This window comes from Cyrtonyx montezumae, unplaced genomic scaffold (genome assembly GCF_038088225.1).
Source record: "Cyrtonyx montezumae isolate F1298 unplaced genomic scaffold, pur_monq_1.0 scaffold_3, whole genome shotgun sequence".
Lineage (NCBI taxonomy): Eukaryota > Metazoa > Chordata > Aves > Galliformes > Odontophoridae > Cyrtonyx > Cyrtonyx montezumae.
The window spans coordinates 126,782,309-126,852,677 of record NW_027072034.1 but is presented as its reverse complement, the minus strand read 5'-3'; the positions used below and the strand labels follow the sequence as shown (position 1 = coordinate 126,852,677).

Here is a 70,369-nt window from a genome sequence, read left to right as displayed (position 1 = left end):
CAACATATTTGAAAAGTTGTGTCTGTCGGGAAATGACTCCAGTGACTGAAAAAGGAAAGTAATCATTCTCATTTTAAGAGAGAAAGGAAGATCTGGGGAACTACGAGCTGATGAGCCCCATCTCTGTGGCTGGCAAGATCATGGAGCAGATCCTCCTGTAAGCTATGTTAAGAGACATGCAAGATGAGGTGATCTTAGACAGCACGGCTTCACCAAGGACAGATGGTGCCTGCCCTATCTGGTGGCCTTCTAGATAGCACTGGTGCACAAAAGGAAGGGCAACTGACATCAACCACCTGGACTTGTGCAAGGTCTTTTACATGGTCCTGCACCACACCCTTATTTCTAAATGTGAAGGTGGACTATCTGAGGGTGATTTGAAGGCTGGACTATTTGATGGATTAAGAATTGGTTGGATGGTTGCAGCCAGAGGGTTGTGGTAAATAGATCTATGTCCAGGTGCAGGCCAGTCACAAGTGGTGTCCCCCAGGGGTCAGTCTTGAGACCAGCGCTCTTCAACAACTTCATCAACAACATAGTGGGATTGAATGCATCCTCAGCAAGTTTGTGGACAACACCAAGCTGAGCGGTGCAGTTGACACAACAGAAGGAAGGGATGCCATCCAAATGGACATGGGCATGCTTGAAAAGCGTACCCACATGAATCTAATGAGGTTCAACAAGATCAAGTGCAGGGTGTTGCACTTGTGTCAGTGCAATCCCAGATATGTGGAGAATGGGAGAAGAATCCATTGAGAAGCAGCCCTGTACAGAAGGACTTGGAAACTCTGGTGGATGAAAACCTGGACATGAGCCAACAGTATGTACCTGCAGCCCAGAAGGCTAAAAGTGTCCTGTAAATGTAATAACAAAACCCAAATTATCTAATAAGCATCCACACAACAGAGCAGTTCATGACTCTGTGACTAATATTAGGTACCTTAATACAGAACATTTAAATATTACATCTCCAGAGTAACTTGGACAAGCACATGCACAGCCTTTCCACAGCGGTGTCATGAATGTGGGTGTGCAAGAAAGATTCAAGAGCAGTTGTTGGAGAGAGACTGCAACCTGACTGGGTGAGCAGAAATCCCCAGCACAGAAAATGCTGGGAATTGCTGGTCCAGTGAGTCGGCAACACTCAGTGTTCTCTGTACATTAAATAATGTGAGCAGCTCTCTCACTTTCCCAAGCACATGTGCCCTTACGCTGCAGTCCCCACACATGCTGAAGCCATGGACAGAACGTTCCTGGAGCAGCAGGATGATGCTGTGCCTGCAGTAGGGCAGACAGTGCAACCAGGATGTGTGCAAACCTGGGAGAGTCTGAGGTGCCTCAGGACTTATTCTAAAAAAGGAAGGATTCCATCCTGAGGGCTTTTCTTCCATTACTGGATGCCCATAGACACACGTATAAATCAGTAAAACATTAAAAAGCTATTCCCAAGAACTGGGTATAAAACAACTCTTATCTCCAAGGCACTGCTCTTTTTCTGAACCCACTGTTATGTACCAAAATTGCTAAATAACATGGTATTAATCTCAGGCTGTTTTCAGGAAAAAAAAAAAAACCTCTAGTTCTGTATTTGTGTGTCATTGAAGGAGTGTAGAAAAATAATATCACAGCAAACGCTCATCCCTGAGCATAAGTTTCAGTGTTGTAGTGGCAGAAAGGAAATGTAAAGGCTATCTTGAAGTTGATTGTATCACACAGCCCCTCCCCAAAACTAACTTGAAATCTTTAAACTGCTGCGTTCAAGCAAAAAGGCAGATGAGATGAAAGATACAGAGAAGAAAAGGGGGATGGGGAAACTGCTGTCCTACAGAGCAATGGAATTTTATATACAATGAAGCTTAGACTAAATTATATGAGTTAGAAAGACAGCATGAAATCCATCACTGCAATTCATTGGGGCCTCACTGGAGTCTGAAGCTCCCATAGTTTTCCCATTTTTTAAAGAAAAGGAAGATCAGAAAGAAAAGGGAGAATGTAGAAAACAAGAGGCTGGGAGTGCAGGGAGCACAATTAACAATGCAGGTGGTGATACCATTTTAAAATCTGGAAGTTTTATTTTATTTTGCATCATTAAAATCATGTCCCTGTGTCTTCTTTCTCTTGAGCTGAATCCAAAACGCCCTGCTCTGCGCATACAAACCAGATGTGTGACTATGGACTATCACCTTCACATATGAAACCTTGCGCCAGGGCAACATGGCATCACCTTCATTTGAGGATACCCAACACCGGGGCAGCGGCCTCTGCCCCATCCCTGCCCCTGGATGTGATTCGGGGCTCTCTCACACAGCCATCTCCAAATGCTATGACACCGTCTAGGGCTCAAATTAGAATAGATTTTATGCAGTTTGAGGTTGTAATAGAACATTCAGCTTAGTGCAAAGGCAATTAAAAGGCTTGGGACCTTGAAGCAATTCTGAATTTGTTAGAAAGGCTTGGAAGAGACAGCATTTATATTTCAAAGAAGTATTTCTATTGATAAAAATTGAAGAATTATAACAAAACAGACATCTCGTGGGAATAGGATATTAGCAAACCTTACATCCAAAATTCAACAGAATCGTATATTGTAGCAGCAGTAAAATGAAAGGACTCATAAAATAAATCTATTACACAAATTGCCTATTCAAAACATCAGGTAGGGGAAGAAGCAAGAAGGAATTTGACTCTGTGTCCTTCCAAATGTGATATCAGAAAGTGTCAAATAGGTCTACAAGTGTCAAGTAGGCCTACAAGCCAGTAAGCTACCATGAAACAAACCGAGATAGCAGCAGAGTACAGAGAGAGGAGGGAACAGAAGCAGAGAGGGGCACCAGCATGTTCTGCACAGCTCTGATGCCTGTGATTATTATAGCACCCATATGACATGAAAAAGTGTCATAACTTTTCCTGACCAGATTGTGAGCCTTGGTCTGTGGCAAATGTAGCAACTTATTTCATTGTATCATGGAATCATAGAATGGTTTCGGTTGGAATGGACCTTTAAGATCATCTAGTTTCAACCTCCCTGTTATAGTATAGGCAGGGACACCTCCCTCCAGTCCAGGTTGCACAAAGCCCCATACAGTCTGGCCTTGGATCCTCTCTGATTCACAGGGCAGGAAAGAATAGGACAGGATGGGACGGGATGGGATGGGACGGGATGCAATTGAGTGGTTCCATGGGAAGGGACCTTCAGAAATCACCTAGTCCAACTACCTAACTGTTTCAGAGCTGACCAGAACTTAAAGTGCATTACTGAGGGCAGTGTCCAAATGCCTCTTGAGCACTGACAGCCACAGGGCATCCATCACCTCACTAGAAAGGCTGTTCCAGTGTCTGACCACACTCATGGCACAGAATTGTTTCCAACTGACCAATCTACCCTCCCCCAGCAGCACTGTGCCATTCTCATTCTGCCATCAGTTCCCAGGAGCTGAGCTCAGCACCTCCCCCTGCTTACCCTCCTCAGGAGCTGCAGAGAGCTGCGAGGTTATGATCTTGTTATGAACGATGAAAAAGAAATGAAAGTTTTATCAGCTAAATAAAAAGTATTCTTTTGGCAAAAAGATCCATGAAAAGAAAGAAGGAAAAGTACCCTGCTTTTTGGCTAGCGCTGAACTGTAAGGAATGCACATATTCCTTGACGTAGACTCTCAGTTCTCATTCAGGCCTGCCTCCTGGGCTGCAGCTTCAGCAACAGCTTCCATGGCCAGAGAAAAGATATGGCAGAACAAGGCCATGTCCACAGAGCAAGCTAAGGAGAAAATGATCTAATGAAGTTATGAAATACATTCTGCTTTCTATGTTGTAAGTTTTGTTCTTCTAGCCAAACTGAGTACCAAAACTAATGAACTGCTAACATAACTAATGATTTCAAGAGATTCCTCTGAATGCTTCTGGCCCATTCTGTTAATTAAGGCTTGATTCTGAAGTGAACAGAAATGAAAAGAAGAAAAATCATATCTATATTTCAGTGTAAATTGTTATGTTAATTGGGACATAACTCTGCAGCTGGGAGAAGCAGGACAAAAAATATCGAGTATTTTTAGACCTGTCATTGTTAAATATACTTGCTCCTGTCTTAATATTGATGTAAACCAGAAGTGAATACACATTTTAAATGCAAGTATTGCTAAATGTTGCGCATCCACAAGGGCTGAATTGAAGTCCTGGTATAAAGCTAATTAAAATCAACGGAGATTTTTCCTCTGTTTTCAGTAGAACCTGAATCTGGAAACAAATGAATATTCTACAAAAGAGTAACAATGAGAAAGAAAAATCAGAGAACAAAAGAAAGGCAATTACAGTCAAAATGTCAGTACTGACATTCATTGTAATTATAAGCACAGCTTTCCCAGGTTAAAATTCTGCACTTTCATGTTCTGATGAAAGAGGACCAAAAGGGCCCACTTCCCATTTACAAGGTTGGGACTACTGCTATGGCTTCAGTGGTGTCCTTGTTTGAGCTATTCTGATTCGCTGCTCGGTGCATTACTCTGAAAACTCTGCTAACAGGGTGAAGGAGGTCACTGTGAGCAAGAATATATATGTACAGAGGAAACTGAGTGTTAGTTCAGAACGTCATGCTGCCAGGTTATCTGACGTGTGATTCAATCAGTCATCATCAGTTAATTGTCACTGCACCCAGCCCTTTTATGGCAGACTTTGAAGAACCATCCTGGTATCACAGGAGGCAGTGATTCAGAAGGCGGTAACCTCCTGTTTGCATCATGTGCCACTAAGTGTGCTCTGGAGAAGGAGGGAAGGAAAACTTCTGAAGCTTCGTAATAGTTAAAACATGTCTGCTTTCTTCTCTTCTCTTCTCTTCTCTTCTCTTCTCTTCTCTTCTCTTCTCTTCTCTTCTCTTCTCTTCTCTTCTCTTCTCTTCTCTTCTCTTCTCTTCTCTTCTCTTCTCTTCTCTTCTCTTCTCTTCTCTTCTCTTCTCTTCTCTCTTTTCTTTCTTTTCTTCTTTTCTTTTCTTTCTTCTTTTCTTTCTTTTCTTTTTCTTTTCTTTTTTTCTCTTCTTTCTTTTCTTTTCTTTTCTTTTCTTTTCTTTTCTTTTCTTTTCTTTTCTTTTCTTTTCTTTTCTTTTCTTTTCTTTTCTTTTCTTTTCTTTTCTTTTCTTTTCTTTTCTTTTCTTTTCTCTTCTCTTCTTTTCTCTTCTTTTCTCTTCTTTTCTTTTCTTTTCTTTTCTTTTCTTTTCTTTTCTTTTCTTTTCTTTTCTTTTCTTTTCTTTTCTTTTCTTTTCTTTTCTTTTCTTTTCTTTTCTTTTCTTTTCTTTTCTTTTCTTTTCTCTTTTCTTTTCTTTCTTTTCTTTTTCTTTTCTTTCTTTTTTTCCTTTCTTTTCTTTTCTTTTCTTTTCTTTTCTTTTCTTTTCTTTTCTTTTCTTTTCTTTTCTTTCTTTTTTTCCTTTCTTTTCTTTTCTTCTTTTCTTTTCTTCTTTTCTTTCTTTTCTTTTCTTTTCTTTTCTTTTCTTTTCTTTTCTTTTCTTTTCTTTTCTTTTCTTTCTTTCCTTTCCTTTCCTTTCCTTTCCTTTCCTTTCCTTTCCTTTCCTTTCCTTTCCTTTCCTTTCCTTTCCTTTCCTTTCCTTTCCTTTCCTTTCCTTTTCTTTTCTTTTCTTTTCTTTTCTTTTCTTTTCTTTTCTTTTCTTTTCTTTTCCTTTCTTAGCACTTGCCCACACCTTGACCACTTTCTGCTCCAGGTAATTACATTCCCTGCTTAGTTCCAGTTGGATACATTATTCTTCATTTTCTCTTTTAAAACACTTCTGTTGCTGTGATTACCTTGTTCCTTATCTGATCAGCCGGTTGTCCAATGCAATTTGAACATCTTTTTCAACACTGGATAAAATAAAGTAGGCTTTTCCTTTTACCAAATTAATCCTTATTTTTAGGAGTTTAAATTCCAAAGCCCAGGGCATTTTCTACAATCTCTCTGCAATTGTGAGCACTGTGCTTTCACAACATGAAAGCCATGTTGTGAAACAGCCATTCTGTGCTTTATCTGGAGGAGCTGTGGTGATATAAAAATCAGTCTCTCAAAGGCAGGAGAAAACAGATGTAAAAAACGATGCCCCAAAAGTAAATGTTGACACTTAGAATTTAGACTGTGGTAGTGTCCATTGCTTTAGATTGCATTAGTGTCCTCAGCTTGGAAAAACAAAGGCAGATTTTGGCCCTCAAAGCAGTTATCAAAGGGGAAAAAAGGAAAAAAAAAGGACAAAAAGATAAAGGGCTACATTTTATAAACAAATGAGCCAAAAGCATGGAAGAGAGATAGACCAGTAAGAGATAATGGCAGACAAACGGGAAGAGAGTCTAAGAACATCCCTATGTGATAGAAAACTGCAGAATTCAACATAAGCTGGAGGAGGAAGAGGAGTGGAAAAGTGATTTAGAGTTTTCCTCAACAATAAAGAAAACGGGAAAAAAGTCTGGAGTTAAGTTCCAGTCACTGATTAAAGCTCAGTTTAAACAGCTTTGGTTAGTAAATGGCAATAAAACAAGACAGTGAAATGGAGAGAGGCTCAGATGCAGCACTGCAAGGAAGCTACGTCAGAAGTTAAGATGATGAACTGATAATTATCAGTGTAAAAATCTCAGGCTGAGTTGTTTGAACAGATGAGGAGACAAAAATTGCACAGTTTGCAGAGGAAGAAACATTTGTGCAATGTTTGAAGAAGCTACTCTGGCAGGCAAGGATTCCCACTCAACATTACTATATCTCTGAGCATGGAGAAATTCTAAGCAAAATTAACACAGAAGGATAAAAAATGATAAAGATGTCTCACATAGCTATGTCTCAGAGATAACAGACATTTTTCTTTAGTGTTGGAGATGCTGTCTCCTTGCTTCTCTCCCGATCCAAAGCACACTCTGACCTGGTAAACAGTCTCTTGCTGTAACAATGGAGCCTTCAAGCTACGAATTGAACCCTTTCAGCCCATGCAGCAGAACACACAAGAACTTTGCTTCCTCTCAGAAAGCAAAGCACCATCCTAGATTAATCAGATGACATTTATTTCTCTTTAGGTCAAATTTCTAGAAGAGTTCACAGCTAACTGGCACACAGACAGGGTTAACATTCTCTGGCACCACGTGCCCATTAAACCCCAGAGTTTGCTGGCACAAGTGCACTCTGAATTCTGTCCCAGAGATGGCTGCATTTCAGCAGTAATGAAACTGCAGTACTCACAGAGCCACATTCTTTGCTCCAACACCCATGCAGCCCCAGCAAAACCAATGCAGGCAGAGTCAGAACTACAGGGAGGTGACCAAAGGCCATCCTGTCCAATGTTAAAGCATCACTTAAAGTCTTTCTTTTCACCTAAGTAATCTATGAACTCTCCTCCACAGTAATTCCACAGGATCTTTAACAAGACGGAATCTCATATTCTTCTTCCAGCAGAGAGATTCTCCCATGCTCCCTTGCAGCTGTTCCTCCCAGCAGCCATGACATTATCAGACAGCTCTGTGTTGGTGATGAGCAATACTGACATCCCGTAAGCTCCGGCTAAGAGCCAGTCATTAACAAAAGAGGTTTACAAAGTACAGGCAGGCGAACGCAAACTGGAAGGCAAAGTTACAACCCGGAGGACAAGTGGTACAGCCTGCTGGAAGGATCAACGCGTCACTAAGGTTTTTGGGCATAAGCAGGTTCTCTACTGTTTTGTTGTTGTTTAGGGAGTAGGCAACCTAGGCATTTGCCACGTGTCATTGCAAAACTGCAGACTGATGCTGGGAACAAGCAGGCCAGCCAAGAAGGAAAGCTGGTGTGGCTGTGCTGTTGCTATCCGATCCAACAGCATTTCAGCCCTGTCTCCCCTGTCCCTCCCACATTTCCAGTTCTTTGGGGACCTGCTGTGGCACATGGGCACACTGCTGCAGCTGTTGGAGTAACACTGGTGAGTGGCTCAGGCACACCTGAATCACAACGAGGTGAGAAGAGCAAGCTGTGCAGAGCAACAGCTTGTTTAGCATACCCAATTTCTATTCACCACCACAATGATGTGAGTTAAGCTAGTTTAAGAGTTGTGCTGAGGATTAACCAAATGATTCATAGGAAAATCCAAACTTAAGAGCACGATTAACATTCAAAATATGTGGTCAAGAGACTTGAGAAAAGGGAACGCTCTGTCTCTCTCAGTCAGAATGGATCTTAACTGTCTATTTCTTCTAGTTAGTAGTGTTCAATTTTCAAGTATGTCTACATTAAGTAATCTATATGTGTATATGTGTCTGTGTACAGATATTGAGTTTCAGATCCCCCTGTGTGAAAGTCAGTCACCAAGAGTTGCTCACAGGAGACTCATCCGAACTCCCAGAGGCCCCTTCCTGTTTTCTTGTTGTACGGCAAGTACTCACCATGCTGCCTGTAAGGCACAGGACAATTAAAGGCACACTGCAAAGTATTATTCTGGCAATGGCACTCATCTGCTCTCTGAACAAGTAAGAGAACAAAAAGTAAGTTCTTTGAGAACTTACTTTTTGGGATTCATCTAGGTCACCGACAGAAGTTAGGAGGGCAGAGGATACATCTTCCTGTTTGTTCTTTTTATCAGTGTCATGATTATTGCTGGGAGCTGATAATATCTACTGACAGAGAAGTCTGAAGAAGCCGATGTTGCTTGTTTGGTGAGTACATAAACTTTCCAGCTAGCAGAAGCAAGAGGTGTTCTTCTGGTTCATACTGCAGACAGACATTGCCTATTTCCACATCTTCGCCCCACACTGGATGCCCTGCTGACAAATGTCTGCATTTCTGCACACCCGGCTTCTCAAAACCTCAGCTCGCATTATCCATCACTTACAGGGATTCATTATCAAAGTGCTGCATGAGGGTTTAAGCTGCACAGCACCAAGAGATTTGTCTGGACTTCGGAAGAGATCTTATGACGTCTGGGATTTAAAAGCAACACTCATTTTTAAAACGTGTCACTTTCTCGGTGCCGCGAGCCTCGACAAAGCTGCTCCAACCAAGGCAGCGCGTCCCAGCGGCCGCTGCGGCTCCATCGGCTCCGACCTCCAGCCTCTCCCGCACACCCACCGCACGCCGGGCCCTCTCCATCGTGCATCCTGGGCGGAGAAATGTCATCGTTTTTTCCCTTTTCTATCTCGGTGGCACAGTCGGGGCGGCCGCGCTTCCTCCACACCCAGTCCCCGCAGCAGCCCGGCGGCCGCTTCCTGTCAGCCCCGCGCACCGCGCCGCTTCCTCTGGCAAAAGTTTCATCTGCGTGCGTACCGCGTTAACTGCTTGCTTCCCACGCACGGAGACGGATGGTTTTTTTAAACCCTTTCTGACTGGAAAAATAAAAGCGGTGCTCGGGAAAAGCGCCTGATGTTAAGTGAATGGTGAAAGAGGAGCGGGGCCCGGTTTATTCAGGCGACGGGCGTCACACGTTGTACGGTGCGGGGCTGACCCGGAGCTGTCACAGCTCGCGGTGCAGCAGCGTGTCACGTTCCCGAAGCACCTCGGCTCTCAAAGCTCCATCCCTGGGTACCGACGTCCCCTCTCGGGGGCTCCCAGCCCGCCACACCCAAGCCGGCCTCCCCCGCCCCCTCCTTCCCTTCACGCCGCGCAGTCGGCCCGCAGCGCTTTGCAATCAGCCCAGCCCCGAGGCCGACACACACCCAGCGCCCGGGGCCAGGCCGCCCCTCAGGGCACAGCGCGGGGCCCAGCGGAGGGGGGGGGGGGCGGTGGAAAGGGGGTGGGGGAGGGCCCCGCGCCTGCGCAGTGGGGGCGCGGCGACGGGGTCAGCCCACCCCTCCGCACCGCCCCCGCCCCCGCCGCGCCAGAGCGAGGCTGGGCGTGCGGCGTCACGGCGACGGCCCCAAGCCGCGCCCCGGCACAGTAGCGAGAGGCGGCGGGCGGAGCGCAGCGGGCTCGGCCGGCGAGGCGGCGGCGGGGAGCGGAGGCGCTGTCCGGTAGGTAGCAACGGGGAGCGCTGGAGCGCTGGGCCGGGCTCGCGGGGGGCGGTGGTCGAGGGGAAGGGGAGGGAGGGGGGAGTGTGAGGCGGGGAGCGGCGCGCTGCGAGGGAAGGGGCAGAGAGCCTGGAACATGGCGGAGGAGGAGCCGCCGCCGCCCGGCCCGAGGCGCGGGGCAGTGCGGGGCCCGGCCCTGCCGCCGCTGCCTGCCGCAGAAGTTGGAGCGGAAGCGGAAAGTTGTAACCCCGCGGCTCGGGGCCGCCGGAGAGGGAGCGGGAGGGGGGGAGAGAGAGAGAGAGAGAGAGAGAGAGAGAGAGGAGGGAGGGGCGGGTGTCGCCCAGCTGGGGACGGGTCCCCGCTGCCGCCGTTGTCAGCGGGAAGTCCGAGCCGGGCCCCACCTAGTCCGGCCGCCTGCCGCCGCTTCCGGCCGCTGTGCCCGGGGGGGCCCACCCGGCGGCGGTGGCGGGGGGTGCGGCGGCAGCGCCCGGCCCTGCGCGGAGCGGAGCGGCGCCGCCGGCGGTCAGCGGGTCCTGCCCCGCCGAACAACAGAAAGCCGAAAGGGCGCCGGGGATTCGCGAGCCCGAGGCCGGAAGGGACAGCGGTGTTCCTCGTCACGTCTGAACTCTGGCGGCGAAGCAAATGGAAGAGCTCGAGGGATCCTTCCTGCACCAAGCCAGCGGAACGCGCACCCCCACCCCCACGCCCCCCTTCCCCCCCCCCCTCCCCCCCCCCCAAAAAAAAAAACCTCTCATCGAAATACGTTCAGTAGAAACGGAAGCAAAGTTTTCAGAGGGATAAAATGAAATTCGAGTGTTTCGCTCTGGCCTCAGATCACAAAAAGAGGATATAGCACAGCGAGGCTGCTGCAAAAGCCATCAGTGCGCTCTTTGCTCTTACTGTCTAGAGGTTGTGCTGCTTGAAGGGGGAAAAAAGTCATCCTTGGGGTGTGACAGTGAGGTGCTGCGGTTCCAATAAAGAGGATATTTCAGAGATGCTCAGCTTGAAAATTGCGGTTTCTGGTGTGTTCCTGCATTTAGATGTTTTCATTAGTGTGACTTGTTTTTTCCAGCACATAGCAGCTATATTTTATCCTAATATGAAGTACATAGTCAGAGAACGATGACGACTTTTCAGTACTCTTTCGTGATATAGAAAAGAAGGGATTAAATGTTCTTCTTTCTAATAAACTATAATTAAAAGGCAAAGAAACAATCGCCTCATTTTACACTAGTAATCATTCAAACATAAATATATTTCCATTTTAAAAGTGCTACTTTTCTCTACAGAGAACTTGATAAATCAGTCCACTGATCTGCTTCTGGCCTTTTATCTGTGTTAAAATCTCAAGCTTTTGGAAAACAAAACTTCATTTCTGGAACACTCAAGTGGTTTTGCTTTATTCATTACTTTTTTTTTTCTCCCATCTTGCTCGAAGTCTGTGCTGCAGACTTCACTCTAGCTAAAAATGGGCTGAGTGTGTAGTGAAGGCTGCCTCAGTTGCTCACATCAAAGGCTTTGCAAATAAACTTCCAAAATAATTATGTACAGTGTTTTCTTCCCTGTTACCTGTGCATTTCAGAGATGTTCTGTGTAGTGGTATGTGCTATTCCTAGTTTAGGTTGCAACTGTAGTGTAAGGCTTTGTGATTATCTGAGTTCTGAGTTGCTCCATGTGCTATAAAGGTCACATAATTTATTTTATTTTATTGTGGGTTTTCTTTGTTGTTGATTTTTTTTTCCTTTTCAGCAAAGTTGATAGTACTCAGAGCACCTGTCTGCCTGGGGGTGGTGTAATCTGCAAAACAGAGTTGAAAGACTATAAGCTTAAAAACAGAACTCGTATATGAAAAAGACAAGTGGTCTTTTGTACTGTTTGTAACTGGGCGTCTTGCTTCTGTTACTATATCTCTTCCCCAGATTAATTTTCTGAGCAGAGTTAAAATTTTGTGATTTTTCTCTCGTGCGGGGCAGTTCATCAAAAATAAATCTCAGGTGAGCCATGGCAGCTTTCTTAGTGCTGTGCTAGTTTTGCAGAGTGAAACTGACTGACTTTTTAATTGAGAGGCTTTCTGGAACAGAAGAAGCAGATGGGAATCTAGGTGAGAGCCTACAAAAGGAGGAAGAAATTCCTGAGGAAGGAAGTGTGCTGAAGATGACTTAGCTTGTGATCTAGCAGTCAGTAAGTGTGGGAGCTAAAATAAACGGCTGTCCACCCATCATCTGGAGCATGACAAGTGCAGGAGTCGCAGAAGTACTTGGGTGCTCAGCATTTAACTGCTGTAGTGTGAACTCTGTCATCATAGAGTTCTGCTGGCTGCTCAGAGAGGTGCTCCTGAGGACAGGGATGTCACATAGTTTGTAAAAGCACATCTGCTGTGGTGTGTGGTAAGAGGGGTGGGTGGGTGCTCTGTGACTTGCCTGGTAATGCCTAGGTGACCTTCAGATACCTTACTGACTTCTGAGAGTGCTTGAAATTCTTCAGGGCACATTCTGCAATTTCTCTCAAGCTTTTGTGAGTTTTAATCAAAATTACTCTTTCAGTAAACAGAACACTAAGTATACCCCATGCAACAAAAGTTTATATTTAGCTTGTGGTTGGAAGTGGTGCCTCTCTTCTGCCTCAGAAGTAGTGCCAAAGCAGACTGAAGTACTCCGTGTATTATTGGTGTATTGAGTCCCTGCTGAGTTGGGGCAGGTTTCTGCTGTGCTTTGTTGCATCTAGATCAGGTGAAGGGATTTTTTTAGTCAGCCTCTCCTTTACAGGAGATTGAAGAGTACCTACGGAAACTACATGGTCCTGATTGAAGACAACTGCAGGGAAAAGGGAAGGTGTTTTTTGTTAGAACGCATTTAATGGGGGACCTACTTATTAATTGACAGTTCTAAGAGGTGTTCAGTGGTTGAGTGCAAATGAGTGTCTCACTGGAAGCATCTAATATTTCACTTTTGTTTTAGGACCTGTCAAGCTTAAGAAACCTGAGGGGGATAGGCATAGTAAAAAATATGTTCTTAAAAATCTATTGACACTTTGCTTGCTGCGGGCAAGCAGAGTTTGGAGGAGGTTAAAGACTTGGTGGCACAAGTTATTTCTTGATGGAACAGCTGAATGAGGCTGCCTTCAGTAGTGGCAGTAAGCTCTGGCCTGGTGCCCATATCTCTCTTGCTTTAGAATACCCAAAGAACACTGGGTAGCTCAAAGGCCTTTTTCTTTTGTTGTTCTTTTTTAAACTGTTTGCACCCCTTTTTTGAATGCAGATGTGAACTTTTGACATTCTGCATGGACTTCTAGTGACAAGGAAGGGGAAGAAGGCTGTATGTAGCGGGTTGGCAATCTGCCTCTTGGGCAACTTTTGAAATACAGAATGATTTGGGGGCCCTCTAGCTATTCAGCATGCCCTCTTTCCATAGGCAGTGCTTCTAGCAGTATTTTTCATCGCTGAAGCAGCGGAGTGAAGGTACTTTAGAGCCTACAGAAAAGCGTGTAGCAGAGTTAAAGGAACTTCCTTAGAGTTGAACCAGGAAGAAGAGGTGTTTGACAATATCTACTGTATTGTTCTGTTCAGCTTTCTAGTTATTCATCTAAGGAGTTTATGTTGTTTGAAGTAAGTCCCTGCTATGCAGCTATGAAAGGAGCCTGCCAATTACAGTACACATGGTTAGTTCATTCTTGGCCAAGCAAGGAAGGCTGGAGCATAGTGCAGAAGTGGGAAAGCCCATCCCTTCTAATAGGCATTTATGTCCTGTACAGAGAAAAAGCATCTCGTGTTTCTCTGCAGACTGAGATTGTCTTTAGGGATCACTGTGTATCATTCCTGCAGCTGTTTCAACACAGGAAGGTGTCCCACACCTAAATTATTTGACCAGTCCTGCAAAAAGGATGTTGCATGCCAGCACTGATAATTCATGAAATACTTTTCAATGTAACCCTAATCTTAGAGCCACGTGAAACTTTATATCATTAATTTTCTGGACAATATTGAAGAAGGGGAGCAGGGGAACAGTTTATTTTCATAACTAAGGACAAACCTTCAAACAAGCATCTTTAATTACAATTTGTTTCCTCACAGAAACTGAAGAGAATGTGTTCTTTGCATCAAAATTTGTAGACATTGTTGAATGTTAAATTGTTTTAATCGTAAGCTTTTATCAATCTTGGTTTCAGCAGGTAGTCTGGATTAAAGGCAAAGACTTATCTGGACAATATTGCTTTCTTTAGCATGGCTTTCTTTATAACTTTATGTGAAATCAGTTGGTCACATCTTTTTCTTAAATGGATGTGTTCTCTATTGCCCAAATATGTTGGTTAGCCTCCTCTGCACGTAATCTGTCCTAACTTCCAAATGCAGATAGTCTCTGCAGGTGTTCCTTTTTGTTGCTCTGTACTAATGTCTTAGCTTTTGGGGTTGCCTTACTTTTTTTTTTTTCCACTCTGTCACTTTCTGCAACCTAGTTACTTGTGCCTTGATATTTCCCATGCCTGCAATGAAAGGAAATTTCTTAAAGCAGTCTTCATACATCAAGAAGAAACAAAAGGGGTGTGACCACATCTGTCTGAAAGATGAGCAGCAGATGTGTGTTCATTATCAGCACGGAAGCTTGAGCGGGGGTGTACAGGAGGCAGAAGGAGGACCAGAATGATGCTAGGTGCAGTACTTGAGCGTTACTGAGCTCAGAGTGTTCAGTAGTTGTAGGACCAGATCAGCTACTTCCTGTTTTCTAAAGATATCGTGTGCAATCGTATTTTTACTTAAGATGAAGCTGATATGCTGACTGCTACTTGGGCTGCCTCAGAACCTGGACAACACTGCTAGCTGTGTTGTGTGGTTGTGCACTTCTTGCAATTAAACTTCGGTTGTGCCTGGTCTAATACTTTCCTCAAAAGTGATTCATGGGAAAGGTAGCAGAAAGTTGCAACATACCTTGTTGTTTTGTTGCTTTTCTTTTTAATATTGAGAGGGGCAAACCTGAACGTAGAATGGAAGTAATCCAGTTATTTCAGAATTTTATAATCCAGTTATTTCAGAATTTTACTTTCCACCATACAGTATTTAGGGCAGGATTTGTTTGTTTACACGGTCGCATATTTGGGACTGAGCTGTGTGCCTGTGTGTCTAGGCTACAAGGTTAAGTGCAAGGGCAGTCTAGTGACATACTGGGCAGGAATCTCTTGCTTATTAATCTTAGAACCATTAAGTAGGTGAGGTGAATTGTTATGACATTTCAAGATGCAGTCAGTAACCCTCCTCTGATCTTTCATTATGAAACTGCTTACAAAATAAGGTTCCTAAAGCTTCACGTCCTTAAAAAAGATGACCCATAAAACACAGTCTGCCTAGTTTCTCATGATTGGTTATTGCATACAATATCGTTGAAGGATTTTGTTAGGGTTGGAAAAGTATGTAAATTACTATAGCTTGTGATACTTTGATTCTTAAGCTTCTGCAATTATATAGCGTGCAGCTACACCAGTCTATCTTTCTGTCACCCTTCTGACTTGTTTAAAATGGAGAATTGTTGGTGAATGTGGTGGTCTTATTCCTGCTGGGGGGTGAATGGTATGTTTACTTATGTATGTTATTCTACTGGTGCAAAAGTATAGCAAGTGCTATGTGCTTTCATGGATTTTATGATGAGCAGCATCAGAAATGGGAGTTCTTTTCTAGTGTGAATTCATCTTCATAGCTCTTGCCCATATTATACCGGTCCACAGATGAATTTCCAAAATAGTTTGCCATCAGCGTTAATGAGGATTATAAGTACAGAACATGAGCTGCCTTGTGTTCTTATTGTGCTGTGAAATGATTTGCTGAAAATCCAACTTCTGCTGATGTGAGTTACTTGAGAATATGGTATACTTCTAGAAACAGATGCCAAATTGTCATCTTCTCATTTGGTACAGTATGAGAGGCTGTGTAGAAGTCCAGTGGCATACAGTAGTAGCAGTGGGAAGGGCAAGGATAGCTGGCTAGTCATGCTGGAGAATCACTCTTCTGCCCTTCTTGTAAAGCTTTTTTGACTTAAACAGCAGGTTAGGTGGTATCTCTGCAAAGAAGAGGCAAGGGGCATCCTGTTAGTTGATAAGCATCATTCCAGCTGTTGAGGAAGTTTGCAGCCCAGCAGTAGGAAGCTTGCAGTCCTCCAGTAAATCCAGTAAATAACTTTTTTTAAGTAGATCCTTGATCCTCAAATGGTCTTCTGGTGTAGAATTTTCTACTCGCTTTTAGAATGTAAATATGGGAGAGAACTGAGCATTTCCAAATCTTTATATTTTTGTTTATTACATGTTCTTTCACTTGGTTACCTTTTCCTTCCTTATATTTGAGCACGTCCATTGCTTTTTTTTTTTCTTTTTTCCTTAATGATCCTCTTTCTTCTTCTGATCTCCCTAGGCCTTTTGTTTCAGGAAATAACCTGAGCAGTACTGGGGTTCCACTGGAAATCTTGTATAGAAAACTTATGGAAGAGCTGGAGTTCTGCAAAAACTGAGTAGCTGAAAGCAGTTTTATAGTGAGGTGCTTCAGGCCATATATGTAGCTGTGTTTGGCATCTTTGCTTTTCATTGGTTTCTTAAGACTCAAAAGAAATGCTGCAACTATGAGAGTAGGAATGAAAGTGAATAAATAGAATACTGTGTGTGGAAAAGAATAAGTAGGTTGTACAGTTTTATTCCTGATGAAGATATGAAGCTCCTGAAGCTGTTTTTCCTGTTAGGAATATGAGTCCTGTCCAGTGAGTTAATGTGCATGTCGTGTTGATTTTTCAGTAATTTGCCTTTACTCAGGTACAACAGCCAGTATTTTGAACCAAGTGCAGTCTTGCTCATTAGAAATATGTCCTGTTCCTAGCCAGTGGCAAGATCATGAGATGCAGTTTACAATTCTTTTCAAATTTGTCAAGTTTAAACTATTTGTAATTTCAGCTAATGTAATTCTGCCTTAGTGAGCCTTGCTGTGAAGTACTTTTTTTTTAAATGAAATTCTTTGGTGGACTTTTCATAAAGGAAAGGCAAAGCCTCTTCCAAGCTGAATGTTCAGTCTGTTATGGTGGAAGAAGTGAAGCTGAGGGACCTTACACAGCCTTGTCTCCAGACAGTTGAAGTCACAGATCATGAGAACCAAAAAGGATGCACTGGGTGTACTGGGAACACCCTGAGTGATGTGGAAATATGAGAGCGTGGTTTCATGGAGGATAAACTTGCTTCCCTGGAACACTCAGGGTGGACTGAGAAGTTGTCCTTCCACTCAGGTTTTTCCCAGGAGATAGGTTGTTTTGAGATGTCTTTACTTTGTTGGAAGTCAAACCTTTTCAGTAGAAAGTTTAGAATGTAGCAGAAATAACTTGCTCAAATAGTGTAGCGACTGTTGTAGTATGATAATAGATGATTCTTTGATGACCTGACATGCAGGTTTGTATCTAGAAAGATCTTCCCATCCAAACCTCTGCAGCGGATTTAAATCTCCATTATGCTTTGGACATCTTTTGCTACCCTGTGGAAGTGTGGGTTGAATTTAACTTAGCAGCAAAGCAAATCTGAAGGTACAAGTTTCTCCAGTAAATGACGAGCTTTGAAGGTACAGAGGAACCGTAACTGTGGTCTAAACAAGAGCTGCACTCCTCTTAAGAAGATTCAAATAGACTCTTGTGGAGACTTGATTAAACAGATGCAACACTTACTGATTTGGTAACTCACCAAAGATCTAGTCCATTGTAATAGTGGTGTGGGGATGAGTGTGATTTAGGTTCATTTGGTTAACATTATTCAACTTTGTGTGTAGGTGTCATTCTGTCTTGGAGCTCAGGCTTTCAAACATGAATTGCTTACCTTTAGGCTCCTGCTTGTAACTGTCTGATGTTTTTTCCCTCTCTTGGAAATTTCTGATCTGTTAAATGAGATTTTTAAGGGGGACTGTCTTGAGATGCATCAGCTGCTCACAGAACAGATGAAGAACTACAGCCTGGCGTGTGAAGATAAGCCACCCTTTATTTTGTTGATTTTTAAAATACTCTTGGATGTAGATTGCAGTAACTTAGCAGTTACCTCCAGTGCATCTCAAGTTGTTGGTGCATCTGCATATGGGCAGAATGGTGGGAGGTGAACTTATGCAGTTGTCTTCTTCCAGTCAAGATACGTTTGGGAGGTTAACACCTCCCTCTGTTTCTTCTCAGGAGCTGCAGAGAGCAGTGAGGTTATCTCTTGGCCTCTTCTCTAGGCTGAGCAGCCCAGTGCCCTCATCCTCTCCTCACAAGACATGCCTTCTGCCTGGGTCTCAACCACTTCCTTTAAGCGTTTCATTCTTGCACAAACTCATCTTCATCAGCGAATTCAGCTAAAAAATTAACTGTGAAGAGAAGCAGTTAAGACACGCGTCCATTATTACAGTGGCAGAACAGCTATGTGGCAGGAGGTAGTAGCTATTGCTACATGTTGATGTATGCTTTTTCTTTTTTTCCTAACCTTTCCCCTCTCCCCCAGCTTCAGTACAGAAGTCTCAAGCTTCAAAAAAGGAACTGCTTAGGAAATTATGTATAACTTGAGTAACTGCGAATGATACTTGCTAATGTTCAAATACCATACTTCTAATAGGGATGCACTGATGGAAAGTTCAAAATGAACATGAGTTACAATTACTTGAGACTTTTTTGGTGTGGTTCATTTATCATAGAAGCACTAATTTTGTTCATGTTAATGATTGCTAGTACCTACTGTTGTCAGTTTACATAGGATTAGTGTCCTTTCAGTAGCTAAAACTTCTAACTGCAATTAAAATGACATACAAGAATTGGAAGGTAGATCTCAGGCTACTAACCTGGTTTGTAATAGAGTGACTGTAAATCATACAATAGAGACAGGGCACTGTAAATCATACAACTTGTCTTGAATTTTATTTTGAAATACACGATTTTTCCAGGATCTTACAACACTGTTAACTTCCCAAGGGATTATGACATTTTCAGGTTGAAGATTTGTATGTAAAGGAACTGCACCAGCCAGTCTTAAGAGGCTAGTAATAAAATGATGTAATTAAGAAGAAAATCTATCTACAGAATCATAGAATGGTTTGAGTTGGAAGGAACCTTTGAGATCATCTAGTTCCAGCCCCCCTGCCTATAGGCAGGGACACCTCCCTCTAGACCAGGTTGCACAAAGCCCCATTCCAGCCTGGCCTTGAGTGTGTCCAGGGAGGGGACATCTACAACCTCACTGAACAGCCTGTTCCAGTGTCTCACCACCCTCGCAGTAAAGAATTTCTTCCTAATATCTAGTCTAAATCTACTCTCTTCCAGTTTAAAGTCACTTTCCCTTGTCCTGTTGCCACGTGCCCTTACGCAGAGTCCCTCCCCAGCTCTCTGGTACCCTTCAGGTACTGGAATATAAAGTCTATGAGGCTGCTATAAGGTCTCCTCAGATGTTTCTCTTCTTAATACTGAAGAGCCCCAGCTTTCTCAGCCTGACCCCTTAGGTACTCCAGCCCTCTGATCATCTTTGTGGCCCTCCTCTGGACTCCAGCAGCTCCACATTATTCTTGTGTCGGGGGGCCCAGAACTGGACACAGTGATACAGTACTCCAGGTGGGGTCTCAGGAGATCTATGCCTAGATTATTTAACTGTAATGTAAACAAATTGGATGAAACCAGATGACTAATACTCGAGACAGTGCAAGTAGTCATACCTTGGAATATGAGAATGCTAGCTCAGGCTTTGCCCAGCGTATTGGAATTGCAGCTGGACTGTGTGTTGCCTTATGTTTAAAGGTGAGAAGGCCTTAAGGGTTCAGCAGCCAGTGTCACTGGGTAGAGCTGGCAATGCCACATGTAACACGAGCACCGCATGGGATTGGAGGACAGCTCTGTTTCTGGGACAGAACTGTAGCTGCCTTTTTCCAAAGATGAGTCTCTTGAGCCAACTGACAAGCTTGTTTTTTGAAGTAACTTTCCAACTGCAGAAATGATATAATTTTTTTTAACTAGGGATGTTATCTCGACTCTGGAAGCTTGCACACCTTACTTGTAGTCCTGCTATTTCTATCAGCTTTTGTAACTCGAAAGGTGGAATTTCCTGTAACAAATATAATAGCTACAAGGAGAAACAAATGCTTATATCTGCTGTTAATGAGGAGGATGCAGTGGGGGAGGTGCATCAGGTATGCTATGATTCAGTAGTCCATTAATCCAGCCTTAGAGCCAAGCTGATTCTTCTCTGTAGTGACAGTAGAGCTGTGAATTGCTGTCTTGAGTTCTCAAAACTTACTGTGTAGTTGAATGCTTAACTGGTGCCTAGCAGAGTGTTATAATGTGGTAATTATGCATTCTCTGAATTTAATGTTTGTAATATTTTTAAAAATCCGAGTATTCTTTTTTTTCTTACTGTCTGCCTGGATTTTTCTTAGCAAGCATCAAAAACATTTGCAATTCATCTTTTTTAGGAATTCTGAGATCATCACTGTAGCTGGAAGTCAGACTGGTAGAACATGCACAAACAGCTTCTCTGGGGGATGGTGACTGCTTTACAGAAATGGGAAGGAAGCACATCACAGCAAATAGTTACCAGAAATAAGAATAAATCTGACATTACAAATTCTAAGTCTTAAATAGGCTTAATGCAACTTCTAAAAGGGACTCAAAATTTAATTGACGTACTTGAATTTTTCACAAAGCTGCCAGTTCAACTCAGTGTTGGAACATAGTGTAATTTAGAATAAGTTACTGTAGATTGCTTCACTCATTTTGAAAACAACAGCAACAGGCTTGCTTTTTACTCTCTGTATGAAAATACTGCAAGTTGCATGCACTGCTTCATCTCACGTTAGGATGCCTTCCATCTCCTCCAGCCATCAGCTTGCATCCTTAGAACATGCATCATGTTTAAAGATCTAGCTGGGAGCTAACTTTTTACCTTGGGGACCAAGGTTGGGGGGGGGACGACAACTATTCAGATGTTAGCATGCTAGGTCCTTTGTGGAAACTGTCCACGTGTGCTGTATTGATCAAGGTAGTTGCTATCAGTGATGGGAGGGAAGTTCGGTTAAGCTGTCTCTATAGGGTAAGCATCCCCACGAGCTGTTCAGGAAATAACTTAAACCTCCATGCCTTGTTCATGCCGCAGTAACTTGTTGCCGTGTTTCTGCTTTCTTCTTAGATAGTTAGTATGACTTCACATTACTGGATGCAGGCAGCTCCTCTGAAGATTATCTGGCATCAGTTAAAATATTTGAAGATAACTGAAGAAATATTTTTGTCCAAGGAAAAATTCTGCATTAGAGTCCAGAAGAGCTAGCTATCTGACAAATGTTTTCTTTCTGAATTATTGTTTTATTGGTGAGACAAGAAGCTATCGAAATTGGATACAAACTGGAAATAAAGACTTCTAGGGTTGTTTTCTGACTTGCTTCCAAAGACTCTGAGTTAGTAATATAATAGCTCTATTTCCCAGAGTCTTGGGTATAAACATATTTAATTAGAGCTTACCAACTTTTTTGTTGTTGTTTTTGTATCTTGTCTTTAGGATTGATTTCAAAATACTGTTTTCTGTAAATAAGTGTGATGGCCAATTCTGGAGTATTTTCATTTAACTGTTTTAAGAGATAACACTTATCCACTTGAGCAGGGAGTTAAATTGCTTTAATTCTTCAGACATTTAGAAGTTGGTGGAAATGAATCCTAAATGGATGCCAATTCTGCTGTCAGGGTGTTGCATATGCACTAAAATAATTCCGAGAAGTCTCTCCTTGGCTTGGAGTTGAGGGCTAAGAATTTTGTACTTTCTCTTACACTTAACTATTTGGGGAACGTTAAGAACAGCACACAACCTTTCTAACCAGCTCTTCCCCTGAAGAAAGGGTTCAAAACCAGGAGAAGACTCAAAACTTTGTGGAATCTGAATAGTGTAGGCAGTTAGATTTAGATTTTGCCAGCACCAGAGGTACAAAGCATCTTCTCTAGGAAGATGGAATCCTCTGATCTTAGAGTGACCTGCTGATACTCTGAATGAGGTACAACTGATTTTGTTCCACCTCAGAACCAGTATCCACTCCCTGAGAAGTAGAATTTTTTTCCTTGGTGAATTTCTCCACGGGTAACTGCAGGCAGGTAAACCAGTCAGTTAATTTGCTTGATCTGCCATTTTAATGTTTGAAACTTCTTTCTCATGGAAACAGTTAAGAGACGTTTAAGAGTACTGTTCCACAAGGTGGTTCAAAATACTTCTTTCTAAGAGGTAAATATATGAAGGCAAAAGCATTATGAAAATTTTAGTGAGTACGTTGCAGCTTCACCATACAACCAGAATGTCAGGGTCTGAACAAGAGTTAAGGTGTCTGTAAAGCTCTCGGAATGATAATGTTCTTGTGAAGGGCTATTTGCTTAATTCCATACTTGAACAACTAGTTCATATAAGTCTGTCTCAGGGATATCTTCAAGGAGTGACTGCCTTTAGATCCTTTTTTGGCCTGGAGCTGAGCTCCGCTTACAACTTCATTTGGTTTAATATCACTTGGAGAGATTAAGTGATTAGTTTTCCCATTCCTCAGACATATAAGAAATCCTAACAGAAAATTTGAAGTTGAAGGAGTTGAAAGAAAACCAGCAAACTCAATACTACCCCTGTAGCCCTCCCTCTCCCCCCAGTAAATTATGCTTTTGTGACTATTATATCAAGCCGAATTCCTTTCAGATGCCTCAAATGGCATTTAATCTTGCCTAAATTCTTGAAGTTCTTCATTGTGTGGTTGCTTTCTAGGAAGGCTTTACAAACAGTAAGCGTGCAACTTCTTCATCCACCACTAGAGTAGTGTTTTTTTTCTTTCACTGTTTTGAAGGCTACTTTGATTTGCTTTTGTTTGGAGATGTGCCTAAGCAAATGTCCAAGAGCCTCTTCCCCACTTTATCTGATCAAGGCAGAAAGCTGAAAACAAGTTCTGTGTTGAAAATCCTTGAAACATCTGAACCCTTTTAAATGCTTCCTTTTCAGTGGATTGTTCAGCTTGATCTTTCTTCCTCCTGTTCAAATGGTGTTGTTGTTTTTTTAAATAGCTGCTAGTTCTTCAGAGCATCTTTGGATAAAGCGTTTATCCCTGAGCATAAAAACCTCTCACTTCTAGTTTATTTCAGATACTTTATTTCTGAATGACACACTTACTAGAGTGAAGCAAGCAGCCTTCCTACTTCAGGAAGGATTCTCCTCTAAACAAGCGTCTTGTTTACTCTTAATTTTGTATGCTGCTTTAGTTGTCATCTTTGAATTAGCTATCGCTTTCTAGTGTTCTCTATTCAAACTGGGATGGCAGAACCAAATTTATTCTCTGCTGTTATTCAAAAGATGATAAAATGAGAATGAAACTATGACTAACCTCTCCAACCCTCCCTCCCAAAACCCCAGTAATGTAGGATATGGCAGGGGAGAGAAGGAAAAATGAGCATTGTTCTTATTAGTGTATTAATGCATATATTACATTAATATATTAGGCTACTGTATATATTACATTAACATATTAGGCTACTGTATATAACTACATACTGCAGTAACACTAGTGCATTAATGATAGGAGTTAGAGAAAGCAATATTGAGAAATGAGAGGCTGCTCAAGCTTGGGACAGACTGGTGAAACCACCATTTCAGGAAGTGTGCAAGGCAGGTACTGAAGTCACATCGCCTCCATTAACTGCAAGCGCCCAAGTGAGCTCTGTGTTTTTGAGAGGCTGTGGATTCAAGATAGTGTTGGAGTCCAGTTGTGAAAATGTTCTTTCTTGAAAAAGAGCAGACATCCTCATTTTCCTTTTTAGCTAAAGCTTTCATTAGACATCTGTAGATCAGTTATGCCGAGTATCTGTGCTCTTCAGTACTCTTCTCAGTTGCTCAAAGCCAGTATTTTTTCCAGTCAAGGGTGGGAAATGGGCCTTTTTTTGCATGCTTCCTGTTCTTTAGTGCTTACATAGAGACCACAGTTGACAGCACTATACTTCCTAAAGTTAGAAAAATGGAAAAGCAAAGCAAGTTGGCATTCCTCTTGTTTCTCAAAGGCCTGTCACTTTAAGGGTAGCCAGCCTTCAAAGCAATGTAAATTTCTGTTAAAATATTCTCCTATGAAGAAGTGGGAAGGTAGGGATTCAAATAGTTACTTTATTTTGTTTAACTTTGTACTTATTTGTACCAGCTTGTTGGGTAATTCCATGGATAATTCTTATCAACCACTGTCCAGTTAAGTCCTGGTTTTGCTTACCTATGACTCAGCTAAATATTATACCGTCTTCCTTTCTATTGCCCCCTTCTGAGTATATCCATTTCTCAGTCCTCATGACGCTGGGTGATCTGGGGAGCACAGGCAGACAAACATTGTTGAGCATCACCTTGTCTTTCTAGGTAAGACCACGCTGCTATGGTCATGGCTTTAGAATGATAGGGTAGGAAACATGCAAACCAAACTGTCTCCTGACTTGCGTGAGTTGAGATCATGTCGTTAGTTCACAGGATCTGATGATCCTGTCTCACTTTTCCAGTTAAGTAATACAATTAGTAATACAATTACTTTCTGCTAGCTTTACATTGATGGGGTATTACCAAAATGTCAGGTTAGTGCGATCTGGTAGCTATTTGTGGGGTTCTGTTCCTTGAGCTCCTATCTTGGTAGTGCAGGTGGCTTCTTACATGCATGTTCTTTACCAGTAACTTCCTTTGTTGTTTTTTTTTCCTGTTGTGTGAGACACATGAAATGCGAGGGAAAGACTATAATGAGAAAATGCTTTTGGTTCAGTCTGTTTTAGAGCAGTTTGGGAGGGGGGGGGGAAATCAGGCATGGGAGGCCATCAGTCCACCATAAGCTTGAGATTTGGGTTCAGGTTTTATAATGTGTGCAGCTTTTAATAGCTGAACATCTCAGCACTCAGGTGCTCATTTACTGGTTCAGGCTGTGACCACGCAATTCCATTACACTCCTCTACTCCCATAATTTGTGATAAACGAATCAACAGGAAGTCATATCACTGCTAGATGGGTCTGAACACAGAATTAATTCCAGAATAAAGTGTTGTTTCAATCTGAAAATGAAAGTAAAATAGGAACCAGGTCTTGAATGCAAGCAGTCAGTACAACATGAGATACAGAAGGATAGGTTAGAGCTAGAGCACAGTCAGGTCAGGCTGGTCAGGAATCGCTGGAAAGTCAAGTTCAGGCAGAACTGAAGTCCTTGTTCAGGCTGGGCTTGCTTGTAGCCAACAGCATGCTGACCACTGGAAAACAAAGTGCTGGGATTTTCTGCACCAAATGGCATGGTTGACCAGCAGCTTCTAGCTGTGTGTGCTGGTAGTTTCTTATTTGAGAAGGAGGCAAAGTTCTGCAACCAGAAAAATTTTCATTTCTTATATAAGCTCCTTTTTTAATTAGCAGTTAATAGAAAGGTGGAGTGACATCAAAGCTGCTGTTCAGAACCTGTGAGGTGGTAGAGGTAAGTGGAAAGAGATGATGCTGCTTCTGTTGCATGCGGTGCTCCATTGACATCCATGTTATTCTTAAAGTGTATTGGGGAGTAAGTTCTATTGTGTTTTGCTCCAAGAAGTTATGGCTGGACATAAAGCAGTACAGAAATGCCCAGCTACCTTTGTGCTTGTAGGGGTTGTGGGTGTGTATGTTTGAAGCGTTATTCTGCATTCTTGTTAGTTAGTTAGTTAGTTGCGCAAATGGCAGATGGGTTGTTGTAGGGAAGGGGAAGTTGGCACTTAATTGTTGCCTGAATTTGAAGAAAAGGTCAGAGCAGCGTTTGTTGAGTGTGCTGCAGTTGTTGACACAAGTACAGAGATGTTAAAGCTTTTTGCTTAGGAGTTCTGTAGATGAAGAGGATTGGCTTACCAAGTTGAAATCGTATGTATGTGTACTTCAATTACGTACCACAACTGAAAGTAGTGAAACCAGCTCCTGGGTCTTGTAAAGCAATTGGATACGTAGGACTGGGCTTCCAAACCTGGCTGCCAGAAGAAGCCCTGGCTTGAGTTAAACTCTGCTGCGAGTCTCTAATGACTCAAACCAGTCAGTAAAACATATTTGGTATGTGCTGGTTAAGTTCTATTACTTCTGAATTGCTGTCAGCCTTTTGTTACTGACGTCTCTACGTTTAGTTGCTAACTTCAGACTGAATACTGAGAAATTCTGCTCAAACCATTCTTTGCAAGCAGACAGCAAAATTGCTGCAGTTCACTCAGATTAGCGTGCAGGGATTTCCCTTAACGCCCACTATGTCTGTGTCATTCCACCTTTCCAAACATGACACCTTTCCAAAAGTAAAGGCATAATTGAATGTTTAAGACAATGACAGGTAAAGTAATTGCAGGCTTAATTTGCCAGGAGTTTGAAAGGTGTGTTTCATTAGTTAGAGATGATACCTTTTCCTGGTGTTTGTAGCAAGGCTTGGTAAGTATGGCTTGGTAGGTCTAATGAAACATCTCTGATTGTGCAAAATAGATTATGAACATGTGTGAATGGTTCTGGTGAAGGAAAACCACCTTCAAAGGGCAGATTGAGAAGTTCTGTTAAGTATGAGAGTGCTGCTGATGAGCAGTCTGTCGTGCCTTGCTTCTGCTCCTCAGCTTTTCTTCCATGGCTAAGTGCTGGAGCATGTGCAGGGAGAGAGCAGAGAGCTTCCTCCTGAAGCAGTAGGAGCAGTTCTTCTAGCTCAGCTGCTTGCAGGACTGTCAGGAGAAGATCCCTCTGAGCAGTGAGACCCAGAGCCAGGCCCCAGCATCTGGTTTGGTTCTTCAGGTTAATTCTCAGTGAAGGTGAGCAAGCGGACACAGCATACTGCTGTAGGCAGGCATGCAGCCAGCGTGGAACTCCTGGCCTGCTGGAGAGGAATGGTCTCAAGTACTATTTTGATTGCCTCAAGATAGTTTTAAACCACAGCATTGTAACTGCATTAGGTATCTAGCAGAACATTAATCAGTTCTCAGTGTAAGCACCAGGTTTTCTTGTGGGTGTTTTTGTTATTTTTTTGTGTGCTTGATTTGCTTTCTGTATTTTTTTTCAACAAACTTGTGGGACCCTGCTGTTCATTTTGAAAAATGCCTGCTTCCTGGGAAGAGATTGGTTTAATTTTCTTACACAAGTCTGTGAATAATTTAGCTTTTAAATGTTTCGGAATGAGAAAATACATGCTTATCTCCTCTTGGATAATTGTTTCTTATTAATAGTAACTGTTAGCTCTGCTACAGTAGGGTTTATTCAATATTCCTTTTATGATAGAACTCTAATATGATAGAGAATACGCTATTTAGCTGAAGATTTGCAGCATTTTATTGCAGCTTCACTTAGAGTTGGGGGTTTGAAAATGGCTACTGTGTGTTTTGAAATCATGAAGCCTTTTTATGGAAAGCAGTGAAGTGAATTGCGGTGCTGTGATTGCATGTCCTGGATATAGAACAAACCTTGAGTCAACCGATAGAAACTTTGGCTGATATTTGTATTGTGGTTTATGAGGAATAAAGAGATGCTATTCCTGAAAGAAATTTCCCATCCAGCTTTTTTAGCCAGCACTGATGTTCTCAGTGCTATGCTGCAGTTCTTCAGAGGAAACTGGAGATGTTTTGTGTGTGTCAGCTTATATGAGTAAAATCACTTACACGTGTGTGCATATGAAATTATAAAAACTTGTGCAGCATGACATAAGTTTGGGGGATGGATGAGGAGGAGATATGTAATAGCTCTGAAATTTAATAAATGTTTTATAGAAGGTTTGTGTCAATACCATAGGTAATGAATGTTTTCTGCAGCAATAGAGCAGTAGCAGCAGCAGTTTACCTGGTAAATTCAGTGCTGTAAGAGTGTTTGTAAAACTGCAAGCTCCTCAGGCATCTGGGGTATAGTGATTCAGGTTTGTTGTTGCAAGATGCATAGTGCAGACAACTAATTTGAGTGAAAGAAAGATCTTGAGAAGCCTGTGAAATACTTCAGTGCTTGCTGTGACTATTGTGGGGGGCCCTGTAGGCTTGGTGCTTGTAGAAGACCTTGTGTATGTTTGCGTGGTGAACGTGTGTCACTGGCTGCTGTGCTGTGATGCAAGTCATTTATCTATGAGTAGGAGTAAACTACATCTAATTCTTTCTTCAAATAAAGGATGAAAAGTTTTCCCATTCTTGAAGTCCCATTAAAAAGAAAAACTTGGAGATATTCTTTCATGTAGTGCAAGGGAAGTGGCATTGATGACTACTGACCTTTAGTATCCATAGTTTCCTTATTGTATAATAAGGAGTGACATCCTGCTCAGTTTATGCCTGCTTATAATGGTATTTGATCAGTTTATATCAGTATTTAACTGCTCATGTTTTACATGCTTTAAGCTAACAGTGTCCATAGTAATGCTAAAATATAGTTCTGATGAGCAAAACTGGTGAATAGTTCATTGTGTGTTTTAGGTATTGAGGGCGACTTCTCTCTTGCACCATGCGTGAATACAAGCTAGTGGTTCTTGGTTCTGGAGGTGTTGGCAAGTCTGCTCTGGTAAGTATTGTGAGGCAGTTAAGGCATGTTTCCCAAGTCTTCCTCTTTTCTCTGACACTCTCTGTTAAGCCCTATTACTTCCATGTGAGTGTGCACAAATAAATTAAGTAACGGCTGCTGAGGGTTCCTAGTTACAATAAATATACTCTTTGCAGTGTGGTTTGCCATCTCATTCTGGGTGTATTCACCTGCATTGGTGCACTCGTGAACGCTGATATTTCTGGATGGGTTTGGTTGCTGTGCTTGGTCAGACCTTTGCCTATTCTACACAGTGAAATGCATAGCCACAGAATGATGGAGGTCTCTGGCTTCACTATCAGGCTGGCTGTAGGTCTGTGGGATATGAAGCTGTTTCAGGAAACCAGCAGGGTCAACTGGCTTCCCTGTGCCTGGCTTTGTAACTTCTCCCTGTAGGAAGTTCATTGGGGTACCGTTTGTGTCATATTCTACAGTAGTCTCTAAAGCACTAATTTATTTTAAGTGCAGATGCTTCTATCCATTTATTTATCATGTTTGCTTGCAAGTAAGTTAATAGCTGTAGATGACCATATGCCAAGGAGCTTGTTCATTTCAGTTAAATTAATACAAAGAAGTTAGTCATGCCAACTTAGACTAGCAATAAAAAAGTTCACAGGATCAGATATTCTTAGCCCAACTGAGAGCTTTACATCTTTCAGTTTAATTGTGTACAAATTGTGTGAAAGATGCAGTAGTTCTAAATACAGATGTAAAAGCCATTCAGCTGTACAGCCTATTCAGCTGATAATGATTCCAGAAGTTAGACAAATCTCAAATCAATGCATGCTTTAATTCTTATGGTCTGAATGAGAGTGGCTAAAAGAAAGTGTGGTATTACTTTACCTGACAATACTTAGTCACATAGGAAGATACCTCTAATTTCCTGTTGTTTCACTTAATTTATGGTTGTCTGTTGCTTAGTTTGCCTTCCAAAATGTGATGGATAACTGAATATACACCTAGAACAGTAGTTTTTAACTTGTCCTAAGCACTGTATGTTATACAAGAAGGACCTTAGAAAGACTTTTGTGTTGCAGACTGTACAGTTTGTTCAAGGAATATTTGTTGAAAAATACGATCCTACGATAGAAGACTCCTACAGAAAGGTGAGTGTAAGAACCCTCAGTACTTGAGGTTGCAGTAAATGTTATCAAGTATTAGAATTTTTACTTTAAAAAGGGTGTGCTTGGTACTGTTACATACTATCTGGTAACAAGTTTGAAATGTAAAGGTGCTCTTAAAAAACATGTCTAAAAGGAATAATGCAAGACTAGCTTTCTAGCTTTTTAACTTTTAAGCATAATACCTCACTAGATAGTCAGTAAAAAGTAGTCATTGTATTGTTGGAATTAGGAGCACTGAAATACTAAAAATATTTTTTATACATAAATGTATAATTTCATGCTTACAAATGTGCTTCTACTTTTATGTTTTTGTTTCCCTATATAAGTTTACTGCATACGTGAATGCAGATATATATTGAGTTATGTTCTACAGGTAGATTTTGACTTGCATTCCAGAGTTTTTAATCTTTTTTGCTACTAAGAAGATGTACTAACCCCAAACTCAGGCCCACCTCTCAGAATACAAGAGGCAGCATACTATGTTCCTAACAGTTTTACGGATGTGCTTGATATGCTTCTATTAAATGGATTGTTGTTTTATTAATAAGTTGACACAAATGTATAATAAGTAAACAGACACTTTAGTGACCTGTTAGTTTCTCTTCTTATCCACAGCATGACAGGCTGCTGAAAGGTCTGACTCTGCGTACATCATCTTGAAATCTCCATATTGCTCATTTTTCAGTTTCAGCTGAGACCATGATTAATATTCCCCCTAAGACAGTTCACATCTGGAATACTGACAAAAGAGTTAACTGTTTAATGAAGCAGATCAGTGTCAGTTTTTTAATGTTTTTCATTTTTTAGCTGAGTAACTTTCCAAATGCCTTGATTCTCTGATGTAGCTCGCCGTGTGGAGGGCACAGAAGTACTAGTGTCTGTACAAGGAAGGCAAGATGCACAAACCATAGACAGGGATGGACTGAGCAAAACCTCTTCTTTCAGCTCTGGGGCAATATTTATAGTGGAATAAAGAGACTGTGCTAGCAGCCTTTGCAGACTGTAGTTATTGAAGTCTCTTCTGAACAGAAGAGGAATTAGCAAAACAATAATTTCACACTTGTTTTCTTTGACCTCACAGAAATCTAACTCTGTCTGAAAGCCCATATGTTCAGTTTTTTCAGCATACAGAAGTCTTATTAAAGAGACAGTGTTAGGAAAAAAAACCCTCCAAAAAAATTATGTAACAGATTTTTTTCTTATGTTAGAGGAGCAGGAATTTTGGAATAGTGATATTCAGCAAGTCTGACCTAATAAATGACTCCAGAAATATGCACAAGCTGTATTAAAGTGAAATATTTCTTTTGTTATATATTCACACTCTTCAGGTCACATTAAATTTGTGATGTTTTCTGGATGATTTTATCTAGAGACTGTTCCCATGGAGGCTGAAAAAGTTATCTCAAGAAAATTTGTCTTCTGACAGTCTTTTTTTTTTAGTGTAGATCTTACAGTATTCATTTCAGTTTTGATCTTGAGACAGAGGGATATGATTGTATTCTTTTCAAATCATCCAGATGAGGTCTTGCTTAAGTGTGGATGACGCTTTATCATGTTGTTGTTTCCACTCTAGTTAGAATTCTAACCTGCTTCTTGGGTCACTTAAAAATACATTTGTTAGGGAGTTACAATTCAGTACTGCTGCTGTGAAATTTAAAGTTTTTGAAGTTGAGGGCATGTGGCTTGAAGTGTTTTAAGTTTGTGTGAGTAGAAATAAACTGATTTGACTAATTGAGCATGAAGTCTTGAAAGTCAGTCTTGATCTATTCCCCAAATATTTCTTCATGGAAGGGAATAGAGGCTGCTTAATTAGCTGACTTTCTTTGTCAGCAATCTATGCTGAAATAGTGACTGTTGAAGGAATTTCCATCCCTGGGGAGCATGAGAGAAGTGTGAGAGGAGTGGAAATAACTTTTTCCTCCCTGAAGCTCTAATCTACTTACAAAAGACAAAACTTGAAGTTAACCAGGATTTTTTTCTGTGCAGATGCAAAGAAAAAAAGTGTGGGCAGCCTGCCTGAAACAGTTTGAGGGCACTTATGTCCTGCTGCCCTCACAGCTCCCCCCTCCACCCCCCCCATTTTATTTTTTTTAGTAGCAACTAGACAGGAACTCTGAGAAGGATGCAGAAATTGATCTGGCTTTTCACACTTTCTTTTGCAATTTTTTAAAAAGCCAGATCAGTTTCCTCATTAGCGTCACTAAAGGCTTAATGTTGTGAAACTAGTCTTAGTGGCTTGCTTTGTATATTATATGCTGTGTACCACTTATTCTCTTAGTGATTTAAATTGCTATTGAATGAGCATTAGTGTGACAGTTCAGGTTTGTAGCATTCACCTATCATTTTCTTTCAGCCTGTGAATGATCCTTGGAGCAAGTAGCAATCAGTTGTGCTGGTTGCTGATATTAGGAATTTAGCAGCCTTCCTTTTTAATAATCAAATATTCTTAATCACTCCGCAGAGTGGTACTTGGCTGCTGAAGCTGCTTTTGAAAATGTCACTGGGGCTCCTTGGAAGGCTGCTTCCTGCTGGTTTCAGAGTGTATATCCATATAAACTTCTCAAGCCATTATGTTACTTTATGCATTATGAATCTGTTTATAAAGTCACTCAATTTTAGTAGTTTTAGAGAGAAGAGTTACAAGAGGAAGCATTCTAACCACTTCTGTTTCTCTTGACAGCAAGTTGAAGTAGATGCACAACAGTGTATGCTTGAAATCTTAGATACTGCAGGAACAGTAAGTAAAACCAATTTTCCCAAGTTCTGGTGTACAGTATTAAAGCTATCAAAAATTATAGGAATATAAACGATGACAGTTTTCCTTCCTCATTTGCAAAAGAGTAACTGTAGTCAATACACTGCATGCAAGTTGTTCTTCAATAAAAGTTTTGTTCTTAAACAACGCTAGAGTGTTGCAACGGAAAACAAATTGCAAGCTTCCTGTGATCTAATGTTCTGTAATAGGGGAAACATCAGACTGAGCACTTTTAAAAGTGATTCTGCTGCTGTTTTATTTAAATTTAAAAAATGCCCAGAGGCAAATTTCGGCCCAGTGGTTACTTGGTTTTGATTTCTGTTGCTGTAGAAAATACGTACTTTCTTCTCTCATTTTTCTATTGTGTGTGAGATGGACTCCTGACATGAGGATAAGAAATAGTATCACTTCAGTCAGCTTATGAAGACTCAAAGCATAGGGTTTATGCTTACCCTGTACGTACTAGTCAGGTTCTTTTCCTGTCTTGTTCTGAAATACACTGAAACCAGTCATTTCCCTCATTGATTCCAGCAAATCTCCCTCAGAATATAGCATGTGTTTTCTGAACTATAATAGCAATCAGATCCTATAGTCATCTATTTAAACTCGAAAGCAGAGTAAGGTTGTGCAAAACTACAGAAAGACTGAGTGGATACTTCCTTGTAATAGGTTATGCTTTTCATCTCACACGTACTGTTTGCTGTAGTTGTAGAACAAAACGTGGATATTAACATAAAGGCTTTTAGGTACAAACATGGAAGAACTATGTGTTTAGTATGTGGATATTTAGTATGCCATACAAATGTTAAAACTGACATCACCACTACAGCTGCAGATTTATTTCCTAAGTGTCTAATGACATTTTGAAAACAGTGGTGCTGTTTTGCATTAGTGCTTGCCTCTAATCACAAAAGCTGAGGTATAATGAGGTCTTGATTAATGTGTTCCATGCATCCAACCGTGGAAGGAGTGGACTTATAAAAGAAACCAGAAGTTAGGAAGAATTGCATGTAAAATTAAGTCACACCCTTTCAAAAAAAAAAAAAAAACAACAACCCAGTAACCTCACTGAATTTTAGGGCTGAGGACATGCAAACAAAACTTCCAAATGTTTCTATTATTTAGCCTCATAAATCCTATTACACTTAGTTATATTCTACCAGAAATTGCTTCATGACCTGGAATAGTCGGCTTGGAATACAGTAGTTTGAGATCATGTACTTTCAATTGATGAAGTAGCTCCTGGAGTGTAGTAATAAGATAATGAGAGACTTGATGAGTGATTGATGAATCGCAAGATAGCTAAGCCATCAAGGTGAGCAAGGCAAATGCTGTTCCAGTCATACTAGTGAGAACTTTCAGTCAGGGACAAGTCCTAATGCTGCTGCGGTGTTGTGCACCAGTGGATCTTCCTATGCAATGTCATTGTTCTCACCAAAGTCTAGAAAATATGACAGGTCTATCGAGGATCTCCTTCCTTCATTCAATCTCCCTGAAAATGAAAGTAGGATTTAACATAGGAAGTATCTAGAATATAAAATGGAGATTGACAAGGGATGCAACTACTTTGCAGTGTATTTTGAAGAACAAACAGAAGACAGGAAAGAATTGATGTAGAAGGGATTCAGGAGGAATGTCACATCTGTAATCTACAGACCACGCTGTTTTCTACTTGTTCTCTTTCAAAATTACTTCAGTTTCTGTGATGATTTCTTTTTTTTCAGTGCTATAGCCCCTGGTAATAATCTAGATGTTGTTCAAACAGCCTGTATAATGTTCCAGGTTTGGGATTTATTTAAAAGTGGCTCTGTTTACTTCAGTGCATACAATAATACAGTAGAATATTAGTTTAAAAGGTAAGATGAGAGTGTAAATGCAGCATACTTGTAAAACTTTAGTAACCTGAAGCATATGGAAGTTTGTGTAAGGAAAGTGCAAATTTAATGTAAGCTCTTTACTTTTTTTTTCCAATTACAGGAACAGTTTACAGCGATGAGAGACCTATACATGAAAAATGGGCAAGGCTTTGCATTAGTATATTCCATCACAGCACAGTCTACGTTTAATGATTTACAGGATCTAAGAGAACAGATTCTTCGAGTCAAAGACACTGATGATGTAAGCATCTCTCTAAATGCTACAGACTTTTAGTGTTCTCATTGCAGATGTTGTAGTGTATGCACTTTGGTCAGATAGATTCCATGCTTTAGATTGAGACAAATAAACCAGCAGATGTGTAGTAAAGAAAAGTAATTCTTAAGGCAAAGCAGGACGATTGTAACTTGTCGTGTAGCATGTAAATATAATTGTTTAATTTCTACCTTAAAAAAAATGCTTATTTGAAACCGTATATAACTTTATTCTCTAGTATTGCAGAAACATGTCTAAAGCAACTCTATGTTTACTTTCGTTACTATACAACAAAGTTGTAAAAAGTCTATGGTCTTTTTCTCTGTTTGTGGTACTTTGGAAGCACAAAATTAAATTCTTAGAAAAGACTGTATTGTAAGCTTTAAACTTGTGCATTCTGTGGCTTTATGTTTTGTACATGCTTGCAAGCAGGTTTGGTCATACTTTTTCCACACAGGTTCAATATGCTGCCTTTAGCATCTTTAAGATTATAAAGCGAAGCTGAAACAGATTTATAACAGATTAAAAAATCTTACTGTAGTAGGAAGGGAATACTTTTTCCATTACTAGAAGGAAAGGTATTTCAGATTTCAAACATTATAAAACTATTTTTATCAGAAACGCCTTGCATGCTCTAGCCACTAGACAGAGGAAGGGAGAAAACAATGAACATTTTAAGTATGCTCATCTTATCTAAGCTACTGGTGGAATTTTTGATTCCTTGAAGTATCTGTATATGCTTCAGCCCTGAGCAGACACAGCGTATTACATTTTTCAGTTTCACTGAAGTTTACTGTGACTCTTAGAAAGCACTCTGCAATTTATTAAGCCTGTGTATCTCCAGCCTTGCCTATATTTAGTAGATTTCATCTCCAAGTGATTTGCTCCCATTATCACAAATGTACCTTAAAAAGGCAGTATGTAAGTTTCACGCACCTTTTCTTTCCAGAAGCTAACAACATATACTGCCTTTTTGTCTTAACATTAATGTTGTGCAGAGCTGAACTAAAATCAAAATCATTCTAGCAATATTTGATTCCTTAATTTCTGCTGCATTCATTTTCTTCAGCATATGCTTTCTTTGGTTGTATCACTTGGAATTGTGTTCCTTATAGTTCTCAGTCTTCAAAACCGTGCCAGGATTTTTGAACATGTTGAAGTCTCGTAGCTGAGTCATCGGTAGACTTTTTGATGCCTTAAATTTAAGCAGTTGAGATCCATGCATGTAAAAGTAAAAACCGGTAGAATACTTAGAACGCGTGAAATTTTCTTAATTGGTGGTGTATGAATCCTCCAACCATTTCCCACCTGCACCCTGCAGAATAGCAGGCAAGGAAAAACGCAGTGTCTTTGAAGTATCACAGAGGTGTAAGCTTAAGTTTTGGTTATACCAGAACTTGATTATGCTGGCAGTCAGGTATCTTACATTGTGCTTTTTGAAAATATTAATTGTTTCTTTGCTGGTATTAATTTGTTTTTTAGGTGCCTATGATTCTGGTTGGCAATAAGTGTGACTTGGAAGATGAAAGAGTTGTGGGAAAGGAACAAGGTCAGAACCTAGCAAGGCAGTGGAATAACTGTGCGTTCTTAGAGTCTTCTGCAAAATCAAAGATAAACGTTAATGAGGTAAGATACCTGTGTGACAGAAGAAGTGGCAGATAGACAAGAATGAGACAGTGTTTGGTTAACATTACCATTTGCCAAGAAAATTATAATCAGTGCTGCTTTTAATCTATATATATAAGTATATACCCTGTTGTTTTGAAAATCTGTGTGTTTATATGGAAGAATGTAGTTCTCTTTTACTTAAAACTTTTAAAAATTGTCTATTTTCATATAATTAGTTTTCTGATGAGTTTGGGGTAAATACTTGTTTGGTTCAGGCTTGTTATATTAGATTCCCTGGTTGATACAAGCATGTATCCTTCGAGAACACCCTACTGAACTATCCCATTTCTCAAAAAGATCTGCAAGAGCTCAGTCTTTAAGATTAATGGGCTTAGGTTATTTGAGAATGGTAGGGGTAAAAACTCAGTTGTCAAAATTAGCAGCTGACTATAGAAAAAAATTAAATAGGTGCTCTGGGGGAAAAAAAAAAAAACACTATTATCTAGCTACTTATTTAGCCAGGATGTAGGCAACTGATCGAACAGATCCATTTATACATTTTTATGACAGGCCATAATACATGACTTCTTGTTCAGTGAGGGTACTAGCATAAAGAATCTGATGCAAAAAGCATTTAGGAAAAGACTCTGTTAGTATTTATCTTTCTGGAATAGCTTGAATTTTATGGTAAATCCTGCAGTTCATTGTGTTCTCTGGAAAATATTATTGGCAGTGTCAGTCAAGTTGAAAGGCCCTCTGTGCAAGACTTGCATGTAATCAAATGAGTGGTGGCTTTATGCACAGCTGATTTTAAAATGAGTAATGCACATTACATTGGGATTTTATAGAAAATACTCAGTTGTTCTTAGATAAAAATGTATTTGCTTAACTCTATAGTAATGTTATATATTTAATAAACTAGAGCTTATTTCCATCAAATACTAAAAGCCCTTGCTGGAAAGTTTGCTGCTTTGCAAACAATGCCCTAGAAAACTGTTAGGTGAGCTGTAGTATGAGGACTTGATTTAAGAGATGCAGAAATAATTGGCACAGTGTTGATTATGATTAAAACAGCTGCTATTTAATTGTAGTGCCTAGATTTGTCTTCAATTAGCTCTTATGGAAAGCTATAGTCTAATTAGAATTCTAAGAGACTCAACGTGTGAAAGTCTTACTCTTTCCCTCTCTAGGAAATGTGTTGTAGTTCTGTACAGGCTGCTGAATTAATTTTCTGGACTTAGTTTAGTACTTTAAAAAGATCTGGAAGTGAATATGCTGTGTACTTGAGTTACTATGAAAACGTGTAATACCTGGAACTTACTACAACTTCTTTTACAACTTCTACAACTTTCTTTTAGAGAAAATTCAAATCACTCACTGAAGGATATTCTAAAATAAAACTATGCTTTCCAGCCAAAAATGCAAAGTAATAGCATATGCTAGTTGATCATGGTAGCATGTATCATTCTTTTCAGATAAATTTGACCCAGAGAGCAAATATCTTTAGTGGAAAGTAGGCATATGTTAATTAACTGTGTGTTTTAACTTTACAGCCTCATGGTAATTAAATATTAGCAGAGATCCTTGAGTGTCTGAGTAAATAAGATTGAAGGGTTAAGGTTGTGAAAGGATCTTCTTCATTCCAGTAACCAACTGACTTCTATATTCACAGATCTTTTATGACCTTGTGCGACAAATTAACAGAAAAACTCCAGTGCCTGGAAAAGCACGCAAAAAGTCTTCATGTCAGCTACTTTAATACATAGCTGTACTGTAGCTCTGAGCCAGGTAAACCTTAACATTTTCGATTTTTGTGTTTTGACTGTACAAGACAAACAAAGCAAGCAAACAGAAAAATGCTTGTGGTAGTTGCTGTAGTGCAGAACTGCAACAAAAAAAAATCCTGATTATGTCTTGAAGCTTTTATGGCGTTGTGACTTTGGAATGGAAAAATAAACTACAGAATTTGTGCAAGACGTACTATGCATACTGATACAAAAAGTTTTTCCAAGTTCTAAGGTGTTCATAGAACTCATATTAATGACATTTGTCAGGATACTTCCAGAACTTAGCTTTTGGAAACAGATCTTTTGGCTTTTGGAGGCTGATAGAATATACTGCAAAAGCTAAGTTATCAGGAGTGCGCACTGAAGTATTGATGCTTTAGTATACAAACTGCTGGCTTTGAACTCATCCTCGTATGTGCATGATGTTGCAGGAGTTTAGCATGCTTTCTTTGGACTATATGGATGCAGTATAGGCTGTGATATGGCTAGTTGTTGCATTAGGGAAAGGGTGGTGAAGAGATCATTGTAACACTCCAAATATTTGACCTGGAGCTATTGTTTTAGATTAATCTCTCATTCTTTGACAATTTGCTGATGTTCTGCCTAACTAAAACTGTGCTTCAAGAATGCTGTTGAAGGCGCATTCAAGTTTCAGCCTGCCTCTTCAGTGAGTTTTTTCAGAAGTCAGTTGTGATTTATTTTTCCTACAACTTATTCTTGAACAGTTCATTTCTTCCTTTCCCTGTCTGAGCCCTACTATGGATAGAGGTCTTTCTTGACTGAGAAACTGAGAGGATCCCAGAAGCATTAGCTGAGAGTGACAGAAATTATTGCTACCTTTCGTTAACAGGACTTTCAAACTTAGAGCTTTGATTCTTCAAATGTGTGAGTGCCTTTTCAGAGCCCCTGGAATTGTTATAGTGTAAGCAAAACCAGTACTGTTCATCAAATATTGCTTCCACAGTTCAGCTTGGATTGCCGCGTGCATCTCAACTCAGTTTTATTTATTGAGATGATCTGTTACTGTATGTGTACAGTAGATATATAAGAGGAAAAGCAATCAAGTTATTTTCTGAGTCTGTTCGCTAAGAATTTTGCTAGTTCCTGCTTCAGTTTTCTTAACTAAAGAGTAATAACAACTATTTGTCGTGGTTAACTTCTCATTTTGCTGTTGCAGGTCTGAAGAACTGTTGCCCAATTCAACAGTGCCAGCATTCCAACTTTATTAAACCTACCAACATCTTAAATGGACTTTCCTGTGGTGGTACCCTTTAAGAAATGGATGAAAGCTACTACATCAGTTTGCACATTCTAATCACTTTCCAGTGTCACGAGAGATTTTTACTTATAAATATTCTAAGTGTATGCAACTGGTAAAACCAGAGCCTACATCCAGTATTACCGATAAGAGACATTGTTCATCCACCAATGTTGTACATGTATGAAAACTGTGTACTGTATACTTCAACAATCCCCACTTTCTATTGGAGAGTACAATAATGTAAATCCTAAAAGCACCACTATTTTAGCATAATAAAAGAAAGTCCAAAGAGCTCCTATATAGACTACTCCAGATAACTTTGCTTCATCGGTATTTGTAGCTTATTGTAACTTTTTTAAAGAAATACAGGATCATCATCATCGTATTGTACAAAAGCGCTTTGATTAATACAACAGCTATATAGTTTTTTAATTTTAGGAAAAACCTGTGGAGACAGTGACCTAGTCTTTAAGAGTCCTTTCAGTATAACGTCTGACTAAAGACATGGCCTTTAATATCTGTTGGGAAGGAAATGTCCAGACTTTTCAACCTTTTATTGTATGTTTCCTTTTCCTTGTTTACATAGGGAACAATGTTTATAGTTGTGTGTACAGTGGGGGTCTACAACAAGAAGTGTATATTTTAAAACGATTTTTTAATGATTTAACAATTTTTTGTAAATCATTTTCGGGCTTCTGCAGCTGTAGATTCTCACTGTGAATTCCCTTGCTTGCTCATGCATAAGTGTATTTGCAATACCAAATATACAGGTTTAGTACTTTTGCCTGTTAGTGATTGTTTTACATGTGTAACGTTTTGGTTGAGATGTTAAATGGTGGAAGAGTACTGTGGATGTGAATGTGGGAAGTAATTTTAATCATGTGTAATTGGTCACAGGGCCTAAGTTGCAGTAATTAACTTTTTGCCGATTTATTTAACAATGCCTTGTTGCTTTGTATGCATTAACGTTTGGGTGTAAAGATTGTGTGTATATCCAACAGGGAGCCACAGTATTTAAATTGACCAACCTAATGTTACAACTGCTTTGAGGTGGCCAAATGTAAACTAAAAGCCTTAATTAAAGTGGTGCAATTTTGTATGACTTAGCATCAGTAGTTCAATAAATTTGGATTGCCATGCAAGGGCTTGCATTACAGTTATATACTACTTGAATGTTCTGTGTTTTGGTAGAGCTAGTAATTATTGATTCTAGATCTCTTTCACAGTGTAGACTCATACATCCTATGATGAAAAGGAACACTTACCGCTGTGTCTTCTGACAAATACATGCCATAGATACTTCTTTTAATAGCATCTCATGCACTAGGGTGGAAGAATTTGAGTGGAACTTTATTTACTGCTTTAGACGTGGAAGATGTGAACTTCTAATGTAAGACTAGCTCCCTTACAGAGATGTTTTCAAAAGTTAGACCATCAGTGACTTTTTTGGGAAACTTAAGGATATGTTGTCTGCTATTTTCCTTCTTTCCAGGGAGAATTCATTGTTGGAATTTACTTAGCATAGACTTAAAGGAAGGAGAATTTATATATTTGGAGAAAACACGATTTTCCTGAATGATTAAACCGTACTGCTTTGGTTTCAAGGAAATCTGCAGAAGAACATTCTTGAAGTATTAAGTGTAGTTTTGCAGACTTCACAGTCCAACAGTATTAACAGATGTAAAGTGGAATGCGTGGACTATGGATGATCTCCTGATCTTGGCTGTGCTTTTGAAAGCTGTCACGCCCAAATACTTGGTAACTTTCTTTTTTTGTCTGGCGTGGAATTATCAGAGCTTGTTCTAATTCCTTCCTGCAAAATCAATCAGCTCAGTTTATCTCAAAACTTCCCAGCCCTAGCTACTTCACTCTACCCAAAGTGAATTAAGAAGGCCATATGATCCATTCTACTGGCAATTTTGTCAATCATCATCTTTTTTTTTTTTTTTTAATGGAGGTTGTATAGTCTTTCACTGTGCAGAGTTGGAATTAAGGCTAAAATTTCTTTCCCTTTATCAGAACATATGGCTGATCCCCATAAAGGTACTTTGGTACACTGCCTTCTGGTTGGTCTCCAGGGCAGGTTAGGTTGGAGCAGTGGGTGCTTTAGTGTATTTTTGGTTTTTTTTTTTAAGCCAGATGCTGATTAGCTTGTCAAGGAGGAAAGTATCTTCCTCCTTTTGCTTCTTTAACTTTCAACATCTGCTTATTCAGGTCTTAAAATGTTTTTATGTCCCAGTTGTCATTATCTCTGTTTTTTAATGTGTTTCTCTTCTGGGCAGCTGTACGGATGGCGGTGGGTGGGAAGGAGAGAAAATTCTTTGATAACATCAGGGGAGGCCCTTGCTTGGTCTCATTGCTCAGCCAAAAAGTACTGATTATAGGGATTGTCAGGCTTTGTACTGAAAGCTCTGTTCTAAAATGTTCTTGGTTGCTCTGTTGAGTAGTAAACATACAGTGTCTCAGCATTAGGGGTAGTCTAATCTTGATCAAGCCACAGGGAAATTAAATTTTATAGAAACTCTATGCTTTTCCATTTAAAGATTCCGCTGAAGAGGCGAAATACACTTCCACCAATACTTAGAACTCAGGCCAGACTTGCAAAATCAATTAATGTTAACCCAGGTGGCAACTAAAAACCGTTATTTTTCTCCTTGAAAGCCTTAAAGGGAATGGTGTCCTACTTGATAAAGGGAAGGTGCCTGGCAAAGTGATGGACATAAAGCATAAGGGGAAAAAGCATGAAATTATTTTCTTCTTATCTAAGTAATTATAGTATAAGAAGCTGTTCTTGCTGAGGATGTGAACATCCAGTTCCTCCCAAGAATTGGAACTATGTAAGCATTTAATTCTAGAAAAGAATCCTGTCTGCTGAAGTTTCTTTGAGAACTTCTACATGTCTTCAGGATAACTGCTTTCTGTGGCACACTTAAGAAGTTCACACTCGAACTACTCGTGTAGAAACAGAACACTTCTCATAAAGCTTTGGATAAAAGCCTGCGTAATTCATTTCAGAAAATGAATGCAGTAATTTTCCAAATTCAGTATTAATACATGTGTATTACTGCCTGTAAAGTTAGCTTATGCTTACAGTGCGCACAAAGGTTGACTGCTTTATTTCCTACCTGTCTGGAATTGGTGTTTGTCAGTATTTAAATGTCTGAGCTTTCTATGGAAAAAAAAAGTAATGTTTATGTCCTAAATACTTATTGAAATTGCACTCTTCCTATTAGGACTTTTCAGTCTACATTTATTTCTTCTCACTTGTTACTAATGCCCTTCTTCATTCTCAAATTATTCTGTGAAATGAATGTCTACTCGCCTAACTTACGGGAATATTTTGAGACTGCAAGATGCTTTCAGAAGCTCAAATGAACGCACTGTAAACTCAAACTACTACTGCTCTTCTGCATAAGAAAAACATAACTTCTGGGAAAAGTGTTGTAGAGATAGATGTTAAGTTTGTTTCATAATATGTACTGATACTGCAATGCTAGAAAGAGGAGGTGGGAACGGAATATTGTTGGAATTTTGATTAAAGCTGTGTTTTTCGCCTGTACTGTTGTAATTAGAGTTGCTGATTCCTCATGGGTAAACACTAAAGATGAGGATTTTCTTTTATAAAACTAAAATTATGGGTGAATCAAACTTGATGGATTTTTTCCAAAGTCTCTTAGCTTGAAGGGGAGAAGTCTTCCCACAATAGTGAATTAGTTCTAGATAGACCTCATCTTAGGCTTAGCAACAATAGAACTTTATTTCTAGTCTTGAATTGTGAAAGAGCACTCTGTATACAGCTTTCTGAAGTTCTTAGTTTTTGAATTGTAATGTGAAGATGCAGCCAAACATCAGTGTAGACAGAAAGCTTTTTATACGATGTTAAACTGCTATTGCAGCACCATTAAGTTATACTTCACTTTATAGCGATGTTCTCCCCATAGGCAGGCAAGGTAAAAATGCAGGCAACTAGAAAGTTAAATATATAATGTAGCTGTTTGTAGTTCTCTAAGGTAGCTTTAGAAAAGCAGCGCTCTTAAGTTCTTATTTCTGAGTCTCAAGCTCTTTTTCCTCTGAAGTGTACATGAACAATCTGAAGAGTTTTTAAGCTTAATTTAAATTCTGTAAAATTCAGTAAAACTCTGGAATAATGCTTATTTGTCACAGCCTTTATGTTCTCCTCAGTCTGAAAGTATAAGCAAAGAAGTTTTGCAATATTGTGTTCTCAGTGTTGCAATATCTGGACTTGAAAAATCAGAAGTGTGGGTGTTTCATCTTTTTTAAATACCTTCTAAAACCATTTATTTTTTCAGGATCTTGAGTCATCAGGCAAAGGGTGGGTTCCTGTTTTCAATGAGATGTTCTTTAGGGAGAGATTTGTGAATGGAGAAAGGAATGTCTTCATAATTCCGCTGTGTTCACTTTGGCCTCAAAGAAATGCTAGTTCTGCATAACACACTCTACAGTTTCATTGTTTTAAGAAAGTTCACTGCCACCAGAATTTATTTTCTTTGAGACTGTGGTGTGAGGTGAATTCTTCCATTTGAGAAACAGCATAGTTTGTAATTAATTCGTGCAATTATTTTGGCTACTGTAACGGAGGAGGGTAGAGCAGGAAGGGTGTGCTCCTGGAATCTTGGATACAGAGCAAAACTGTACCAAAAGTGGAGTTTACAGTTCCTTCTTTGGTCAATATATGTTACGTTTTCCTATGACATGGCATCTTTAGACTTCTAAATCTAGCAGGGAACATTCACTAACTACTCGCACACGGTATGAAAATCTAGATGTTAAACTCGGTTCTCATAAACTCTGTTCACTGCTTATTGTGATGATCTTTAGTACTACTGTCGTACTTTTCAGACACGTTGTGATTTTTTCCTTTTTGAAAATTAAACAGTTATTTTAGTTACTTTATTTTAATCTAGCACGCCCTGGACTTCAATCCAGTCCAGCCTGGAAACCCCACGCACTTTCTGTACAGCTAGTGGGGAGGCTAGAGCTGGGCTGTTAGCGGCAGCGGAGCTAGCTGGCAGGGTCTGGCTGTTCCCCCAGCCTGGCAGCGCGGAGCTCTACTGTCCTCTCAATGTTCAGGTTATGACAACGTGGCTGCGCTCAGGATTGGTGTCGATCCCGGGCAGCGCTGCCGTCGGACAAGCAGAGCACAGCGATACCCGCGCAGCCGCGGCGCCCGCCCTCAGCCCGGCTCAGCGCGCAGCCGCAGTGCGGCCGCAGGCGGTACGACCGGAAGTGCGGCCTCTACTTCCGCGCTGAGGGCTGGCGCCGGCGGAGGCGGGAACGCTCGAGCGGGGCCGAGCCGCTATGGACAGGTGAGCAGTGGCGGCAGGACTACGGGTCCCCGGCTGTCCTCCGCCGCACCGGCACCGGGCGGCCCTGTCGGGAGCAGTTGGGACGCTGCGTGCGGCTAACGCCGGCCCCGCTGCCTGTTCCCGTGCCGGGCGCTGGACGGGGCCGCCCGGTGCTGGTGAGGTGACGACGTCCCTCTGCTCAGCCGGGCGGTGGGCTGGGACGCGTTGCCTAGAGAGATTGTGGGGTCTCCTATGGAGATTTTCAAGACTTAGCTGGACCCCCACCTGTGCGACCTGTTGTGGGGAGCCTGCTTTAGCTCAGCGGTCTGTTGAGGTCACTTCCAACCTCTGCGGTTCTGTGATTGTTCCGGTTTTCTCTTTCTCCAGCACAATAAGCACTGCATGAAATAACCGTGCTGGTTGACTGGATTTGCTTGGAATTGTTGCTAATGGATAGGATAGATGTTTGGACCTGTGGCTCAGATATCACTACTTGAGAATGTTATTTTCTTTTTAACTGGGATTTTGAATCTCTGCTATGAAGTTACTAGCATTTGAAAGAAAGAATTAGCTAAAGAGAGTATCATTGTAACATTGTATGTTTTGCTTGTATGCATTTACTTACTTTGTGTTTGTTTCTATTTTCTAGAAGCAACTTTGGAGATGTGCTGTCACCCCACAGTACAGAGATGGCCAAGCCTGGCCGGAAACAAAGCTCTCAGAAAAGAGTTTCCAGTATCCTTTCTCTGTAGAAGCTTTTTATCTTCTGTTCAATTGTTGCTTGCTGTATTTGTGACATCCTTATGTTTCTGCTTTTTCTCTGCAGCTCAGCATATACTTGGCCCTTACAGGAGAACTTAGGAATAAGCCAAGAGATGCATTGACTTGTTTTGTCACAGAGTGGTATTTTTTCTGAAAGGAAGTTCTCTCTCCCCTCTTTTTTCCCTCAGTTGTTTTCATAAATCACGAACCTTGTCGAAGCTGCCGTGGCTATATCTTGGAATAGATTATTGGACTTCAGGGAAAGTAAGAGATGGCCAGAATGTCTGTATAGTCAATTCTTCACATATCTAGATTGATTTTTCTCAGTTGTGGACCATTCTGATGGCTCATTCTTTTCGTAGTATGGTGTTTTACGTTTTTTGTGGGCTTATGAAGTCAAGTTGATGACAGTCTAGAAAACTACGTGAGCCATAGCTGACTCCATCCCTGAGTTTTCATCTCTCCGTTAAAATAATATATTTTTTATGGTCTTTTGTGTCATCAGGGTATATTTATTCAGGACACCATAGCTTCCCAGGCACTGTGACTGCAAGAGAAATGCTCGTACATAAGATCAGATTTCCACTGAACTTTTTTCCCCTCATTTACATACAATAAGAAGAAACACTTAATAGTTCAGCCATTTTAATGTCCATTTTCTGATTATGGTAGCAAAAGAATCCAGTGTATGAGCTCGTCCTCACGTTTTACTTTGGTGGCATTTTGTTGGGTGTGGTTTTTTTTGGGGGGGTGGGGGGAGGAGCTTCTTGCGACCAGAATATTGGCCCTGGTCACATTATTGTTCAGTATCACGATGTACCTGAAGGCTGGCATAAAATGGGGCACTGAAACTTTTATGCCACTGCTTCCTTGGTAAGCCATACCTAGAACACTGAACTCTATTACCTTTTAGTTAAAGTCGTTGGCATCGTGGAATGGAGAGAAAATCACTTTCTTGATGCCTTCAGTCTTGATTTTTTCAATTCAGATTTTCTTGTCGTGGTTTATGCAGGATGTAGCAGCACCTCATGGAACAGAGTACTCTCTTTGATCCAAGCAATTGTGAGGAGTGGGACATCCCGTACCTGTCATGTTGATGGTTCTGAACCTTATTTTTGGAGCGTTCCTTCTAGTTGTCCTGCTTTTAACCTTTTGCTGAAACATTTTATGATGTCATTCAGGATGATTGAATGGGAGTTTCTAATTTAGTCTGAAATGTGTCATTCGTATTAATTTGAGTCCCATTAAAATCATCTTCCTTTTTTCCAAGCTGTCACAGTTGTTTTGGGTACAGCTGAAGAGTGTTTCTTAACTTGTTAATCAATCAGTTCTTACATCCCTGGATGACAGTATTGGAAGTATGACGCCCAGAGGCCAGATGATTCCCCAAACTCCCAGTTCTTTGTTTCGCCAGCCATGTAAGACTTATTTTGTTCTTCATTCCGTAGTTAAAAGGAGTAATATGTTTATAAACTGACTGCTTCTGCTCTGGGGCCTCTGGCACAAGGACGATGTGGAGCTGTTGGAGCAGGTCCATTGGAGGCCACAGTTTCAAACTTAATGTCGGTTCCAAATCTCCCCATTTTAATGAAATTTGTTACTCAGTGGGTTGTGAGGCACTGGGACAGGTTGCCCAGAGAAGTCTAGATACCCAATTCCTGGAGACATTCAAGGCCAGGTTGAATGGGACCCTGGCATCATGATCTAGTGAATGATCTACAGCAGGGAGCTGGAAAACTGGGTGGTCTTTATCATCTCTTCCAACCAAACCATTCTGTGATTCCCATTGGAACTGTAATGATAATAGGTACACTTTGTCTTTAGGTTTATTTGTGCTGTGCTTGGAAGATCGGTGCTTGAGAATGCTCCAGACTTACTGTGCTTATATAGCCCTAGTGTAACTAGATGCGGAGACTATGAAGTTCCATAATTCATAATCAACCTCATTACTTCAAAATACTTAGGCCTGTGATTCGTGTTTCTTTTTTAATTGCCATTTGTGGTTTTCAGGCCTTCTGATGGAAAGAAAATGGTTATGGACAGAAGCATGTTGTTTCTCCATCTGGTCGATTTGTGTGTTGTGTGACTGAGTAGGATTTCATAAACACTTCAGTCTGCATTACAAGATCAATACTGGGAACTCCTTGGTAGGGCATAGTGGTCTTAAAGACTGTTTTCAAAGAAGGCTTTCTGTCTTCCAGTTACTTCCATATCTCGAAGCTCCCTGAAGCAGGCAGATATATCTACCATCCTGGGAGCAGCAGGGAAATCTCCTCTGATTCTGCAGAATTCTGGACTGCTTGGCAATCAATCAATGGTAAGGCAGAGTACGTTTTTCCCTTTAGCTCCTGTGAAACTTCAAGTAAGCTACAAGTCTTACACATGGTGTGTCTGTGTAGCTTACACCAGAGACAAGCTGCAGGTGGAACCAGCTTACTGTTATTACTGCTTCTGTTGCAGTTTGCTACTGGCATTGTTTGTTACTGTGGCGTTCTTTGAGATCATGCAGTGAGGAATGAGGAGATTTAAGGCCTTTTTAAATACACTGTGTATGTTAAGCTTGTGCTTAAAACATCAGCTGATGACTAAAAATCTTGACTTCACTTGTCTACAGATTCTTCAAAGGTGATTGTTCTGTCAGCAAATTGAACCTTGAGAATTTTTCTTATTTTAGCACTCTTCAGTATTAAGTTTTGTTCATACGTTAATGTTTGAACTTCAAAGTGCAGACTTTTCTGATTACTTTTCAGATGACTTTAGTTATCTTCTAAAGATATCTTTAGTAAAACAGTGATTGAAAAAGTCATCAGTAGGTACATCTAAACTATTTTATCTGATTATTTTTAGATGGACTCTAAGCAATATGTTTTTCTATATGTGAATTTTAATTCCTTCTACCTTTTGGTTGTTTCTGTAGTTAGTTGCAGCCCTTCTGTTTCTTTGAGTTGCAAGGCTCTGGATCCTATTGACTCTTGATGAACACTCTTCCTCTGGTTCAGAGCCTCTTGATATTCTGTAAATGGCATTTTGTGAGTGGAGGTCATTTTAGGTTAGCATTTAGTGCTCTGACCTGAATGCAGTATAGTTTAGCAGGAGGAAGTTTGGGACTAAACAAAAGCCTTCACAGGAAATTGATGGAAAAAGAATTTAAGATTATGTCTTGTGGAAATGCACTTGCTGTTGGGTTGGGTTACAGCACTCATCAGGCTCTTCTGTATTTCCCACAGGGAGCTGATAGAACTTTTTGGGAACTGAGTTTCTTGTTATACTTAGTGGTCTGAATGTTTTGGAGTGCTATAGCATTCTGTTCTGGCCAGATAGAAGGCAAATGGGCAGGGAGAGATCAGGCAGGGTGACACCGTGGGTAGAAACTGGGGCATGAAGGGAAGAAAAACACATTTATGTCCACAGTTTTTTAATGTGCATAACGGACTTACAGCAGCGTTATCTGGTTCCCTGTTCTTTCTGGTTTGGACTGGGAGCATTTTAACAGCCAGGTAAAACAACAGTTGTCATATCTCTGGGTCTTGGTATGGCATTAGTTGCTGCTGAGAAAACCATTGCTGTCATGAAAGCAGATGTAGGAATCTGTCCTGCTTGTGCAGTGTGTGTGTAGCCTATCTTCTCTGTCAGATAAACTTCCCCTAAAATACTCCCAAGGAAGTACAGCTGTGCCTTGCTTTCCACTTTAATATGCTTGCGTTTTCTCTTTAAGGATGCATTCCTTCGTTCAATCAATGTTTTGAGCAATTCACAAAGAAGATTGAAAGACTGAAATAAACGGTTCTGATTCAAGTTGCATCTATTTTGTTTATTTTTTCAGTTTCTTTACAACTTAGTCAACAAAACACTAAGTTGATAAAATGTTTAACATAGTAGACTGTGAAAGGATTGAGTTGTGTGTTTGTTTTAAGGTGAAAAATGGTACACAGGAATTTAAATGCAAGGTCTGATTAAATTTGTGTGTGCACTAGTTATTTCCCGGGGAAAGAAAAAAAAGGAATTTCCATTTTCTAGATCAAAATTTAAAACTTTTGAGTGCAGTTTGTTAAAGTTATAGTTGTGCCTTATTTAAAGGCAGTCATTTCCTGATTAATTTTTTGAGTTGCTCTGTTTATATCACTCCTACAGAATGAAAAAAACTTGGAGCTAGCCTTGTAGTAGTCTGAGTTTGCTGTTTATTTTCTTGATGCTGTTGTTTTGCTTTTAGTTGGATGAAAGCAACTGGACAGCAATTCTCTCACCTCAGCAGTCAGGAATGTTTACACATCTAGACATGACAGAAGATGTCACCATGAGTGCTGTGCTGTTGCGTGAGGATGATCCTGGGGAAGCTGGTGAGATGATCTGAGGTTTTCATCACAGTTGAACACATATATATGTTCTTGTTTTCCTGTGTCTTCTCGCTTAGATATTTCTATGCCAGAAACAGTCTAGTTTAAGTAGTTCAGAAAGTTAACTTTTCCACTCATTGGAGCTTTGCCAGTTTGTTTTCTGTGGGACCTGATGACACAAATGGGACACTGTGGTGATGTAATACATAAATTAACTTTGTGGAGACGTAAAAGCAAGTTCATCTTTAAAACTCAGATGACAGACTTACAGCAAATGTTTAGTAATTATTTTAGTAATAGCTTCTATGTATCTTGTTATCTTAGCTGGCAAATTCTTCTGACTTTATACATAAACAGTTCATATCATAATTGTCCTTGCTAACATTTATTAATGGTGAGAGACCTTAGCATCAGAATGTTGGTTTTTTTTTTTCTAGTGGTGAGATTTTTAACCACATCATGTTTTATATGGCTTTCTTCTTCTGTGTATTCTAGCTACTATGAGCATGTACTCAGATTTTCTGCATTCCTTCCTGAAACATACATCAACTACCATTTTCGATCTCGTGGATGAGTATGAAAGTATATGTAGTAGTCAGGTAAATAGTTTGCTTGGATGTTTCTTTGTTTTTTTTAATTATTATTTATTTTAATTTGCCATCCCTTCTGTAGGTTGTATTGCTGTTCCTGGGAAAGTCACAGTGCTTAGCACAGATACTTCAAATCTTCCAGCGGGTTGCAGTCTTACACTGGCATTGAATAGCATATCTCTTTGCTCATCCACTGCTTTGGCACAGGAATGCCTGTAGTGCAGCTTACTAAATACTAGAATCACAGAACTGTAGGGGTTGGAAGGGACCTCCAGAGATCACGGAGTCCAACCCCCTGCCAGAGCAGCTCCCTAGCCCAGGTTGCACAGGTAGGCGTCCAGGCGGGTCTGGAACGTCTCCAGAGAAGGAGACTCCACCACCTCTCTGTGCAGCTGTGCCACTGCTCCGGCACTGCGCTGGGAAGGAGTTCCCACACATGTTTGTGCTGAACTTCCTGTGCATCAGTTTGTGGCCATTTCCCCTCCACTGCTGCCTTGTCACCACACACTGCTGCCTTGTCCCTTTGCCTCCCACTCCTTAGCCAGTTATAGACACGGAAGTGTCATCCAGCTGCCATTCCATTGCAAGTGTCAAGCATAAGCAGATGTGTAGATTATTTTGTCAGTGATAGTGAGCTCAATTAAAAAAAACCACTTATTTCTCACAGCTATAAGCAAATAAAATCATTTTACTAGAGTGGTTTAAGAGCTTTCTACTGTAGTACTAAGAAATCGACAGTAGAATTCTCAACATCAAATTTAAGAAGTTTGTTATTTTTTAAATGTTTGATTGACAGTTCATTATCAGCAAGGATTGGAAAAATAAGAATGATGAGCTGTGTTGACTATGTGAGTGCTTATTTACTTCAGGTGAACATACTGGGGAAAATAGTTTACAGAGCAACTCCTGGACAGCAGAAGTTCTCAAAAACTGCCAGTGTCTTGTGGCTTCTCAAGCAGGAGATGGTAACGTGGAGACTGCTGTCCTCACTTTATAGGTAATTTCTTTGAAGAGACCATTACTTTTTCACACTGAGCTCGCTTTACTTAGACATATTGCATATGAGGTAGTAAGTACAGAGTAAAGGAATTAAGTACCTATTCTTTTTTGTTTATGGAACTAACTGCTGATCGTTATGCCTATTTATTATCTACCTATGGAAGCTGAAAGTTGTTAACAGTCCTGTGGCTTCTTTCTCAACTGCTAGTAATTTAAAAAACACAAGAAGGGCATTTTTAAGCACTTTTGCTTACGTTACGTGTTCTCCAGAATTGTTTCAGCTTTATTTCGGTCATTACAGTTTTGCACTTTTGTTTCTAGGGACAGAATACAATCTGCACTGGAAGATGAAACTGCGTTTGAAATCACAGTAAGTTTGAGGGAGAAAAATACAGTTTTTAAAGAATATGTTTTAAAGCTCAATTCTTGCATTTTATCATTTTGCAACAATCCCAGTATTTCAGCCGCTCAAAATTCAGAGATAAAAGAAAGTAAACAAAGATGAGATTGATTGAATTACTATCAATATTAAATTATTCTGCATATTGTGAAAAGCAAATTTAACCATATATTCCATTCCAAATTGAAAATGTTAGTTTAAACGTTTGTGGTAAGGGTATTTTATTTTGCTAGGTATTCCTCATGCCCCTGGAAACTCCACTGGAAATAACTATATATTTATTTTTGAAAGTTGCATCCGTACTGATAACGTTCCCTGGGGCAGAGATAATTTTGCTTTGCCTGGAAGAGCATGTGGTCTCAAGCTGTCTGGTGCTTTGCAGTCCTGGTTCCAATTTATCTCAAGAGAAATCAGATTTTTGGAGTGCTCTTGTTTCAGCTGTAGTCTTGTTGTCTGTGTCAATACAGTGCTTCCAGCCTTTGCTGCCAGAATATGCTTAGGAAGACAAAACAATAAGTGAAGTGACTCTGCTTTTGTAAAATTTATGATTGTAGCTGCTTTTTTTCTCAGTCATGAAATAGCTTCCTCTATGATTCCCACTGCTGAGTTGTCAGTACTTTTAAATTAAACTCTGCTGTGCCAAAAAAGGTCTCTTTCTATCTGTCTTTTTTAGAAAAATGTTTGAATTCTGCTTTTGTTGTAAGCAGGCTAACTTAATGTAGGAGAGAAGGAAGAAAGATCAGGGTTTGGGGATGTTGTGTGTGTTTTGTTTTCCTCTTGTTCGTGTTTAGTGTTCATATGAACTCGGGAAAAATGTCAGGGCTTTTCAACATATAAAGTAATGAATTGAATTTGTGATGAGAGTGGTCAGTGCAATTGGTGGATCTACTGTATAAAATCTTTCTGTGGCCATACACTTGAGTTATATGATCCATCTCACTTCTGCTGATTTTACTGTGACAGAAAGTAGATCATCCAAATAAAACAAATGTGTAGTGTCATCTGTTTCTGAAAAGGGGCAGGGGAGGGGGGGGAGTGCTGAACTTTGTAAGTTAATGTGTGTTCAATTTGGTATTCGTGCTTTTGTAGTAAGTTTTCTTTTCCATGAAGTGGTGATAAACTTTTTCTTAAATAGGTTTTAAATGCAAGTGAAAAGATGAATGTAGACAGCTTGTTTCAGAAAGATGCACTTGTTCGACAGAGCCAGGTACAGACAAAACTTTTATGGTGAGAATGGAAATAAATGAGTGAACACTTAAATGTTTATGACACTAATGTTATATCAGCTTTAGAAAATATGAGCTCTGTGCATTTTATTAAGCTCTTTCTAGTAGTTACTTCTTTATATTCATCTAGGTGTGTTATTTTCTCTATGTGCAGAAATACTGCTCTTTAATTTTCCAGATCAGAAATATTTCAGGCTGGGTTGGAGAGCACTGAAGGCTGGGAACTGCTCTAATTTAGATCATCTGAAGCTGTTGTTGGTGATTAACAAACAATTAAATAGTACAGTAGTGACTGCAGCATGTAGTGAGAGATGTATCGAGTGCCAAAGCAGCCTTCAAACTGGGTACTTACAGTGAATATGACTTAGGATATGTACACCTTGGATTACTGTGTTGATAAGTAGATTTGGGGATGGGATAAAGACAGAATGTTATTTATTGTGTGTTTGTTCTAAAAAAAAGCTCTTGCATTTCATTCCAGCTGGTGGTAGATTGGCTAGAGAGCATTGCCAAGGATGAAATTGGCGACTTCTCGGATAATATTGAGTTTTATGCAAAATCTGTATATTGGTGAGTTCAGATTTACTTTGATTGTATCCATGCACAACTAGACTCAGAATCAGTCCTGAGCCATCTAAAAAGTTGGAACATTCATTCATTTTTCCTTAAATTCTTGAATGTAAAAAGTGAGCTTCTTCCCAACTCAATTGTGTCCTCTCAAAAATCAGGTACTACTTTTGGGAGGAGAGGATGACAGGAGAGCTGTCAAAACAATTGAATTGAGTTTTACAAGGATGACAGTTTATTTTTGCATAAAAAGACACAGTAGGAGATGGTCACCTGCTGGTCAGCCTGGATAAGACTCTTCTCATGTCTTTTCTCTTCAGTGCTCGGTTCTTTGTCTGGCTTAAACTTTTGCCTGTTGCAGTGCATGTCGTTCCTTTTTGTCACTGATCCTTCACCAGCAGTCATTATTGTCATCTTTATTATCAGTGAAGGATTTTAAGGCAGGAGAGAGCAAAGCTTTCTTTTAATCATAGTTCCCTATTATAAACGTTGTTTTAAAGACGGATGAATGCATTTTTATGTCTTATTAAAATGTTTGCTAGAAATCCTTTCTTTTTCTCAAAAACATTTCACTGTTCCCAGGGAGAATACACTTCATATCCTAAAGCAGCGACAGTTAAGTGCATACCCTGGAAGTTCTCGAGCTCTGGTAACAGAGTTGGTAAGTGTTATTGAAATATAAGACTTGGTTTCAGAATGGGCTTAAAAACAAATCAGAGTGGTTTACACTGAGTGTAGGTGCTGTCCTCTACAAATTGGTGGAACGAGATGATTTTGTGCTATCTATAAATTGTTACAGTGTCTAAAAATTGCAAGACATTAAGTTGGAAAATCAGTACAGAAATTGTGAAGCAATAAGGAGCTAGCTGATGAGAGGATGTTAGTGAGTGTTGAAGTTGGAAGTTGATTAATATAATGATTAAAGTTGTCCAGATCGTGGTATGTTTGAATTAAATAGAAGCAAGTATGACTATTGTGAAATGGCTTCTGAGAAGTTAGAGAAGGATGGGCAGTCAGGCAGGTTGATAGGCAGAAGGGGAGTTTTGAAGGTGAGAAGAGCTGGAAGATGGTAGGTTTGAGACAGAGGCATGGTGATGGAGTAAATAAAGAGACTGCAACATTTCCCTTTGATAGGAACAGTGACCAGAAGAGGAATAAAGGAAATAAGAAAGGGGGAAATATCATACTAGATACTATGTGAGCTGTATAACGTGTTGTGCCAATAGGAAAATATGACTCTTAAATTGTAAAAACAGGACAGGAAATCATTGGAAGAGGCAGATATTCATTATGTGAATGGATGGATGGTGCTCTGTTTTCCTTGCAGGATCCAGATGCTCCCATAAGACAGAAACTGCCACTTGATGATTTGGATCAAGAAGATGATGCAAGGCTGCTGAAGTATCTCTTCACTCTTATCAGAGCAGGGATGACAGATGAGGTAAACCACGGGAAGTTAAAGAATTGTCTTGGTTAACTAGTTTAACTTGTTCAAAACCTTACTATTAAAGCTAATGACAAGCTATGTAGTAGAATGGCTATCCAATTCTGGCTTGTAGAGATTTTATTCAGTAAACTGTCAGTACTGATAGTGATGGACTGCTGAACTAGTGGTGGAAAAAGTCTTGCATTTAGTTAAGTAACTGCAGGTGTAGAGTAGACATAATGGAAAAAGTTGCATGTTTGTTTTGGTTGTTCGGTAATGTAATTTTGTTTCTTCACCACATTGATTTTATACAAAATACTGCCAAACGTGAGATTTTTTTCAAAGAATCTCCTAATTTTATGTCTAATATTTAGTAGATTATCTTACAAACTTCCTTTTAAATTAATACTTCAGAGTGGAACATGCTTGCAGTTGTATCTAGAGAGAGATTTTATGTATGCTTTCCTTAGAAATAGGATTAAATTATGCAGCCTTTGCTTGCTCTGCTCCTCTGATGTCCCCTTGGCTATATGATTTGAATGGAGTTGAGGGAGAGCCACACATTGCAATGTCTCTGGCTGTTTGTGGCTTTTTGTCAGTTTGGTATGATACTAGTCAGACTAATCAGATAATTTTTAGCTGACTTTTTTTTTTTCAGGAGTGTAGAATTGGGAGAATTGTAAGCAAGCTTTGTTTTAGGGTTATTTTTTCATGTACAGTTTCTGTTTGATATTCCATGCTATTCCAAATTGCTTTGAATTAAACCTCCATGCTGTTGATATCATGGGAGAGCTAGAATTGCTGTTCGTAGCAGCACACAAAGGGTTTGGAAAGCTATGTCAGCTAGAAAAGTAGCTGAAGAGATGGTTAAGGGATCTGAGCAACAAGATGATACTCTAAGCTTATCAGAAGGGTGTGTAACAGCTGCTCAAGTTTGTAGAGGTGGGACTGTAACATTTTTCCATACTGCAGTAAGTATTGATAAAAACTTAAACATTTACTGAAAAACACACTGATTACATTTTATTTACTTTGAAATCCTTCAGTTATTTGAAGATTCTTTGTGTGCCTAATGCAATCTCTACACAGATTAATGATTTTGATAATGTTTGCATTTGTCCCTTGGTCACTGAGAAAATTATTTTTCAGGCTCAACGTTTATGCAAACGATGTGGTCAGGCCTGGAGGGCTGCAACTTTGGAAGGATGGAAACTGTATCACGATCCCAACATAAATGGAGGTATCTACTTCTGTGTGTGGTTGAAACCCATAAAACTTAGCAGAGGGCTTTCTCTTCAGCAAGGAGAAATAGCTTTCTTTTAATCATAAAGGCCTTTCTTGTACCTAAAATATTGTTACCATGTCTGTTGACTTAATTTTCTAAATGTGAATAGTGTATGTATACTGTGGTCAGAACCATTTTTTTTCTAGGCTAAATTGCAATTAACTGTCATGTTAAGGTGTGCATTTACCAGGCTTGCCAGAAGAGCTGCCCTGCAGTCCAGTCCATTGGTAATCATCAATAAGCTTTGGGAAGAAAACAGACTTTCATCTTCTGTTTTCTTTTTTTTTAATAACTTCTTTTTTTATTGTTATCCTTTGCACATAGGAAAAGAAGTGGAGCCTGTTGAAGGGAATCCATACAGGTGCATTTGGAAGATATGTTGTTGGCGTATGGCTGAAGAGGTCAGATAATGTTGATTTGCTTGATATTCATGTATAACGTTGAACTTCTTTGAGCTCGATAACATGATTTTAAGTGCACCCACCAGTTTTGTTTGCTGCTTATGGGATATGCTGTTCATTTCTCTAAGAGGACTTCTGATATAATATACTCTTCATGTAGTAAGAAATCTGCCTGATCAGCATCAATCTTAAAGGCTTTGGAAATGTCATTTTTATTTGGTTGAAAGTGAAGCTGCTGACACTGGCTTTCATCTGGCCTCAATTGAACGGGAAAGGAAAAGCATTGTTTTCCAACTTTTCTTTTTAAATGCGTGGAACACTTTGTAATGGATTAGCCTCTAATAACAGTTAAACTGCTCAGGAAGCATAGGTGCTTTTTAACTCACAGGTAATTTTTCAACTGTTTATTTTAGGAGCAATTCAACAGATACGAGAGAGCAATCTATGCAGCACTCAGTGGAAACCTCAAGCAGGTATGTTAGGCCCCCCTAGTAAGTGATGTTTGTTTCTATTTGATAATAACATCATCAAAATGTACTTCTTAATATGCTTTCAAATGCTGGTTTAGTAGACATTATCTCTGTTGGATTTTTGTGCTTTAGTTAAATGTACTTAATAGACACTGTTAGGATTGTTCTTGCTATCGGTACAACCTGTTCTGATTTTGTTGTTTTAGATTTTAAATTGTAGTGTTATCTAAAAGCTTATACAGCCACGTTTTCACTCATACAACAAATTGTGACTTGTCAGTGTTTTAAGTTGCAAGCATTGGACAAGTTGGCATATCCAGACATTACTCTGTAACCAAATTTCACTACGGATAGTTCTAATTAATTCTCTCTTCTTATTGATTTTAATTCTCCAAGTGCTTTCTGTGCTCTCTTTCTCCTAAGTAGCCATGTTTTTTATACACGCATATAAATTAATCACTACTTAGGAGAAGGAGAGCACAAAAAAAGTGTGTTTGGATATATATATATAAAAGAATAATGAGGAAAGTTGCAGCCAATATGATAAACATTTACTTGCTGTTAATCAGTGTTAATCTCCTACTTGAGGAACTTTGACACCTCCTTCCCCTTCTCATCTTCAGTGCTGTATTAGCAATATAAATAATTCACAAAAGGAAGGAGGGTTGATAGTGCATTTGTACAGGTTTTTTTATTTGCTGAAATTTGAAATTAGCTCTTCTACAGAAGAAAGCATTGTAAAATTATACTGAAGTACAGAGGAGAAAATGTTTACCTCTTTTTGACAGAGGAAGGAGACATTTGATGATATTGAATATTTTCAGTAACTTCAGTAATTTTCAAATTGCTATAAGGGAGAAATGTTTCCTGAAGTGCAGTGTTGTATCTGAAACCTGTCCCAGGGATTCTGTGCTGAATGAGCCTAGTACGTTTCTGATAAGAACTGGACATAAAGTCTTATCACAGCAAGTCATTATTCGATGTGTAATAGCATTTTCTGGGCTCTTGCTCAGTGATCTCTCAAACTGATATTTATTTCTTAAACTTCTTATCAATTTTAGAGATACAATGAGAATTTTTGTATGTAGTTTTATCCATATGAACTTAGTATATGGATAAAGTAACAGTTCAAACACTTGAGGTACTGCCACACAACCCTTCCTTCTGTCCTTCACCATTCATTATTCCGCTGTGACTCGTGCAACCATGACATAAACTGGTAAGTGAAGGTGGCCCTGCTGGAGATGACCCAGCAGAGGAGTGAATGGTTTTCATCTGGATTGGTTTTCTGAGCCATTACACAAGAGAAGGAATGGTGTCACAGTGATGCCATCAGTTAAAGGAGGTAAAAGGAGTTCTTATTTTACCTACTTTTGATTTGAAATAGTCAAAGAACGATACCGTTATTTTAGTGAAAGGATTTTTGGTTTCATCCTGCATTAATGAAAGAAAGGTTGCTGTTTGAGACGGTTCCTAGTCTGCTTTGACAGCAAAAAAAAACTGATCCTAAATTACAGTTGATGTGCTTGGATTCTGATGGTTCTCCATCTCTGACAGCTTTTGCTCTGTTTTGTATTTTTTAAATACACAGCTTCTTCCAGTTTGCGATACCTGGGAGGACACTGTGTGGGCATATTTCAGGGTCATGGTGGATACACTCGTGGAGCAGGAAATACGAACATCAGTAGTAAGTGCAGAGGAGGTGGAAGAGCTCCCTAGAGAGTATTTAGAAACCAAGTGAGTTTTCAGTAGCAATCATGTTCCTACACTCAACAAAAGATCCTTTTCAATATAATGTGTTGTTTTGTGGGTTTTTTTCTAACCTTCTCACTTCTACTTTAAAGCTGGACTTCAGAAAAGGTTTTTGAAGAACTTCAGGCAACAGACAAAAAGGTACGTGTGACTTACAGTTCCTCCTCACTGTTTGCTATTTCTACTTACACAGTAATTTGTGCTTCTCCACTACTTAATGAAACACATAGATACAACTGATTGGTTTTCTGTCCCTGTAAGGTATGCTTAACTCAGACAGATTTTTCTGCCAGCTTTTAATGATGAAGAAGGTACAGGTTTTGTCTCGTTTCTTATCTGCCAAACTAACTGAATGTGCTAAAGAAACAGTGGACCACAAATTGCTGTCAGACGTGCAAAGCAGACAATGTAAATCACATTTTTAACACTCTGATAAAATGTGTGAAGATTGATTGCTTGTGGTTTTCTTTGCAGGAGGATTGTGTGCATATTTCAGAACTGGTCTTTCAAAATTGAAAAGAATCTATTTTTAGTACACTGTGTTTGTCCTTAACACAGAGTATTTCATTTAAGCTGGAATAGGTAACTTAGATGTTAATTTTTGTAAAGATTAAATTGAAACTGTATTTGATGGAGTGAAATAATGTTGAAAGAGCTTAGACATGCATTAGTTTTTTACAGGAAAAAACATGCCCTTAAGTGCATCTCACAGGACTTTTCTTTAGGGATTTATAGGCAGTGTTGCAGCTTTTATGACTTTGTAGAATCTATTCTGATACACTGCTATTTATTCTCTTCAAAGCAAAAAGCCCTTATTCTTGGATCTCTTCTGTGAAAGCATTAATTTCTGAGATCTATATTCTAGCTCCTTGAGTTTGTCAATATTCTTCTAATTTGATATAGAGATAGCAGGTGCCTTTTTTAATGCAGAATACCCTTTGAAATAAGATAGCATCCTTTTTTTCCTCTAAGAAAATTTTGCTTTATTTATAAAGTTTCTTTTTTTATTCTTTTTTTTTTTAATATATTATGCTATGAGATTTTATTTACAGTTTGAACTGTTTCCCTTTGCAGAGAGTTATAGAGGAGAATCAAGAACACTATCATGTGATTCAGAAATTCATTATACTGGGAGATGTGGATGGTGAGCTTTTCTCTAAGTGACTTTTGAATGTCAGCTGACGGCAGTATTTCTAGTGATCCTTCCAGAAACTTCTGTGCAAATGGATTTTAGAAATGCTCAGTAGGGCAAACTCCACCTGAAAGCAAAACTGATTCTTTAATTGAGAACTGTGAAGGATTTCTGCAGCTTGATCTACAAAATGGTTTTTGAGGAAGTCATGAAATCATGTGAATGATTCAGAACGTGTGTGAGAATATTGCTGCAAGTTCTAAGAAATGACAAAATGCACACAGCAGATATTAAAGCCAAACAGATCAATATTTCTGAAACTGCTGCAGTTCTGTTTCATTGTGCTTTTAAGGCTAAACTGTATTCCTGGAGTAGATGTGTAGTTTTGAAATAGATCTAGGTGCTTTTCCTGAGGTATGACTAACTCAGACGTCTGGTTGGTGGCTACAGGTTTGATGGAAGAGTTCAACAGATGGCTTTCCAGAGACAGAAGTGTGCTGCCAGGGCACCTCCTTCGTTTCATGACACACCTCATTCTGTTTTTCCGCACTTTGGGCCTGCAAACTAAGGTAAATGTTAAGTTCTCATTGCAGTGTCCAGTCTTTGAATTAGGAATGAATGTACCTGAGTACTCCAAGTATGTACTGTAATGGTAAATAACTGCCAGGCTGATGGGGAGCTACATTCTTGTAGTGTGTTTGTTGATACTGGATCCTAAAGGCAACATTAAAAAGCGCATCTCCTCCTCCCCAGATCAGCTTTAAAAATGTTTTTTGAGGAAGATAGGTTTTATTTAGAAGCCTGTGTTGGGGAAAAAAAAAAAAAAAAGGACCTAACTCAAAATTCAAGGTCACATTTACATACAGCAGCAGAGATAACCCGACCTTAGGCACTGCCCTTGGAATTGTATTTATGGCTGGATGCTCATAAATGCATTTGCTTGAGGCAGTTAGCTCCTTTTGATATTAGCCAAAACCATTGCATTTTCTACAAATACATACCATGTGTAGCTTACTAGCTACCTAGCTACTTCATGCTAAATATACAGGCGGGTTGCAGAGCTGCAATTATTCCTTTCTGAGGCAATCACAAGTAATTAAAGCTTCAATTTTCTACTACTTAAAACTTTAGAAGCATATCAATCAACTAAGTTCCTATTTTGGTAAAAACCAAAAAAAAACCCCTAATCATCTCTAGATGACTTCAACACAGCTTTCAGTTATTGCATTTTTTAAATGTCTGCTCATTGCTTCTTTCCCTTGTCAAAATATGTTATTGTTTAGCTGTAGATTTTTTTTAGCCAGAATCAAAACTTGATAGACTAGATTTTTAGCTAGCGTACAGTACGAGTAGTTGTTAGCATTTTTAAAGAGGGACAAAGAATGTGTGATTTCCTACAATAATTCATTTGCAGGATGATGAATGATTGCTGATTATTACCACTACAATATTTTGTAGGGTGAAGTACAGCTGGTGTAGGTGAATTTTGTTGGAAGAATATTCAATCTATTCAGTAGACCACAGAAGAAACAGTTGTGCAAGCTGATATGTTCCTTATTTGGTGTTTAGAGTACAGTTCATATATGTGCTTCAATAAAAATCTTGGATGTAATTTATCAGTGCTTTTAGTATTCTTGCATGTAGAGAAAACTTACTGAAATCTCTTCAGGTACTGTTTGCATCAAAGTGCTGAGACAAAAGTTAAGGCAAGCTTGTTTTTATTGAACGTTTAAGTGCTTTGCTTTACTCAGGGATGATAATGAGAATTTGACAAAGGTCAGCTTGCACAGTGTTAGCATTTTCCAGCTTACAGAATGACTAGGACTGAATGTGGTAGATTTATGAACTAGTAGCACTGGAGTCAGCAGCAGTAATACGTTTGCATGTGTACATTACTGAAGCACAGATAAGCAAGTACCACTTTTACAGAGGCAGAGTTTTAGTATTTCCTGGTACTTGGGTTGGTTGCTTGTTCTTTATTGGTGGCAGTTTCTTTCCTACGTTGTCTCATTTCTGACTGAATTTATATTTGTTTGCAATAAGGAGGAAGTTTCTGTTGAAGTCCTAAAGACCTACATTCAGGTAAGCTTTCTGAATTATATATTGTTTTCTCTGACAGTTTAGACATAGAGGAAGAAAATGAAGAGTAAAGGTTACAGGGTGGAAAGTTAGTGCTCTCCTAATGGAAGCTTGCCTGACTGTACGACGTTTCTGTCAGAAATGCTTAAATAAGAGATTATTGACCCGTGTTTAGAAGCTGAGAAATAAGTGGAGTCACAAGACTATATGGGTGGGGGGGGGACACAATTGGGAATTTGGGTTACACATTATTTAGCGTTCTAATATTCATAACTTAGATGTGTACATAGAGGAATATAGTGTTGATTTTTGTTTTTTGTATTTACTTTCTATTCTTCAGCGGATGATATCAGAGAAGCACACAGATCTGATAGCATTTTATGCTAGCCACTTGCCCCCAGAGCTAGCTGTTGCCCAGTATGCTCTGTTTCTAGAAGATGTTACTGAAAGCGATCAACGCCACCACTGTCTTGAATTAGCAAAAGAAGCAGGTGAGATCTACTGTATATATCTTCTACCTGTAACCTGCAATGGCAGTACTGTTTCTAAAGTAAGCTGAGTGTCACTTGCGGGTCGTGTCCAAACATATCAGAAATGAAATGCTAACTGCCTGTCTGAAGTATGTGCTCCGAAGTTTGACACACACATCTGCACACAGGTTCCCAGCACAGATGGTTTGTCATTCATCTATGATACCCGCAGTGTGCTGTGTATCTCAAAGGCTTATGCGTGGCAGCAAGAGCGTGAGCAGCTCAATAACAATTACTGGTAGTAAGAATAAGATCTGCAGCCAGAGCCTGGAATTCAGTCAGTGCAGGTTTGACTTTCCGATTCCCACTGCGTAATTCTCTTCTCGCCTAGGCCTGGATGTTGCAGCCATAACAAAAACTGTTGTTGAGAATATCCGCAAGAAGGATGCTGGGGATTTCAGCCACCATGATCATATGTTGGACACGGGTACAACAGAGGTGAGTATGCTTTGTTAGGTAGTTAGGATTTCCTTGGGCATGTTTTATTACATTTAATGCCACCTGTGTGCTTTAATAAGTGACTAATAAATACGTTGGTTTTTACAGGCAGATCGGCTGAAAATAGATGTAATTGACTGGCTCGTGTTTGATCCTGCACAGAGGGCAGAAGCACTCAAGCAAAGCAATGCTATCATAAGGAATTTCTTGGGTACTCAACTTCACAGATGCTTTAGACTGTTGAAATGTTGGGTTTGTTCTCATTGTCTGTGGGCAGTACGTTTGATCTGGCTTTGCATCTCGGCTGTTGAAAGGCATGTGTAACAGAACATTGCACAGTGCATCTTTTTTCCTTATAGTGACTTAACTGTGATACAGTTTGTCAGTTTATGTAAAGTAGGAAAATTGCAGAGCTGTTGATACTCAGTTCACATTCTTACAGCGTCCAAGAAGCATGATGCTGCAAAAGACGTGTTCGTGAAGATCCCTCAAGACTCTATAGCAGAAATATATAACCAATGGGAAGAGCAGGGAATAGAAGCCTCTCTTCCAGCTGAAGATGACAATGCTATAAGAGAACATCTGTGTATCCGGGCATATTTGGTGAGTGTTTAATAATTGATTATATTTAATATTGATTAATAAATAATGATAGCATAAACAATGATGGCTCTGCTTTGGTGCTGACATTTTAAGCTTTGCCCGATTGATTTAACGGTGATTCCTGGATACACTACCTGAAAGTTTACAAAGTACAAACTTGCATACTCAGCTAACTTTTGGCTGATTTAATGATGTTCTTGGAAACGAGTAAAATAAATGTCCAAACGTTGTTTCCAACGCAATGCAGGAAGCCCATGAGATCTTCAATAAATGGTTTCAGCACATGAACTCAGCTCCACAGAAGCCACCTTCGTTGCCACAAGCAAGTTTCACTGAAAAAGTGGCCCATGAACATAAGGAAAAAAAGTACGAGGTAGGTAAAAGATGGAGTTATTCACTGTAAATATTTGTGTTCTTGCTCAGGAGACAAGTCTTAGTTTAATGAAACAGAAGTCTGCTCATTCGTTTGTGCTCAAGAACTCTGTTTATAAAGCATTCTATTTATGTGCTGAGAAGAGGGAGTAGAAAACAGTATAGTAGAGCCACTGCACCAGAAATTCTCATACTTCTTTCCTGTGTGACTCAGATTTATTTGTAATACTGTATTATGTAATGGTTAAGTATTCATGGTAGTGTCTTGGTTGTCAGTGGTGTGAATAAGTCCAAGTATCTGGTTTTGCTGCTAACTCTTCCCTAGAAGCACAGGGTGAAGGGCTGTCTGATTTGTCACTGTTTTCATTTTTAAGATTGTGCTCTTCTGTTTTGCGTTGTCCAGTGTGAATATACTGTATGGAGTTTATGTGTTGTTTGTATGGGCATGGCAGAGTAAGTGCTTTAAAGTCATCTTCCAATAGCAGCTCTGAGTATTTCTGCAGTGCTGTGCTTAGGGAAGGAAGCAGCAGCGGCAGTAGCTGTTAGCAGCAGGCAGTTAAGTTGGCTGAGGATACTGATGTGCCTTAGAGCAGCACCAGCTGTCCCCTGCCAGCTGAAGATCCTGCTGCAGTAGCGCTGGAATCACCGTGTCCGGCAGTGGATGATTTTCCATTTCTTTGCCAGGTGGACTATGGTATTTGGAAGAGTTTCCTGGATGGTCTTACAAGTGATGTCAAGGAGAAAATGTACAACGTGTTGCTGTTTGTTGATGGAGGATGGATGGTCGATGTTAGAGAGGTAAAACAACTTTTACTATCACGGCACGGACCGCAGAGCGCTGGATTGCACCCAGCTGTCACCTCTGGTTTGATGTCCTCCTGTTTACTCATTTTCTCTGGCCTCGCTGCCACCAGTTACAGGGCACTTCCCCTTCAGGTGCCATCTAAACCACATCTGGCAGCCCAGTTTAGGCCGCTAGTCTTTTTTTTTTTACCTCTTGATTCTGTTGCCTTTGAAAGGTAGATATGTGACACTGACCTATGTTGTGCTTCGGTAAGGATGCCGAGGAGGACCCCGAGCGAACGCATCAGATGATTTTGCTGCGGAAGCTGTGTCTGCCCATGATGTGCTTCTTACTGCACACGGTGCTGCACAGCACGGGGCAGTACCAGGAGTGCCTGCGGCTGGCTGACATGGTCGCATCCGAGCGACACAAGCTCTACACGGTGAGTCAGTGGGAGCTGCGGGCAGCTTGGCTTCCCATTGAAAGCTCCGTGGGCTGGCTGTGGAAAAAGCTGTGCAGAGAGGGAGACGCCATATGGCACTGAACGTTCCTAAGTTTCTTTGTCTCTTCCCATTCTCTGCCGTGGTAAAGAGTTTCTTTTGCTGCTCGTTAGAAGTTGGGCTGGGATTAGAAACCGGATAAAAAGCATCAGTGCTGAGAAAAACACTGCCACGCATTCCCGTGGATTGGCTTTGTGAGATCTCTGCCAGTAGTAATGGGAAAATTGAAGGTGGCAGTGCCCCAGCTAACCACGGTTCACTTCAGTACCAGTGCAATTCCTTGTGAATAAATATAACCCGATTATGTACTTTTTATAAATTCTTAGGTATTTTCAAAAGAAGAACTCCGAAAATTCTTACAGAAGCTGAGGGATTCTTCTCTGATGCTTCTGGACCAGGACCTCGATCCCCTGGGATATGAGATTCAGTCTTAGAATTTGGCATTTGTGGACACTTTAACTGATCCATGCTTTTGTTCGTTCTGTAATCTCTTCTCATCTTTGTTCCAAGAAACACAGCTACGCAGATTTTTCCTCTCAAGTCCTGACCAACGTGACAGGATATTTGTTACACAGTCTCTTGTATTGTTTTTTCTAATAAATGTGTTTTACAGACAGAAAACGTTTGTCCGTTCACATCTAAACCGCCAGTATATATAGAAGGATGGTGGGTGGTTGCGTGGACCTCCTCCGTGTAGGTGCGTGGGTTATTCAGCAGTACGATAGCACAGAGGTGCAGTGAAAAAAGAGAGGCAGGCAGCGCGAGGAAAGCAGGGGAGACAGGAGGGCAGAAGCGGGGGGTGGAGGGGAACGCTGCCGAGCGCTCGGTTCCGTTGCTCCGAGGTCGCGGCACCGCCCCGCCAGCTCGGGCCGGCTGAGCCCGGCCGCGGCTCCGCCCTTCGTCCCGCAGCCCGCGCGGGCGGAGCCGCCGCCGCCGCCGCCGCCGGAAGGCGCGCGGCCACGTGTCGCGGGGCGGGGCCGGCGGCGGCGGCGGTGGCGGCGATTGCGCGGTGCCGCCGCCCGGGGCCGTGGGGCTCCGCCGGCCCGGTGCCGGCGGCATGGGCTGGATGCCGGCGCAGGGGCGGCTGGCGGCGGGGCTGCTGGTGAACCTGGCCGCCTCCATCTGCATCGTCTTCCTGAACAAGTGGCTGTACGTGCGGCTGGGCTTCCCCAACCTCAGCCTGACGCTGGTGCACTTCGCCATCACCTGGCTCGGCCTCTACCTCTGCCAGGCGCTCGGCGCCTTCGCCCCCAAGAGCCTGCGGGCCGCCCAGGTGCTGCCGCTGGCGCTCAGCTTCTGCGGCTTCGTCGTCTTCACCAACCTCTCGCTGCAGAGCAACACCATCGGCACCTACCAGCTGGCCAAGGCCATGACCACGCCGGTCATCGTGCTCATCCAGAGCCTGGCCTACGGCAAGAGCTTCCCGCTCCGCATCAAGCTCACCCTGGTGAGGGTCGGGGAGGACGTGGTTGGGGGGGAGGGGCCGCTCCGAGCCGCCGCCGCCGCCGCCCCACAACGCGTCTCCGTCCCGCAGGTGCCCATCACGCTCGGCGTCTTCCTCAACTCCTACTACGACGTCAAGTTCAGCGCTCTCGGCACGGTGTTCGCCACGCTGGGCGTCCTGGTCACGTCGCTCTACCAAGTGGTCGGTATCGGCTGCGCTGGGGCGGCGGAGGTGGAGGAGGGTGGGGAGGGCGGCGGGTGCGGCTCAGGGCCGTGGGTGCGGTGCCCCCGAGCCGCTGATGTGACGCTGCCTCGGCTTGAGCCCCTTCGATTGCAGTAGGCGCGGAGTGCCTGCAGGACGTGGGGGGCTCTGGGATGAAAGACGAGCAGCGGTGTCCTGTTGAGGGCAGGGGGAGGAGGGAGGTGCTGCAGAGTGGCTTCGGGTGGCTGTGGCCCGTCAGGCTAGGAGGCAGCCCTCGCAGCACTGCAAGGTGATCTCGTCCAACTCCACTGCAGTGAACAGGGACACCTACAGCTAGACCAGGCTGCTCAGAGCCTCGTTCAGCCTGAGCTTGAGCGTCTCCAGGGATGGGGAGATATTCAGGAGACGTTTCCTCCTCGTGTGGCTGTGCTCTGTGCGTTTGTACTCATCAAAGACAAACGTGGTCTGGCAAAGGTGGGCAGCAGCCCATCTATCCAATGTCCACGTGAGACATCCTGTGTGCTAGCAGATGGTTTGCTTCTGCTCAAATTCTGGGTGGTTTTCCTGATGTTTAACAGCTTTCTCTTTTGATCTTAGTGGGTCGGAGCAAAGCAGCATGAGTTGCAGGTAAACTCCATGCAGCTGCTGTACTACCAGGCACCCATGTCCTTGGCCATGCTGCTGTTCATCATTCCCTTCTTTGAGCCAGTCTTTGGAGAAGGGGGCATATTTGGGCCCTGGACGCTTTCTGCTGTGGTAAGGCTTTCGTCATCTTTTTGTCTGTGCTGAACGAAACTGTTTTTTGTTCTTTATACATTGTTTTTGAAAGTAAAGGAGCTGGGATGTATCTACAGATGGTCAGATGTACGTGGGGTTGCTGACTGTGTGCGTTAATCCACAGATAATGGTACTGCTGTCTGGTGTGATAGCCTTTATGGTAAACTTGTCCATTTACTGGATCATTGGAAATACATCGCCTGTCACGTATCCTTTATGATGTTAGTTGCTTTTCCTGTTTCCGTATCAATTATGCTAGCATTCATTTGGATTGATTTGCTGTGGGAAAACTGGTTTGTGACCCGGTCACTTTCTCTGTTATGATAAAGCTGGAAAAGCACATTTTTAGCAAATTTCATAGAATCATAGAATGGGTACAGTTGGAAAAGACCTCTCAGATCACCATGTCCAACCATTAACCCATCGCTACCGTTCCCACTAAACCGTGGCCCAGAGTGCCACCTCTCAATGTCCCTTTAGCACCTCCAGGGACAGTGACCCTATGCATGAGTTGAACGTGATACACCTCTGTGTGCCTTGGGCACGACACAGCGAGTTCCTAAATGTTCTCCATTAACTGCAAATGCCAATGTGATTTTTCTGTAATCCTTAACAGGTGCCTAGATACAACATGTTCGGACACTTCAAGTTCTGCATCACCCTGCTGGGAGGGTGCCTCTTGTTTAAGGACCCCCTGTCTGTTAACCAAGGCCTTGGCATTCTGTGCACATTGTTTGGCATCTTAGCCTACACGCACTTCAAGCTTAGCGAGCAGGAAAGCAGTAAGAGTAAATTGGTTCAGCGTCCATAAAGCAGGGTTTCCTGGGGGTTAGTGATGTTGTGTTGTGAAGGACAACGTGTATTTCAGTATGCACTGATTCGAGAATGCACAGAATTGCCCGATTCATTTAGAACGGTGGTTTTAATTTAACTGCCAGGATCGTTATTCTCTAACTAAAACAAACAAACTGAAGGATGTGAAATGTCAGGGTTTTCCTATCTCACTCTGTCCAATCGTTTTCATTACATTTAAGCGGTAACTTGAAGAACTTGGCACGCTTCAAATCGCTGTGGAAACGTTACTAAAGTCAATGTATATTTTGCATACCAAATGAGATGGTGGTGGCTACTGCTATATGAGAGAGAAGTAATGTCGCCTTGATTGCAGTTGTGAAGAAACTCGCAGGCACTGTAATGCAGATGTTGTGATCCTGGCGATGCTTCCTCCCTTTTGTCTGGTGGGTGACAGAGGAAATGTACCTTATTTTGTTGTAATGAGGGCTCTGAGCTCATTCCTATTTCTTGTATGCTTGACTTGAATGTGTTGATAATAAATTACTGGTGGGGGGAGACAGACTAGCAGACACGGCAGAAAACTTGAAGCCCCAGGCCAAGCTGTGGATCTGAGCAGCCATCTTCAGTTTTTCTTTCAACCTGTCAGAGCACAGTTCTAGAAAACCTTACTGCTGCACGGTTTTTCTCTTTGCCAAAACCAAGGCTTGACGTGAGATCGTGAGCCTGCTAAAAGCTGATCTTGTGGCAGTCGCCAAATAGCCCACACGTGGGCAGCCATGGAGGGACACTACGAAGGGTCACTGACTGCAGAGTGTGGGGGCTGCTGGGCTCCCCTCCCTCACCCTATGACAGTCACGTCCTGTGGGCTCCTTGATCCGAGATGCGGCCTGGGGATGTGGGCCCTGAAGCTGAGGTGGCCAATCCCATCGTTTGGGATTGGTGGCTCTGTGCTAATTCGGGAACGCTTTGGTAATGACTTGGTGCCAGTACCGAGCGCTGATATGACAGCATGGGAGGAAGAAGTTGAGTACTGTTCTATTTTAAATATGAAATTAAAAATAAACGCGCTCAGTAAATCTGGTGAAAACATATGTTCTCTAGATGTGCAAGGTTAGAATTGATTTGTGGTCTCTTACTTCTTACATTTTGGGGTTTATTTCGTCTTCATCTACCTCCAGCGGATGTATAGAGGGGAATTACATGACCGTAAACAGGTATGGAAGTTTACAACCATGGACAGAAGTGTTTAGTTCCTAAGAGCCAAGTCTTTATGTAAGAAACAATGTACATCTGAAGCATATAAATTACTTACTCAGTTACACAGTTATCCATCCTAGAAGAAGTACCTAGTCTGTGTAACCCAAGTTTGTACTGCAGCACTCCATTACATTTCAGGGTCAGAAATACCTGAGTAACTTTCCATCTCTACTAACTGTGTCTTAGACATTGTACTGCTTCAAGGATACATTTTTTTGTATATGTTTTTGTAATTCTATGATTAGTTTAAAAATAGAGCCTGGACTGCTGAGAGATGTGTTCAGGCAGGATGGTCTCTGGCTGCACATCTATCAGTACGTACTCTGAGAAAGCCATTTGTGTTAATTTGTGCTGTGCACAAGTTCTTCTAAAATGTAGACAGGCCACAAAGACTCCTCCAGTTTGGGAACGGAGATTGAATTAGAAGTCTGTATGGCAGCAGCGTGTGAGATGGGACTGATGTACATACAGAGCAGCAGAATGAACAAAACGAAATGCCTGCAAAGACAGAAGTCTCTGTAGGGAGAGGGGCAGATCTGCAGGAGAAAGCAAATGGCATTGTGTAAAACAGCGTTACAAATACTGTGTGACCCTGGAACACATCGGTCGTGTTGGTTCCGTATGTTGAAGAACTCTCCCTTGAGATGCACCTGCTGTCCCTAAGTAATAAAGTATCCTGAGCTACTTTTGTCACCTGATTCAAAGTGTTAACTGCGGGAAGCTTGTGTAATTGCCCGATAAGTGACCTCTTTATATCTGTCGTACTTTGGATGCCATGTGTAAGGTGGTAATAAATTTTTAACACTGACTGATCCCTGCTTTACGAGGAGAACTGTCCTTGTCTTTCTCATCTCCT

General features: G+C 40.8%; 3 protein-coding genes across 4 annotated transcripts; all 3 read left to right on the top strand.

Annotated features, from left to right (window-relative positions):
* The first annotated feature begins 9,830 nt into the window (after nt 1-9,830).
* RAP1B (RAP1B, member of RAS oncogene family) lies at nt 9,831-42,642 on the top strand. Of its 2 annotated transcripts, none has more exons than XM_065743339.1 (8): nt 9,831-9,923; nt 28,316-28,400; nt 29,456-29,524; nt 32,223-32,279; nt 34,275-34,415; nt 35,910-36,053; nt 37,708-37,823; nt 39,000-42,642. In XM_065743339.1, the coding sequence occupies exons 2-7, from the start codon at nt 28,344-28,346 to the stop codon at nt 37,792-37,794; spliced, it is 555 nt and encodes a 184-aa protein (XP_065599411.1). In that variant the 5' UTR covers nt 9,831-9,923; nt 28,316-28,343; the 3' UTR covers nt 37,795-37,823; nt 39,000-42,642. The 2 variants fall into 2 exon arrangements, with proteins under 2 accessions (XP_065599411.1, XP_065599412.1); XM_065743340.1 differs by having other exon boundaries at nt 9,842-9,927.
* A 1,716-nt stretch (nt 42,643-44,358) lies between these two features.
* On the top strand, nt 44,359-65,601 carry NUP107 (nucleoporin 107). Its single transcript, XM_065743287.1, has 28 exons — nt 44,359-44,410; nt 45,039-45,124; nt 46,480-46,569; nt 47,353-47,468; nt 49,362-49,488; nt 49,981-50,084; nt 50,945-51,072; nt 51,396-51,444; nt 52,610-52,681; nt 53,182-53,270; nt 53,850-53,928; nt 54,595-54,708; nt 55,843-55,933; nt 56,303-56,379; nt 56,793-56,852; nt 58,441-58,586; nt 58,694-58,742; nt 59,676-59,745; nt 60,184-60,302; nt 61,777-61,815; nt 62,153-62,303; nt 62,674-62,780; nt 62,889-62,991; nt 63,223-63,383; nt 63,631-63,756; nt 64,440-64,553; nt 64,814-64,981; nt 65,366-65,601. The coding sequence occupies exons 1-28, from the start codon at nt 44,403-44,405 to the stop codon at nt 65,471-65,473; spliced, it is 2,751 nt and encodes a 916-aa protein (XP_065599359.1). The 5' UTR covers nt 44,359-44,402; the 3' UTR covers nt 65,474-65,601.
* Nucleotides 65,602-66,054: 453 nt separating this feature from the next.
* SLC35E3 (solute carrier family 35 member E3) lies at nt 66,055-68,504 on the top strand. The gene is made up of 5 exons (XM_065743286.1): nt 66,055-66,486; nt 66,574-66,684; nt 67,282-67,440; nt 67,586-67,668; nt 68,086-68,504. Exons 1-5 carry the CDS (start codon nt 66,097-66,099, stop codon nt 68,270-68,272), a joined length of 930 nt encoding a protein of 309 aa, XP_065599358.1. The 5' UTR covers nt 66,055-66,096; the 3' UTR covers nt 68,273-68,504.
* The last annotated feature ends 1,865 nt before the right edge of the window (nt 68,505-70,369 follow it).

Bases quoted from the DNA above. Each gene is read 5' to 3' on its own strand.
- SLC35E3 (XM_065743286.1), top strand. From the start codon at position 66,097: ATGGGCTGGATGCCGGCGCAGGGGCGGCTGGCGGCGGGGCTGCTGGTG. The intron at 66,487-66,573 runs GTGAGGGTCGGG...TCCGTCCCGCAG, and splicing joins TCCGCATCAAGCTCACCCTG to GTGCCCATCACGCTCGGCGT. The intron at 67,441-67,585 runs GTAAGGCTTTCG...GTTAATCCACAG, and splicing joins CCTGGACGCTTTCTGCTGTG to ATAATGGTACTGCTGTCTGG.
- NUP107 (XM_065743287.1), top strand. The intron at 62,992-63,222 runs GTACTCAACTTC...ACATTCTTACAG, and splicing joins TATCATAAGGAATTTCTTGG to CGTCCAAGAAGCATGATGCT. The intron at 63,384-63,630 runs GTGAGTGTTTAA...AACGCAATGCAG, and splicing joins TGTGTATCCGGGCATATTTG to GAAGCCCATGAGATCTTCAA.
- RAP1B (XM_065743339.1), top strand. From the start codon at position 28,344: ATGCGTGAATACAAGCTAGTGGTTCTTGGTTCTGGAGGTGTTGGCAAG. The intron at 28,401-29,455 runs GTAAGTATTGTG...TTTGTGTTGCAG, and splicing joins GTGTTGGCAAGTCTGCTCTG to ACTGTACAGTTTGTTCAAGG. The intron at 36,054-37,707 runs GTAAGATACCTG...CTATATTCACAG, and splicing joins CAAAGATAAACGTTAATGAG to ATCTTTTATGACCTTGTGCG.